Source organism: Psammomys obesus, unplaced genomic scaffold (assembly GCF_907164565.1).
Source record: "Psammomys obesus unplaced genomic scaffold, mPsaObe1.curated_primary_1811, whole genome shotgun sequence".
Taxonomy (NCBI): domain Eukaryota; kingdom Metazoa; phylum Chordata; class Mammalia; order Rodentia; family Muridae; genus Psammomys; species Psammomys obesus.
In genome coordinates this window covers 2,839,797-2,909,573 of record NW_026594311.1, presented here as the reverse complement: position 1 = coordinate 2,909,573, position 69,777 = coordinate 2,839,797, and the positions used below count along the sequence as shown (strand labels likewise).

The window sequence follows — 69,777 nt, the reverse complement described above, 5'->3', positions numbered from 1 at the left end:
AGTATGATAAAAATGCAGGACACACATGTATGAAATTGTCAATTAATTTATTGTTATACTTTTTAAATTATTTATTTTGTGCTTGGCACGAGTGGGCTGTCACACACATGTGAAAGTCAGAAGACAGAATTTGGGAGTCAGTTCTCTTCTTTCATCATGTGGATCCTAGGGATCAAACTCAGATTGTCAGCCTTGGCAGCAAGCCCCCTTACCTTCTGAGCCATTTCACTGGACCAGTTAAAAAAAAAATGATTTTAATAAAACAAACTGTGGCCAGAGAGATGCTCAAGAAGGAACCTGGAAGACGGGAGGTCTAGGCAGCCTCTACCAGCTATGAGCAATGTGCTTAGGTAAAGGAACGACTTCTTATGTGAATCCAAAATGAAAACAGATTAATTACAGTGGACAACATGATATTTTATAACCAAGTCACATACTTTATTGATAAGAAAAAAATTTCAGTTATTTTGGCACGGTCTTCTCCTGCCGGGAGACGTGTGAAATCTGGGAACTTGTGGTTAGGGCTGCCATCATGAGGGACATCAAAGCAGTCCAGGCAGTGGGTGACTGTGGTAAAACTTAGTGAAGTAGGGAGGAGGGAGGCAAAGAAAGGAAATCAAGAGGCCTACTCACAGGGGCCAGTTTCTCCACATTCACTCACTGTCAGGCTGTATCCCAGGACAGCAGAGAGCCTCAGAGAGTTATTGAGAAGCAGTTGTCACTTTGGCAACTAAGTGTCGAGAAACAGACTCCTGGTGAGGCTTTAGGTACTATCGGTTTCTGACCCTGAGGCTTGAGGCATGCTGTCTTTTAAACTGCCAGGCATGGAGGGAAATGGGGAGTGTCCAAAGATGGGGCTCAGAGAGAGAAGTGGTCCCTGCTTCCCGTAGTCTCCATCTCACCAGCCCCAGGCTGAATGTAATTGTCCTCGATGAAGCCATCATCATCCTCATCCTCACCTTCCTGTGGGCGGTTCCCACCTGCTGCTCCGGACAGCGGGCGGTGCCGGTAGCTGGCACGGTATCGGCGGCAGAGGTGGCACTTGGCAGCCAGCGCGATGAGTGCGGAGAGGACCACCGCCCCCAGCACAACCCCTACTAGCACAGGCCATGCCCGGCCCCCAGTGCCCAGGCCAGGGGCCATAGCTGATGGAGTTGTGGCCACAGTGAATCCAGCTGCAGAGGAAGAGACAGGGTTGCAAACGGCAGGCCCCAGATGGGGTTGCCAGGGGAAACTGAGAGAGTGGGCAGAGCCCTTCCTCCAATCTCAGCAGCTGAGAGGACCCAATCCATCCTCATCCATCTATACCTCTCTACCACTCACTTTGGTTTGCGTCGGTCATGGAGAGGCCTGATGACATTGATGAGCCTTGGCTTCTGCCAGAAAAAGCCCTGGCTCCAGGGAAACCCCAGGCTCCAGGCAGCCCTGGGGTACAAGTCCTGAAAAAACACAGACATGTAGGGGTTAGATAGAGTGCACCTTCCACACTAGACCCACAGCCATGTTAGGGTACTATAAATGCCAAGGACATGACCACTGCCCACACCACTGGTCCGAGGAAGAGGACCAAAGCAGCTGTGCATAGATTTCAGCTATAGAATGGGCTAATACTGGAATTTCTAATGCTCTTAGTAAGCATACCTTAAGATTTAGGCACTAGCAGTGTGCTCACAAAATCCCACTACCTAAGTATAAACACCTGCCTTATTGATGAGAGCACAGAGCCAAATGGACAATGATTCAGTTGAGGCACCCCAGAATTCGAACTCGGGTCTCCAACACCACAGCACAACCTGGCACAATCTTTGGCAAGCTGATAGGAGACAGGGCAGGGGCAGTTCAATAGCAACTGTGTGGAGCTACCCAGCTCTGAAGCAGACCACAAGAACAGCAGGCTGTCCCCAGAGCTGTAGAGAAATTTTAATTCAGAACATGGCTGTGCTGGCAAGAGATCACATCCAAAGATTTCTAGGTCTGTGTGATCTGGCTGGAATACAAACACGCTTTTAATCCAGGAGACAGAGGCAAGCAGATCTGAGTTTGAGGCCAGCCTGGTATGGAGCAGGTAAAGGTATAGTTTTAGGTAAAGAAAAGGTTAGGTCCAGGTGTGGTGGTACATACCTTTAATCCCAAGCAATGAAGGTAAAGTTAGAAGGAAGTACCCATGTTTGAAAGTGATGTCTAATTGAGCAGCAGAAACAGTGACGAATCAGAGAAAGACTTGACAGAATGGGATACACCCCATTCTCATGAGGAGAGGAAAAGGAAGCTACTTAAGGGGCGATGGAAGAGGAGAAGATACAGTTTTCACTGGGACACCAATGGAGAGACAGGTTGCAGAGAGAGAGAACTCAGGTGAAGACTGAATGAGAAGCAGCCAGAACATTAGAGATTTCTTGAGTTAGTTTGAGCCAGGCAGGGCAATTCAGAGGCGAAGATAAAGGCCAGATTGAATAAGTTGGGAGAGGAGTTTGAGCCAGAAACAGCTGAGGTGAATCCGTCAGCTATGAGCTCAGAAAGAGCAAGAAAGGATGAGCTTATTAAGCAGTAATAGAAATGCTGAAAGTAAACGGTAATTCTCAGAGGTTGGATTGCACAGAGGTTAGAAGCTTCCAGGACTAGGCCTAGGTTAGCAGACAGAGGCAGTAAGCCTCCCAGACAGTTGAACCAGGTGACTAAAAGTTCTTTTCACACAGAGCAGCCATGCCTCTCTGCTCCTGCCTCAGGAGCCTCTCCTACCCCACGCCTCAGTCCTTCTGGTGGCCTCCGTCAGCTCCCCTCTACCCAGTGGAGGGCCCACATTCTGCCAGTGCAGTGGGGTTTATACTGGGGAACTATTGCAGAGGACCACCTGAGTAATGAAAAGACGCAGATGAGGGTCATGCCACTCAGGGCTGGGGAAGGGCATCTGAGCCAACGGAGAAAATCACATGTGTAAGATTAGACCTGGACGCCTCTGAAGGAGGTCAACAGTGTGTGGAGAGATGCGAACCTGAGGCATGGCTAGGGACGGGAGAGAAGGACAGCTGCAGCTGGGCAGTGTCTGCTGGAGGCTGACAAGAGTCATAGGTGTCCCTGGGCAGAGTGGGCAGGCAAGAGACAGAAGCACCCAGCTTAGGGGCGTACCCAGCCACACTCCTCAGTGCGGTACTCAAAGGATGCCCTCACTCCAGTGACTCAGCCCTCTTCCCTACCCTCTGCCACAGCTGTGTCCTTCCAGTCACCGTCCCCAGCTTCCATCTCCCAACAGGAGTCTAACCATCTCCAATCTACTCCCTAAGCCAACCCTGAGCCTACCACCACAGCTCCCTATAGGCCAAACATGTCCTGTTCTTAGGTGGGGGACTCAAACTCCGGCATGGGACTCCACCACCCGCCCCCCGCCCCCAGGCCAAACACCCCTAAACTCTGAGTTTTCATCCCTCCATGCCAAACCAGACTGTCCCTGTCCCACTGCTCCAGGGTCTACAGGTGACCTCTGCCTCATCAGCATCCAGTCAGAACTGGTCATTACCAGCCACACACTTCCCTGAGGTAGAGGGCTGGGTAGGCTGGTGTTTGCCTGTGGTTGGGGGCTGGGACGCTGGACTTCAGGGTTCAGTACACAAGGCTTGTAAAAGGAGTGCAGGGGCGTGGGCAGAGGGAATGATCATATGGGAGATGGAAGCCTCAGAAAGGGAACGGACCTAGTTTGTTCATTCATCTGCAAGCAATCTTTGGTTGCCTCCTGGGGACCTCTCTCTAGGCACCCAGTACTCAAAAGACAAGAGTTTGTTACACTGCAATGAGTTAAATTAGATTTCTCAAAGGTCTCACACTTGTTCCCCTCTGCCCTTGCCCTGCTCTGTAAATTCTTTCCAGAGATATCCGAAAAGTCACTTCCCCAGACGCTCTGTACCCACAGCCCACACCTGTCTGCCCATCCCCCTCCTGCTGTCATTTCACAACCCAGGACACAGTAACAACCCCCCTACCCCCCGACTGGATCTAGTTTCTCTGCTGCACACACAGGAGCTCTTCCTGGGTCAGAAGAGACCTGAGCACCCTCTCCCACAACCCCGTGTCCCCTCTCCGCTCCCACCTTCAGACACTGTGCACAATCCGTGGAGGTGGCTTCCGGCTGGGACTGCAGAACCTGGACAGGTGGGCGGGGCCGGCCGAAGCTTGACTCACCTGGAGCCGTGGCGGGGTGGGCGGGGCCGAAGTGCAGGTGAAGGGGAGGCGGGGCGGCAGCCAGGATTTGCAATGCGCTCAGCAGGGAGGACTCACGTCTCACCAAGTGTTGAGGGGAAGCAGGCTTGCACCCTCCCCCAGTGCCCCAGCGCTGTGGATTAGTGCAACTGGAAGGAAGAAGGGGTCCAGCCTGTCCCCGAAGGGACAGATCTCAGCAGGCCCTGCTACCGGCAGCGAAAAACAAATGGATTTCCAGTGCCGGTACAAAGTCCAAAGTTGAAGCTGGGAGTTTTACAGACCTGCAAAGGCAATAGCCAGATGGGACCATCAGGGGAGAGAGCCTTCTGCAGCAGAGCCTGAGGGAACCAAGCATGCTCCAAACTCCCCTGAAAATGCTAGCACATGGTGCGTGGGTGCGTGTGTGTGTTCATGGGTTCCAAGCCTTCATCTGGGTCTCATGAACCAACCCCTTGACTCCACCTGCCAGGCCCTTAGATCTCCTCTCTTGCTTCCCTTTGCCTCCATCCATTGTCCTTCAAGATACAGCTTAAGTCTCACCTCTACCCCAGGCCAGCACAGCTTGGGACACCTTTGGAATCAGTGATTGTCAGGATCTTGGGCTCATTCCTGCCCAGCCTGCCTCCAGTAGCCACCTGGACGTTCTCCCATGGGGGGGAAGACAGCCTCAGGGGTTCTCTGGGCTGCCAGTGCCCAGCATAGTACCAGAGGCTGCAGAGGAATGCCTGTACTACTGGTGCTCAGGCATGCGTGCTCCAGGGTCCAGGGCCAGCAGGGCAGAGCTGGAGAGAGGGCTGTATTTGTTTTTATGTAAATGTATAAAGCATGACACTAGTCTCGAGACCTAAAACCCACCGTTAGCCACCTTCAAGCATGGAATTCCGTAACATTTGGGACCATAATGCTGTGCGGCTCTTGGTGTAGGCGTAGTACTTTTCTCACACCATGGACGTTCTCACACCCAGGAAGCAGCCACTTACTGTGTTCCCTGCCCCAGTTCCAGCGGCCCCACGCTCTTTCAGTCTCTGTGGGTTTGCCTTTTCTGGATATTTTGTATAAATGTCATGTTATCTGTGCCACATACACTTACCTATTTCATTTAGATAGGGTCTCGCTATGTAGCCCCGACTCACCTTGAATTCACTATGTAGACCAGGCTGCCCTCAAACTCACAGAGATCTACCTGCCTCTGCCTCCGGAGTACTGGGATTAAAAGTGTGCACCACCACCACAGCCAGCTCAGTGCCAACTTCTGAGTGGATGGTTAGTTCTCAGAACCATCCCATGAGATCGATGTTAATCACCCCCTTGCCAAATGAAGAGAATGAGGCCCTGAGAAGAGAACAGATGTGAACTGGCAAGGGAAATAAACAAATGGTCCACACACCCGTCCGTCCTTTATCCCAAGAATATTTATTGAACGCACACCACAGAGCCACAGCCACCCAATAAGTAAAATACACAGCAACTCCGCTGGCACATTCAGCCAGGAGCTCTGACGCACTACAACCTTCCACGGACGGCCTGGCAGCCGTTGCAGTAAGCTCTGAGCTAGTTGCCTCCACCGGGCTTCCACAGCAGTGATGGACAACAGACCAGCATAGAAATAAGGCTAGTTCAGAGATCGGCGAGTACTATCGAGGAAAGTAAAATAGCGGCGGGAGAGATGGCTCAGTGGTTAAGAGCACTTGTTCTGGCAGAGGGCCTGGGGTCGATTCCCAGCATCCATGTGGTAACTCACAACCACCCATAACTTCAGTTCTGGAGGATCTGACACTCTTCTGACCTCCACAGGCACCAGGCGTGCACCCAATACATAGGGACGCATGCAGGCAAAACCTTGTCATACATGTACAATAAAATAAATGCTTTTTTTTTTAACAAGGTAAAAAGCAACGTAATGGCCTCATGTGAACATGGCAGGAAGAGAAAGGATTAGTCTTCGTCACTTTACTGTTGCTGTGTCAGAACACCTGACAGCAACAACCCAGCGGAGGAAGGACTTGCTTTGACTCACTGTTTCAGATGGTTTCAGTCTATCACAATGGGGAACGTGTGCCAGTTGGTCAAGGCATGGCGGTGAGGGCTTGTGGTAGAGGTTGTTTGTATCAACGTGAACCGAGAAGCAGACATCAAACAGGAAGTGGGCAGGAAGGACCCACCCTCAAGGACCTAGGAAACCTCCCTCCCCCACATAAGTTCCACCTTCCAAACCTTTCAGAACCTCGCCAACGAATACCAGCAGCTGAGGACCAAGCATTCAAACGATGAGCCTGTGAGAGACATTTCACAGCCGAACCGTACCGTTCCACCCCAGCCCCCAAAGGCTTACCGGGTAGAGTCTTACAATATAAAACTTAGTTCAAGTGTCCACACGATCTTAACATTTCCGACATTATTCAAAAGTCTATGTGGGGTCTCTCCTGAGACTCAAAATAATCCCTTAGCTATGAACCCCTGAGGGTAAAGGAACGGGTTATAAATTTCCAGTGTACAATGGTCCAGTCAACATTGCATTTCAAAAAGACAGGAATACGGTATAAGAAGAAAGGGTTTTATCAAAGCAAAGCCAGTAAGTCAAATATTAAGCCCCATAGCTCCATGACCAACATCCAGGGACATCATATCATGGTGTGAGCTCCAACAGTCCTAGGCAGCACTGTCTCTGTGGCTTGTGCTGTTTTCAGCACACCGGGCCTCTCTCCTGGTCTGGCTCCATTTGGTACCTGCAGCTCTCTTGAGCAGACACCCACATTCCTGGCATCTCACACATCCACTGCAACTTGGGGCTCTCTTCATGGGTCCATAGATACCTTGTAGGGACTCCAACCCCCTATTATACATTGCCTGACCTCGTGGGGTCTTCTCTGGAGTCTTTAAGGATGATCATACAGCTAGCTCCCTAACGCAGCCCTAGATGTATGGTAAGAAAGTCTAGCGCCAGCTTGAGCAGCTGCCATGTACCATTGGACCATGGTTGCAGAAAAACGTCTGGGTGGCCAAACCTGGAAAAACGCTTCTTTAGATGGAGTCGTTAGAGTAGAACACGTGGTAGCACTGTCTCCCCGATTCTGCTACCTGTTGCCAATTCTCACTGTAAACCTAACTACAATCAGTCAGCAAAAGCCACGCTACAGTTTGAATGCTATGCCACCTTGGGAGTTCTCTCTGCTAAATTAGTCCATTACTTGTGAACTAACTCTCACTCAGTTTTTCAGAATACAGGAAAAATACAGACAAATCCTTTGCTAGGATGTAGCAGGAAAAGTCACAGTCAAGTTCTTGTTCCCACCTGAAGCTGCACAAGCACAGCCTTTATCGTCCACACTCTTGCCGGGATTCCGGCTTCTGAAGCCCCACCAAAATCACCATTAAAGTCTGCTTAGTGCATTTTAGGGCTTCTGTAGCCTGCTTCTCCAAATGCTTCCAAATTCCCTCCAAAAACCAGTTCCAAAAGCCTAAAAGCCACATGGTTAGATTTGTTCAGAGTAGCACCCCACTTCTGATACAAAAATTTTATAACATTCAACAACAACGATTACATTTTATTTGTAAATATTTTTGTGCCCACAGGCGAGCGCTCACACACACGCACTACAGCACGCTTGGGGGAGTCAGAGGGCAACTTTCGGAAGCCAGCTCCACCCTTCTACCGTGTGGGTTCTAGGGATCAAACTCAGATCATCAGGCTTGGTAGCAGGTCCCTTGGTAGCAGGCAGCCATCTTGCTGCCTCACGATTTTTATTTATTTTTTTATTAATTACTTTTCTATCACTGTGACCACATTACCTGGCAATAACAACGTCAAGGAGGGAAGGTCCGTCCGTTTGGGATCACAGTTTGAGAGGGTTTCAGTCCATGATGGCAGGGAGGGCGTGGCTGAAGAACCTGTTCCTGGCAGCTGAACCCAGACAGGAAGCAGACAGGACAACACACTCCCCAGTAACCCTGTGGCCTACCAGGTAGGCCCCACTTCCTCAAAGTTTTGAGAGCTCCTCAAAATAGCCCCACAAGCTGAGGAGCAAGCCTTTGAGACTGTGGGAGGCATTTCAGACTCAAACCATAGCTCACACTAGAGAGGGAGGGCTAGACAAAATGAGATCGTGATTATGTCAACGTCTGGGGGGACAGAAACCAGTAGAGAGCATGGCTGGCTTGCCCAAGCAACGGGAAAGATGCTGCTGGGTGGAGTGTGGCAAGGGAGGTGAGAAAAGTGAATACCACTGCCTCAGAGAAGCATGAGTCCACTTCTCCGGAGGGCGACACATCCATTGTGGTTGTGAACTGAGGAGCTAGGGTAGAAGCAGGGAGGCCAGAGAGATGGCTGATGCAAGGATTTAAGCAAGAGTAGATGTGGCCTCAGGGAAGCCAGGAGGAAATAGAGAAAATGCTTCATAGTATACATAATTTGACCAAAAAGTCAATAAGATTTGCATACTGAATTTTGGATTTGACCAAAAAAAAAAAAGATAGAAATCAAGATTTCATCCTGAAGATTAGAGCTGCCACTTACCCAAAGCAGGAAGATTGGAGTGGGACAGGATAAGGAAGAACCCATGCTGCCAGGGCCCTCAGTTTGGATATCTGAAAAACATCCTGGAAATACAGTATGTACAGCGTGAAGTAGCCTGGATGTAGCAGTTCTGAACATGTATGTTTGAGAACTAGCAAAATGTGGAACCAGAAAAAAAAAAAAATCCATGTGTCTGGGCAAGATAGCCAAGGAGCAGGTGAGAGAAAAAACTCTAGAGTGTGCCAGGAGTAAAGGTCAGGGAGAAGAGGGGAAACAGACCAGGAGACTAGGGAGCCAGGGAGGGGCTGGTGTGGTGCTAGAGGCAAACCCGTGACAGAGGCGCCCTGGCCAGAGAACAAAGCATTTAAAGGGTGAGGGCTTGGTTAGTAAAATGCTGTAAGTAAGTCAACTAAGCTATGGGCTGCACATTGACCGACCTTTGAATCTGGCAATAGGGAGTCTCAAACACCTTGACCAGAGCTGTTCTTCCGGTGTGCTGGGAGCAACAGCCTGGTTGGCGGGTGCATGTGCACGCAAACAGAAAACCAGAGACTGCTTCTTCAGGAAATTCTGCCACAAAGGAGCAGAGAGAAAGAGCAGACACTGGAGAAGGGGCTGAAAGTGGAGGAAAGCTGCTGTTTTCTTTGAAGGCGAAGAAAAACGGTGGGACCTGTCTGTATGCTGATCAGAATAATTCGGGAGAGACTGGGAGGAACTTGATGATACAGAGTGGGAAGATCCCTGAGGAGGCATCTGAGAAGGTGGGGCCAGGTGCACAGAACTGGCTTTGGAAAGAGGCCCTCTGAGTCACAAGAGGTGACCTAAATACATCAGGGCTGAGGGGCAAGCTTCAGGGAGTTCTTTGTTGGTGTCTGTTTTCCCTGAGCAATAGGAAGCGATGTGAAGGAAGGGTGGCAAAAGGAGAGACTGAAGTTGGAGGAGAGAAGAAAGGGTGAGAATTTATTATTCCGGGGAAGAGAGAGGAAACAGGTTCACTGGGTGATTGGTTTAGTAGTTCTCTCATGGCTGTAACTGAATACCTGGCAAGAGCGGCTTACAGAAAGAATTCATTTTGGGTAACAGTTGAAAGAAAGGGACACAGTCCGTCACGGAGGAAAGGCACGGCGCTGCGAGCAGAAAGCGGCTGGTTACACTGCGTTCCGATCACACAGTCCCCACACAGCTAGGCAGCAGAGAGGTGAAACCCAGCGCTCCACTCGCCGGCTCTTTTTTCCCCAGAATTCTTAGCGAGTCCGGAACTCCAGCCTATGGGAAGGTGCCACCCGCTTTCTGGGTGGGTCTTCCCTCCTCAGCTAAACCTCCCTGGAAACAGCATCCCAAACACGCCTCGCATTCTCTCCCAGGTGATTCTAATCCTGTCATCTTGACAGCGGAGATTAACCGCCAGCGAGTGACTGTTCATTTTTCTGTCATTTCAAGAGCGGGTGGGGAGAAGCTGAAGGAAGGGCCTGAGTCAGGACTGGGGATTGGCCAGGCAGAGATGACAAAGTGAGTGAGCGAGGGGCAAAGGAACTTGGCTTTAGCAAGGCAGTGGTTATGACGGGCAGGCCATCTGGGTCAGGATACAGAATGAGGAGAGTGGGGAAGACAGAAAAGGCAGTAAGAGCCTTCAACTCGAGGGCCAGACACCGGTGAACTGAAGAGGTTATGTGGAAGACAGGAAGAGGTGGGTGGATGGCAGCACCCAGAGATTAAGGTTGCTCTGGGGATGCAATTCTCATTAAGACAGGCCCAGGGCTATAAACGTTGGTGTGGTCCTGAGGCGGGACCTGCAGAACAATGGTGGTTTCACTCTTATCTGAAGTATGAGGCTCACCTTCTGAATCATGGCTCTAAGGAGAGCCTTCCAAAGCTCCCCTGATCAATAAAGCTGGAGTTCAAAGCAGGCTTCCGACTCTCCGCGCAGTACTTTTCCAGCTATTTCTTTATACCCCGGCTACTTCTTTCTGCACTAGATGAGTTACACAGCCCATCATCCTGTCCCGGTGTTCTGTTCCTCACAGCCATTTGGAGTGACAGATAGGGATCGCTTCTTTTCAAAGGCATGATCGTATTTCCTAGAGGAAGCTCAGAATGCTGTCCAAGCTCAGCATGGGTGCTGAGCATGCAAAAGGTGAGAAGCCCTGCACCCCTCTGAACACTGGGTTCCTTCTTAGACCTGGTCCCTCCTTGCAGCAGCCATGACTTCTAATCTGGGAGTCCTAGGCCTGGAGGATGTGTACAGCCCCTTGTTTATTTGTTTCTGGGTTTGTTGGTTTGTTTGTTTGTTCGTTCGTTTCAGCAGGGTCTCATGCAGGCTGGCCTCAAATTCACTATGTGGCCAAGGCTGACCTTGAATTTCCTGATCCTTCTGCCTCCACCAACCAAGTGCTGGGAATACAGGTTTGAGCCAGCTTGCCTAGCTGGCAGGATCCTTTTAAGAAGGTGGTAAGAGCAAAACAGTGAAGGTGTACGCTCCTCCCTCCTCCTCCTCCGCCGGAGGTGCACACATCAGCCTGGCCCTGGCAGTTGCTCAGGGTTAACCTGCTGAATGGATGCATAGCCAGAATTCCACCAGCTGCTCTAGGTTAAAACAACAAAGCTCGTGCTGGCCGGTCCAACTCTATTTGGATCTCTGTTCTACTGTTCGTAATGCTGCTTTGGAATGGTGGATGGTGGATGAAGCCATTGGAAGAAAGCTGCTGGCTTCCATGCTTCCAGTCATGTCCAGCCTTCCTGGAACCTGGGAACAACTTTAAGAAGACACTAGGATTTTCCGTAAAGGGTGGCTTTTCCCCACCCCGTTCTGACCTACCATCGCCAACATTCTGAGAGTTCCAGGTGGACCAGCCAGGGTAATAGTTAGAGCCTGTCTTAAAAGAAGAAAGCGAGCAAGAAGCCCTCTGGTTCAGTTATCACTGAGAAATCAAAGCATGAGATAACTGAAAGGATCTTCCCCCAGTGAAGCCCTCCCACCCCTCACCCACATCCCCGCCCCACCCCCAAGAGACCAGAGTCCAGGGGCAACATTTCAAGGCCCCGGCTTCTGGTACTTTCTTCCTCACTCAAAACCCAGGAAGCACTGAGGAAGCGTTTGCTGAGCCTCAGATGTCCCGAGCCACACCACCCTGAAACTACAGCAAAATTATCTCATGGAGTGTTGCCACATCAGATTCCTCACCCGGGTTCTCGAGCCAGTTCTGTCAGCAGTTCCTGGCTCCACCTCGCCAGCCTCATCTGACATTGAAAAAGATCTAAACAGCACACGTGGTATTAGTGACTGTTCTGATGCTTCGGGATACTGGACAAATGCAACCCAAGGCAGGAAGGGCTTCTTTTGGCTTACAGTTCCAGGCAGTTTGGTCCCTCTTGGCAGGAAGAGGAGGCAAGCTGGTCACGTCATATCCAGTCAGAAAGCAGAGCGTGATGTGTGGCTACACCCAGGTCACTGTCACCTTGCTTCAGTCCAGGTCCCCAAGCTGGTGGGATGCAGCCACCAGTTTTTAATGGGGGTCTTCCTAATCTAGATAGCCTCTCACAGAGAAACTCGGAGATTTGTTTCCATGGAAACTCCAATGCCACCAGGTTGATAAAAGAAATCCACAGTCAACCTTTAAAGTGCACAGTGAAACTGTGGCATCCCGCTGACCCTCCCCCACCCCCACGTTAGTTACCTGTGCAGTAGTCAGGCCTAGTGGGAGCAGAAGAATTCAGCCGTTGTGACAGGAAATGTCACCTCCACCTGAGACATGAATCCATAGAAGTGGCCACATTTGGAAAAGCAGCTAGACAGAGGTGCCAGCACGTCGCCCTGCACGGCCCACCTCCCCGGCTCCTGTACAATAGGAATAGTCATGTTTGCTGCCTTCTTGCAATCATGGAGGGAAAGGAAGAAAGTGGGTGTCTACCTGAGGGCCCACAGGCAGAACTCCTCTAGTAGCAGATGCCACTTACACGAGGGAGGAGGTGGTCTCCCCATGGGTGCAGGAAGCCCTTGCTGTATGAAGTTGCAACAACACAGAGTAGGTGCCTTCTTTAGGACAGGGGCAGAGGCCAGATAGCAAAGTGTCACCATGCCTACAGGGAAAAGGCAGTCAGGAGAGGGCAGAGCGGGGGCGCTGCCTTCCAACCGTCCTGTATCTCCTTGTGCTGCCGCCATGAGCCCCAAGTGGGCTTGTCATCACCTCTTGCTGTAAACCAACACATCAAGATCAAGGAAGACTGAGTGGCCAGAACACACTCCAGCCTACAGATCCTGCAAGGGATGCATTTGTGACTGTGAGCCTGGTGGCAGCATTCCCTCACAAAATGTGCTCTGCATGCTAAGAAGGCTCGCTGTTGTTTGAGATTTAAAAAAAAAAGGACAATAGGTCACTTGTGTCATGTGCCATTGGGTGCAAGTGGTTCTAGGTTTTCAGAGTGACCTGGAATAACTTAGAGGCAGGATGCCCTTGAAGTTCTTGCCAGCCCGTCTCCCCTGGTCTGCCTTTTCCTTCTCAGGGGCCTCACCCCACCCTGCCAGAGCTGAATCGGTTGGTTTTGTTTGTTTGTTTGTTTTGTTGTTGTTATTTTAAGGACAAAATTTCCCATGCTTTCTGAGTTTATAGGAATTGGTTTTCTGAAATCATGGCGAAGGTGGGAGGGGTGTGTGTGTGTGTGTGTGTGTGTGTGTGTGTGTGTGTGTGTTATACAGAAGGTAGTAGCCTTCCTGTGAGTGCTGGCAGAGACTTCTAACCCACTTGTTCTCCAGAGAACACAGTCTAGTGGGCCTGTTACACAGTTACTCTCTAGCTCTTGACCTGAACACAGGGGGTAAAAGTTGAGTTTCTCTGTGTAACCAAGCTGAGGACCATTTGTTTCCTCATCTGGAAATAAAGAATGAAACCGACCTCAGATGACTGAGAGTCCTTGAGGTGTAGACACCACCTTTTTCTGGTGTCACAAGAGTTCTCAGGTGCAAGTCTGAGCTTTGGCCTCCTAACAAGCCAGCCACACCCACCAGTCTCTAACACTCCAATTAAAAGAGACAACAGCAAACAGCTTCTTTTAGCTTTTCTTTCTTTCTCTCTCTCCCTTTCTCTCGTTCTCCTTTTCTTTCTTTCTTCCTTCCTTTCTTTCTTTTTTTCTTTCTTTCTTCCTTCCTTTCTTTCTTTTTTTCTTTCTTTCTTCCTTCCTTCCTCCCTCCCTCCCTCCCTCTCTCTCTCTCTCTTTCTCTCTATCTTTTTTCTCCCCCCTACCCCTAAACAAGGTTTCTCTGTGTAGCCTTGAACTCATAGAGATCCTCCTGCCTCTGCCTCCCAAGTGCTGGGCTTAAAGATTTGTACCACCATCACCTAGCAAAGCAAAAAGTTTTATTCTAGTAGGCCACACCCTGGAAGAGAAATAAGGAGTTCTGTGTGCAGTCACTGATATGAGATTTAGGCTTGAACAAAGGAAAGAGAATTAAGCAGTTAATTAAGCAAATAATTGTGCAGAATTAAGCAGTCTGGTCAAGGCGTGATCTTAGCATTTTTACTATTTCAGCTTCAGTCTGTTCCACACAGTGGTCCAGTAAGTTTTCAGAACTATGTGTAGACTTGGGCCCCATGAGATGGCTCAGGGAATAAAAGCATTTGCCTTGCAAGCCTGACAACTTGATTTTCAACCCCAAAACCTGCAGTGGAAAGAGTGAACCAACTCCCAAACTTTGTCCTCTGACCTACACGCATGTGCCACGGCATACTCATGCACACACACATATATCACACACATACACCACACACATCTCACACACACTCATACACACACAAATCACCATAACAAATTGAATACAGTTTTTAAATTTTTATTCTAATTTTAGGTGCATTGGTGTTTGTCTGTGTGTACCACACGCATGCCTGGTGCCTTCAGAAGCCAGAAAAAGATGCTGAGTTCCCTGGAGCTGGAGTTTCAGACAATTGTGAGTCACCATGTGGATGCTAGGAATTGTGTGTATGAGGATTTTGCCTGCACGGATACAATTTCACCATGGCTGTGCAGTGCCTGCTGAAGCCAGAAGAGGGTATAGGATCCTCACTGAACTGCAATTACAGACTGTTTTGAACTGCCTACCCTGTGAATTTTGGTAACCAAGCCCAGGTCCTCTGCAAGAGCTCCAAGTGCCCTTAACCACTAAGCCATCTCTCCAGCCCCAATTAAAAAGAAAAGGAAATTTCAGACTGTGAAGTCTCCGGGAGGCAAGGTCCTCCTCTGGCGTACACCGTGGCTAGCGCGGGGTGTCTGGAGGGAAGTTTTAATAGGCAGGTAACCAAGGGAAGAGCCAGTCTCTTTAGAATGCCTCCTCTCCAGCCAGAAGGTCATGCTGTCCACTGGGAACATGCAGGACTTGTTAGCTGTGTCACCTTAGTTCTGTGTCACCTGGTGTTCTGGCGTTAGACTGTTTATCTTACTAGGTAAACTTCGTTCCAACCAAGGTCGAAAAAAAAAGCATAGTCTGCTTTATAGTGGGCCGATATAATCCCAGCTCTCCAGTGGACACAGGGAAAGAGCCAAAGTTTGAGGCCAGGCTGGTGGACACATGACGATTCTGTCTCAAAAATTCAAAGGCTCAGGCTGTACCTCAGAGGTGGCTCCTGTGCTTTGTAGGTACACACCTCAGGTTTGCACTGTGAATCAGTTCTGAGCTCCAAACCATCAGAGCCCTGTTCTGGGTGTTGATTTCAGCCTCTGGCCTCATAACACTCCCAGAGCCAAATAGCCTTTGTCAAGGACTTTGTATAATAGGGACTTCATTCAATGCCTCGTTGAATTAACTGGGGCTTCCTTTAAATAAGGGCTTGTTTTTAGAAGCTTGCTTTTTGCTTTCTTTCTTTTTTCTAACAAGGAAAAACACAACGGTCCTCGTCACAGCTTGTCACAAACACCTGCCTCATTTTTTCAGACCAGAAAAACACAACACACATACACAGACACACAGACACCCCCACACACATACATACACACACACAATAACACAATACACACTCACTCACTTTCTAACCTCAGAACACAGCCTCAGCCTGGTATCCCAAGAATGTTTGCTGACCAGCTTCCTTTCTCTATAGTTATTTCCTGGAAGAAAAACAAAACTCATTTTCCAAGTGATGATACATCTTTGGTTGCTGCTGAGATCAAGGGGAAGTCCTACTGTTACCAACTATTAACCTAAAAAAAAAAAAAACAATAAAAAAACCCTTTTTGAAATTATTTTCTTTTTCTTCTCATTTGACAAGAACATGTGTGCTTTCCCCTTTCTTTGCTGACCAACCAGAAAGGTGGTTTATTCATAAAGTTGCTTTTTCAGGCAAAGACAGCACTTAGACATCTGGTTAACACATTGCTTTTTGTGACCTTAAAATTAATTTCATAACGTCGTTTGGACAATATCATTTACCCTGCCCTTCAAAATGCAGTTGTGTGCCAGGCACAGTGGCCTTTAATCCTAGCACTTGGGAGGGAGTTCAAAGTCAGTGTGGTCCACACAGTGAGTTCCAGGCCAGCCAGGGCTACATGAAGAGACCTTGTCTCAAACAAACAAAAAGCAGTTGTGAAATTGGGACTGTAGCATGGTGATAGAGCACTTACATAGTATGCTTGAAGTACTGGGTGCACGCACGCCCACACACACACACACACTAGTACACACTAGCAATCTGTACCCACATACACGCAGAGTTAATGCAAGGATGGAATATTAAAAAACACCAGCTTTGGGTTTGTACATAGCAAACAAATATCTTAAATACTTTTCAAAATGTTCTGGAAGCTGAAACACGGGGCATGCTTTAGAAGATGAGAACGTAACTGGGCAGAGGAAGGAAAGCAGCAGGCAGCCTCCCATGCTGCCTTTACAGAGTCTGTGCACCTTAGCTTCTCCCAGGAGTAAAGACATGACTCCTGCCCCATTTCTTTTTAAAATGAACCGCACAGATGCCTGGGTGACCTGCCCCACCCCGGCAGGTTTGCCTGGGAGGAGTCTCAGTTACATGGAAGAGAACCAATCTGACCTCTGTTCAGTCAGGCAAGGCCTTGCTGTCAATCTTGCTTTGTTTTGGTTGTGCCGAGGATGCTGATCCAGGCTCCCACCCCATCCAGAGCTCATATCCCCAGGCCCTTGATGCCAGTTTGGGAGGGAATTTTGGGAAGATCCATTTTATTTCCCCCCAATAGTCTCTTAATCCAGCCCAAAATCTCAACAACTTTTTTTTTCCTGCATAACTTGCATAACAACTTCACCCAAAGTGCTCTCAATGCAACTAGTAGGAAAACTGGGTGCCTTTTCTACATGGAAAGCTAAAATTCACAGACATTTCCAAAAATATTCCGTTATATTTTTACAAGCAGTCTAAGGTCCTGAGAATAGTCCAAGAAGGCACACAACAGGCTGGACAGCTGGCCCAGAGGTTAAGAGCTCTTGCTGGTCTTCCACAGGGCCAAAGTTTGGTTCTCAGCATCCAGCATCTGGTGGCTCCAGCCACAGGGACCTGACGTACTCTCTGACCCCTGGGGGCCCCTGTGCATGTGCACCACACACACACAGAATACAAATTTAAAAAAAAAATAAAACCAATTCTAAAAGCAAGAACAAAAAGAAGGCGCACAAGACGCCATGTATCACCGAGTGCGTGTTCTCAGAAAAGAGAGGAATTCCAGCTGTGGGTGCTCTCTGTTCCTGTGAGTCACTTGGAAAACAGTGGACTCAGCCAATGGCCTTTTTGCTTTTTTAAACTAAGAAGAAGAAATTAAGAAAATAATGCTCCAAAGTAGAACTAAGTGCTACAGCTGGGATGCCTCGGTGTTCTCATTGCAGAGTGAACACTTCTTGCCTTTTTTCAAGAAAATAAACGTGGAAAGTGGAGTTATCTTTACACTAATTTTTGCTTTATTCTTCTGTAGGCAAAATAGGTATGTGGATATATCCACATACATATGTATATATGTGGCCTTTTAGGTGTTTCAATTTGTATTAAACTGAAGTTTGATAGATTGTGAGTTTTACTTAGAAATGTTCACCCAGCTTAAAGTCATAGAAGAATTGACTTAAATTTTCTTCTAGCTCTTCTAATGGATTTATTTTTATTTGTCTAAATTTCCAACATACTTGGGCTTTATATACTTTATAACACTTAAAAAAAAAGAAAACAGACTGGCCGGGGTGTCGTGACACCTTTGTTAAAAAGCCTGGGGTGTCACGGTTTATGAACCCTGAACTCCTGCCTTTATTGATGTTCACTTCTGCATTTTCTTTTCAGCTCTATCCACGTGTCTATTTGTGTGCCGGTATCAAGCTATCCTAATAAATGAGACTTTAGATATCTTTTGTGTCCTGACAAATACTGACGGGAAATACTTCAGAAACTAGTCCCTTAGGCATTTAGTAACCACTGTTTGGCTAGCCTGGCACTGTATATAGACCAGGCTGGGCATGAATTTATAGCAGTCCTCCTGCCTCTACTGCCCAAGTGCTGAGATCATAAGCATAAACTATGAAGCCCAGCAATTGTTTTGTTTCTTTGGGTTTTTGGCAGTACTAGTGATGGAACCCAAGGCATTGTGGGTGCTGTGGAAAACAACAACAACAAAAAAATAAAAGTTCATATTTCTGATACAGGGTCCCTTTACCCTTTAAATGGACCAGTCTGGCCTTCAGTAACCTCTACAACTCAAGAAGGTCTTGGATTTTATGAAGCTCAGTCTCCAGGGTATGAGTCTGTGTCACTGGGCCTCATTCTAGTAATTGTCTTTTAATGTCTTAGTGTGGGGAGTTTAGAAGATCTTGGGTGGTTCTGGGTCATGCAGTACCACTAGTAGCAGACAGTTGTCAGTGAACAAGTAAGAGTGAAACAGTATCGCAGGGGTCAAGGGTGGTGCTGGAGCAGGGGATGACCAAACATCTCTCTCTCTCTCTCTCTCTCTCTCTCTCTCTCTCTCTGGGCTTCCTCACAGTATGGTGGCTTCAGAATGCTGACACAGCAGTTTGAGGTTACAGTGAAGTGCTTCCATAAACAGAAATGCCTTGCCTTTCTGAAATATCACTCTGGTCTACATTAATGCGAGCATAAGTTTGTGCTTCCTGTGTGTGGACATGCACATGGGGGACATGAAGACTAGAGCTGACATCACGTATTTTCTTTCGAAGCTCCCCACTTTATTTTTCAAGGTACCATTTGAGATTGTCACTGATTTCTTAAAAAAAAGACTTATTTACTATTTTTCGTGGAGGTATGTTTTGCCTGCATGGATCCGTATGCACTGCATTCAAGCCTGGTGCCCTCGGGAGGCTAAGAGACAGCATGGGGTCCTCTGGAGCTATAGTTACAGCCACCATGTGGGTGCTGGACCTCAGCTCCGAGTCCCCTGCAAGAACAGTAAGCACTCTTAATGGCTGAGCCATCTCTCTCCAGCCCCTTCATCCTATTTTTGGAGACAGGGTCCCTCTCTGAACCCAGTGCCCTGGGACTGGGCTGGGCTGTCTGGCTGCAGGGGGGCTCCGGGGCTCTGCCTGCTCTCAGCTCCTCAGTGCTGGAATCACAGGCACATCTTCCCAGGGGCTTACCCGGGTGCTGGAGAGTTTAACGCCGGTCCTCATGCCTCCACAGCGAGTGCTGCACCAGCCGAGCCTCCTCCTGGCCACTGTTTACATTCTTTTCGTTATAAATGACTCATAATCTCATCCAAACCCAAGAAGAAACGTGGCTCCACATCTCAGTGGGACAAAGGTCAAGATTATGTTGTAAAAGTTAATATTTCTTGGTGGAGTGAGATCTGCCACATCTGACGGTGAAGGGGCTTACCACACGCGGCTTTCTCTCTCCGTTTTCTGACTAGTCTTTTTCTCCTTTTTTTGCTGTTTAAAAAAATCATGTGTATATGTATGCTGTCTATGTAAGTGTGATACAGGTGCCCGTGCAGGTCAGAGAAGAGCACTACACCCCGGGAACCAGCTCATAATCACCCAACAAGGATGCTGGGAACCAAACTCCTGTCCTCTCGGAGAGAGATCACAACTTTTTTTTCATTTCGTTTGTTTGTTTATTTGTTTGTTTGTTTGTTTGTTTGAGACAGGGTTTCTCTGTGTAATCCTGACTGTCACGGACTAGGCTGGCCTCGAACTCAGGGATCTGCCTGCCTCTGCCTCCCAGAGTGCTGGAATTACGGGTGTGCGCCACTGTGCCCAGCTAAGTTGATGCTTCTTGAGGAGAGGCACTGATAATTACATGCCAGCCTTTTCTTATTCTCATAAGGGATATTTAGTGCTAACTACTAATGTGGTCCTACCATTTTTTTCTTTTGAGGGAGGGATTCTAGGGGTTGGACATAAGGCCTCACACATGGTCAGTGCCTGCTTTCACTGACACTACTCTCCGGCCTCTACATGGGGCTGACTTTTACAAACACGTCTCTGTAAATCAAGCAGCGGGAGTGAATACTGTATGTGGAGGGGCGTAGGGGGTTCTCACATGAAAAACACTGCCACCATCCATATGGTAGTCGACTGCAGTTGGAGGCCTCGTTATGAACTCACATTTAGTTTAATATAATACAAATCATTCCATTCAGAAACACTCGTAGATACACAAATATGCCGGAATTCATTTACACACCACACACACACACACACACACACACACACACACACACACACACCTGTCCTCTGTCAACTGAGGAAACCAGGAAGCGATTGCACACTCAATAGCAACGAACATATCTGAGGCCATATTTTTGTCTCTATCAAGGATCGAACCCAGGTCCTTACCCATGCTAAGCCCATATCCTACCTCCGAGTAGCACCCTAACTCTCTAGTCTCAAATAACCAGGCAGGCCTCTGGCACCAGGAGGACAACTCCTCCAAACTGAAACTTTCCTGCATAGGAAAGACACTTTGATGGGATTTAGGAGGTTCCAGAAGCAGAGGAAGCTACAAGATGCACAAAATGTCCCCAAAAGTCACACAAGCAGTAAGGGGTGCTACAGAGAGGAGGCTCTCCCACCAATCTAGCTGTCTGAAAGCTGTGCAGAGAGTTGTGGGGCGCACAGCTGTGCTGAGTCCTCTGCTGTACTGGGGTTTGTCCTCTGAGAATGATTCTGCTTTGGGATCGCCTGTATTCCTGTGAGAACATTTAAAAACTCACTGGCTCATCAAGCTGGACTTCAGTGGAATGGGTTCCTTGATCTGTCATTTGTCCCCCATCTGGCATGAACAGACCAGTGTGCACATCTGTGTGGGAGAAGTCAGGGGGCACCAGAGTCATGGCTAATTCCAAGGCCACAGTGGGAGCACGCTGGACAACCTTGCTATTGCCAGAAGTTAAGCAAGTGCCGAAAAATGAGCAAACAGCAGCATCCTCTACACTGTCCCTGTGACAGCATCCAAGAAGAAGAAATGCTATCTCACAGTGGAAAAACATGACAGATATTCCCTCAACCAAGAGATCAAAGTCAGTGGTGATCACTATATTGAGACTACACACCTTTGAGATGCCATGATCACCCCCCAGAAACACAAAGTCCAAACACAACCAAAACAACCAGGAAATTTCCAGTACAGAGACGACCTATAAAATATTAGAGCCGTGCTCCTTAAAATTGCCAAAGTCACCCAAGCAAGGAAATCCTGAGGAACTTGTAGCTAAAAGGAGCCCAAAGGAACATGACAGCCAAATGAAATGGAAAGGCGGGGGAGGGGGCTGTCTGTGGAAAAGAGACATGGATGAAACCTGAATAAGCAATGGTCTTTAATGACAGTGAGCCAACAATGGTTCCTAAGTTTTGGGAAATGTGCCACACTAATATGAGGTGATATCAACAGGACAACCTGGGTGTGGGACTGATGGGAGCTCGCTGTACTATCTGAAACCATTCTACAAATAAAATCTTGTTTTCTCTTTTTAAAGATCTTTTTATGTGAATGTGTGTGAGCCTGTATGAGTGTATGTGCGCCATGTGTGTGCAGGAGCCTGCAGAGGCCAGAAGAGGGCACTAGGTATCCCGGAATTGGAGTTACAAGCAGATGTAAGCCACTTTATGGGTGCTGAGAACCAAACCCAGGTCCTCTGCAAAAGCAGTACTCCTACCCACTCAGCCATCGCTCCTATCCCATATGAAGTCTTTTCTTAAAATGCTATTTCTTCCAGCTAAAAATGAGATTCATAGAAGCTGACAGGCTGTGGCAGTTAGGAGTGCCAGCCATTGTCTCATTGCTATTGGCCCACTGCCCTGGGACTAAGGAAACCCAGCTGGGTAGCATCAGCCTCATCCTAGACATCTTTCTCCTCTCTCCAGTGTGAGCTGCTCCCCAGCCCCAGTGTGACCTCTATCTCCCCAGTTCCCGGTCTGTGAGAGAGGAGGATAGAGGTGATCATATCAAAGGATCAAAGGTGGAGGATGGTCTGTCCCAAAGAAATAAACAAGCACACATCAGATCTCCCTTAATCTGGGCGCTTCCAAGTGCCCTGACGTTCAGCAGGACAGAACAGTCACATCTAACAAAGGAAGCCAAAACTGGAACCATAGCATTTCCCAGAATGTTTGTCCTTCCCATCACCACCTACAGCTTGAAATTAGTCCATCGAAAACACGTAACTCCATCCTGAGACTTGGAGGGTCTCTCTGTGCTGCTATGGGCACCGGCGCATGTCATGAGGACCTCCTGGAACTGCCATGTAGAGCCTCTTCACTCTGCCATACCCGTCCACATAGACAGGGACGCCGTCTCCGTGGTCTTTGCTTCCACTTGTTCTGCTACATCACAGACGTGCTCACAACACAACGGAGACTCCCTATGAGCAAACAGAGACCTCAACTGTGACTTCAGTCATCTGGCCCACCACCCCTGACCATTGCCTGCTACATGAGTGCCTCTCAAAAATGCTATCTGTGGTCCTGCCCCAGTCTGGGAAGCTACAAAGACGGGCTGAGATTTGGCTTCTGCAACATACAAATGCACACTCAGTAAAACCGTGCAGACCAGACCAGGTATTTAAGAATTCGAATGAGGCTGGACTGGTGGCTCACTCGGAAGGCAGAGGTAGGGGGATCTCTGTGATTTCAAGGTCAGCCTAGTCTACATGTGGGTTCTAGGACAGCCAAGGCTATGTAGAAAGACCCTATCTCCAAAGTCCTGGAAAGTAGGGGCAAGGGTGAGGGTCAAATGAGTGGGTACTCCTCCCCTGGACCCCCTCCCACTCTCAGGAGTTCTTCCTGGCATTTTCTTAATAACTATGTTTGCTCTACTTAAAAAAAAAAAAATCAATCAACCAGTCCATCACGAGGCTAAAGAGACAGTTCTGTCACAATCAAAATCTCTCTCAGTGCAGTTGAGGGTACCAGCTGCTCTTCCAGAGGATCCAGGTTCAATTCCCAGCACCCACGCGGCAGCTCACATCTGAATGTAACTACCATTCCTGGTGATCTGAGGCCCTCTTCTGGCCTCCGTGGGCAACCCAGGCACACAAGGGGTGCACAGACAAACACGCAACCGAGACACTCACACACATAAAAGTTTGAAAAAGAAAGAAACCACACAAGAGGGCCAGAGAGATGGCCCGGTGGCTAACACTTGTTGCACAGTGAGGAACCTGCGATCCTATCCACAACACCCACCTGAGCCCACTGTGACTACACAGGCGCTAGTAACCCAAGCGCTGTGTGAGGCAGAGGAGCCAGGAGCAGGACCGGGGCTTGCTGGCCACCAGCAGCCTAGCTCTAAGTTCAGCGAGAGACTCTCCCTCAGTAGGGACAGAGAGTGACAGAGCAGGGTGCCTCTCATCCTCCGGCCTCTATATATGTGCCCACCCATTACACACAGGCACATACAGCACACCCATGCAAACACGCACATACACAGGTACACAACACCACACACACCCACACACACACACACACACACACACACACACAAATAGATAGTAAAAGAATTCACACAACAAACAGTATGTGGTGAAAACTGCCTATTCAGGACGCACAGTAGGACCACAGCTTGGTCAGTGTAAACTGAGAACAGGCGTTAAACTATTCTCTTTCTGTTTTCAACCTCGAGAGGGTGTTTCTTGCTTCCTCATTACCCAGTCACGGAGAAAAAAAAAAAAAAAAAAAAAGCCCTCTCTGAAACAAATGCTTCAAAGTCCAGGCTTCCACCACCCCCGCTCTGGTCTCATGACCTTTCCTGACTCTCCAGCTAGAGCCTCTACCTGGAAAAAGGCCACTGCTATTTCAGGCAGCCAAGACGGGCTGGGTCCTGGAGGAGCCGGGAGCATCTCTTCCTGAAATTGTGGAAATAATTCATCTTCAACGAGAACCCAGTCCCTGTAAGAAGAGTGTGCCAAAAACACCTCCTCCTGTTCGGGCAAGAAGCCTGGCAGCCCTGACTCCTCAAAACCCAGAAAAGCCCGTACATCTCCAGAATGACGTCAAGACCCCCACAAGTGCGCCCACAGCTGGAATTTCCCCAATCTGGGGAAGGACAGCTTTATTAGGAGTGAATGATCCCCCTGGTGTGGAGCTGGCTGTGCCTTGCTATTTTGGAAATTATGTTTAACCTCTCTTTCTCTCTCATTAGTTACATTTAACGTCTCGCTCTCGTTCCTCTGCTTGGGTCGTGGACAGTCTGTTTACATTCTCATTATTTTGGGCCTCTAATTTTCCAAGGGCCGAAAATTTAAGCTATGCATTTCGGTTTCAATATCCCATTGTAACGGCAGATGTATTCACAACCCACTCAACAATTTGTTTGCCGAGGGATGTCTCATTTGGCACTTGCTGTTTGTAAACTGATGGCATTTAAGTTATTTTCGACGTATGTAAGAATGCTTTTACAGTTGTAGGGCACTGTTTGATAATACAAATTCTTGTGTGCAAACTGTACATCATTTGCCTTTCATTGACCCACGGGCAATTACAGCTGTGTTTTGTTTCCCGGCTGAAAACACAAGAGGCTGAGGACAAGAGGCCTGAGGTTTTGCACGTGCTTATGTTACAGTTTCTCGAACTTCCCCATTCAGAAAACACACCTGTAACTATATCAGTCACTTTTAAGAACAGCATGTTCTCCGGGCTGGAGAGATGAGATGGCTCAGTGGTTAAGAACACTAGTTGCCTTTCTGGAAGACCTGAGTTTGATTCCCAGCAGCCACAGCTCTCAACTGTCTGTAACTCCAGTCCAGGGGAATTCCATGCCCTCTCTGTCTGCCGAGGGCACTGCATTCATGAGGTACACAGATATACATGCAGGCAAAACACCCATGCACATAAAAATACAAAATTTAAAAAGAGGGGGCTGGAGTTAAAAGGATTGGCTGCTCTTCCATAGGACCCTGGTTCAATTCACAGCACCCAACTGTCTGGTCTATAACTCAAATTCCAGTGGATCCGTCTCCCTCACACAGATGTATTTGTGTAAGCCAAACACCAAGTTACGTAAAAATAAGTAATTTTTAATTTTTTTAAAAAGTGTTCTTCATACTTTTCCACAATGACATCAGGACCCTTGAAATTCTCTCCAAAAGTAAGGGCAAGGTTCAACAAAAGCATACTGAGCCTACATCGTACTAGGCAAATGGCTCCTGCATACTCCAACTGCTAGCTCATCCCAGACTCAAAGGTACCAAGAGGGGCTGGAGTTTAAGGCACCAACCATTCTTCCACTCTCACAGTCTGTCTGGGAAAATCTTCTTCCTTCCCCAGACCTACTAAAGGCTGTAGATGTTTTCCTCAATTCTTGTTCATGCTATTTTGAGTCAAGCCAATCCAGGGCTCTTTCAGACACCTTCAGAAGAGGGGTAACCCAGATAAACAAATCTCCCAGGGACCTGGCTTCCTCAGGGAAGCAGTTTTATGCCTCTGGACCCAGAGAAGAATAAAACCTGGAGGGTTTGAAACCTCCAGGTTGCTTAAGCTGATACCAGATCTCAACCCCATTCATTGTTGGGGGTGAGGAGGACACAGATTTAACCGGTGAGCCCAGGCTACCCCATAGCTTTTCCTGCTCCATGGAATACCTCCCTGTGGCAGTGGGGACAATAAGCATCATAATGCTGAGGTAGGTCTAAGAACAACAGCAGTGGGACTTTGGAAGCTAGACCAAGGGGCAGGGACTACTCCCAGGTGTAGTCAGCCCCTGAGTAGATATCTGTCTCAGTAGATAAGGGCACTCGGCACCAAGCCTGATGACCTGGATTTGATCCCTGGAACCAAAAGGTAGAAGGAGAGAGGTGACTCCAACTCCTACAAACTGTCCACTGACTGGCATATACGCCCTATGGTGTGCACACACACCTATAATGCCAGGTCTCAGGAAGGGGAAGTAGGAAGATCATGAGTTCGAGGCCACCCTGGGCTACATAGAAAGTTCATGCCACTCTGGATTGTAAAGTGAGTTTCACACTAAATGAAACTATGTTTCGGTTTTGAACCAAGAAAAAGTGGCTGCATATTCCTGAGCAGATTTCTACTCCCCAAGTGTCCAGGAACAGACATGGCTACCTACACAGTGAATAACTGCAGGCAGGCAACGAGCTGAAGCCTCATGGGCAGCTGTGGGTGAGGAACACTCATGCCACAGCCCTGAGCCTGTGAGTTCGCTTTTGTGCTTCGGTGTCTCTGAAAAATCAACGACCAGTTCAGAAGTTTTAGGTCCCAGCCTTGCCCCAGCCTCAGGGTTCCCTATAAGCACTGCAGAACTCCATTTTCTCCATCCGAAAGATGAGAAGGGTGCATAAGATAGGCTAGAAGGGTCTTCATGCTCCTAAGCCCTTTGTCTGTGTTCATGCTCGTGCTTCTGTGACCTGCTCTCTAGAATCAGGGGTAGCTGTTCTGAAGCACATGTGTGAAAGACTCACGTGAGTCTCTCTCTCTCTCTCTCTCTCTCTCTCTCTCTGTGTGTGTGTGTGTGTGTGTGTGTGTGTGTGTGTGTGTGTGTGTATGCGCGTGTGCGCTGGGAGGAGCAGAGACCCCAGAACAATGTCCTGCCTACAAACCTCCTCAATAGACGGAAGCCACTGGCTTCCTCCCTTTCCTGTCTCCTGTGCTCCAGCAATTCAGATGGACGGGACAGAGGGGATGGGAGAAAACAGTCCAGCCATCCCCAGGTCTGTCCTTGTCATACCCCCCCCCAATAGTTCCCACCCAGGGACTTCCAGGCCACACCCATGGCTTACAGGGGTTGGGGGATTGGGGGAGAGGCTGATCTTGGGAGCTGACAAGCCTTCCCACCTCTCTCCCCTGCCACTCCTCCCACCCCAGCCATCATTTCCTCTTCCTCCTCAGCACCGAGGTACACTCAGTAGAACAGGCTGAACACTCGGGCCCACAGCACTGACCCCAGGCCCAGCTGGCCTCAGCTGGCCCGGGTCAGCCTCCAGAGTATGATCTGGTGGGGCTCCCTTTTCCTGCTCCCCATTCTCTTCTTGGCCTGTCTTGTTGGTAAGTCTGCCCCGAGCGCTTCCCTGAGCCCTGACTTCCAGAGCTTACACCCAGATCCCCGAAATAAACCCTAACATGGCATAAGCAAAGGGCCTCACAATGTGGTGGCTACCATGGGTTGGGGGAGGGGAAATAGTTATTGTTTAATGGGTTTAATAGCATTTCAGTTTGACAAGATGAAAGAGATACGGAGTTGGGTGTGGTGGTGCCCACTCCTTCAATCCCAGCACTTGGGAGGGTAGCCTGGGCTACACAGTGAACTCCACGTTAGCCACATAGACACATAGTGAGACCCTATGTCAAAAACAAAAACAGACAAAGAGCTATGGAAACGGGTGATGATGTTTGTACAATATTATGAATGTGTTTGTTAACGCAGAATTGAATGCATAGGTATGGTTCTGAGGGTAAATTCTAGTGTAAGCATGTATGTATGTGTGTGTGTGTGTATTTTAACACAACTTAAAAATTGGAGGGAAATGCAGAAACTCCATCATCATCACTATCATCATTGTTATCATGATTTTGATACACCAAAAAATGTGATCAGTGTGGGGAAAACTCAGGCAGGTGCTAGAAATCACTGCCTGTGGGGAAGAGGGCGGGGGGGGGGGGGGGTAGAGAACAAACATCAATTTGGACCTTAGGAGTAACTGTGTTGGGCTTGTTCAATAATTCATTGGACAGCCGGGGATGGTACCTTTAATCCCAGCCCTCAGGAGGCAAAGACAGGTGGATATCTGAGGGTTTGAAGCCAGCCTGATTTACACAGCAAATTCCAGGACAGCCAGGACTACATAAAGAAACAAATAATTATTAATAATAATTATCATAGTAATAATAATCACACATTTATTTTGCACCAATGACATTCCATTATCTGAGAATCTGGAAACTCCCATGTTTATCAAGTGACAAATAATATTGGCCTCCCAGGTGGATATTTGCTGTTTGTTTATTTATTTATTTATTTGTTGGTTTGTTTATTATTGTTTTGTTTTGTTTTTCAAGACAGGGTTTCCCTGTGTAGCCTTGGACTGTCCTGGACTTGCTTTGTAGACCAGGCTGGCCTTAGACTCACAGAGATCCACCTGCCTCTGCCTCCCAAGTGCTGTTTAAATGGGGCTGTGTGTGCAGAGGGTTTGGAGAAGGTTGGCGACAGATGGTTTCAGTCTGCTGTTTAGAAGACTAGAAGTCAGAAACTGTCTTTGAGTGGTTCACAGTTTAGTGGGGAGCACAGGCCAGGGATGAAGGAGGGCCAGACAGAAACAGACATGAAGAGATCTTGGGGAGCATTGACGAGAGAGACCCAGTTTACTCTGCCCTCAGCCGAGCAGTCAGGAAGGAGTTCCTTAAGAGAGGTAACCACCAGAATAGAAAGTGCAAACTTGGGAGGCATGGAATCCCATAAGAAAGAGGGCTCTGGAGGAAAAGCAGCTGAAGGGGCCAACTGTGAATCACAAGGATGCTTGGGGTCCAACGCCCCATCCTGAAGGTCCCGGGAGCCACAGGACATCGTAGGCAAGTGAGTCACAGGGTGTTTTTGAGTCTTGGTGGCATCGCTTTGGAGAATGACTTGGAAAAGAAGCAGTGGCTTCTGAAATGGTCCAAGTAAGTAAAGACAAGGGCTGAACAAAGGTTGCATGAAACACAAGAATGGCCAGCAAGGTTTGGGGGGTGGGGTGGGGATGTGGAGATATGCGCCAGGTTGGAGGCTAAGCAATGAGGATTTTAGACTTGGACAACCTGGCTCTGCTAGTTTCTAACTGTATGACCTTGGGCAAGTTCTGCGCCTTTGTTCCCTGCCTATAAAATGGAAATAATAACACCCATGTCCCAGGACAGTCAGGCCTGGAAAGGAAAAGAACATCACTAAAGAGCCCGGTGCATAATTGACATCCAATAAACATTAATTATTATGACAGTGGGAACATAAGATGACTCTGAAGTTAGTGTCTCAGGTAATGGGTGTTGTCCTCTGAGTCAGACAACTTGGGTGAGGTGAGGGTTTGGGAAACACTGATGTAAACACATCTGGAGCTGAAAGGCCACACGGAGCTACTGACTCAGGGGTGACAGTTAAAGCCAAGGGAGTAGATGAACGTGCTCAAGGAAGCCTGAGAATAATTCTTACAGCAAAGACTGTCAAGGTCACTGGAGGCCATGAGGATGCCAGGGAGAAAGGGCAGTTGGTGCCTGCAAGGCAGCCAGTAAATGCCAACTTCTGCTTATGGTGGACTGTCAAAGACCATTAACTGATGCGATAAGTGGCATTTAAATTAATGGATTACTTGACAGTTAACAGGCAGGGAAGGGGCAGGGAAGGGGCGGCCTGGAAGGTCTGGGGTCACAGACCTGAGGAGGCTAGTCAGGCTTTACCTCCTCGGTCCTGTGCACTTTGGGGGGTTACAAATTTTATGCTCCAGTTGCACTAGCCCTGGCGGCCTCCCTGCCCACGCTATACCATCTCTCATTCTGTGAGTCACTCAGGCTGTTTGTGCATAGCATGGCCTCTTCCTACCCTCACCTTTCTCCTTCTGTCCATCCTCAGCCATTTACCCTAGCCTAAGCTTCTAAAGCCCTTCAGTGTTTTGTTCCCCTCTGATAAAGCCCCTCTCCTGTCTCTCTCTCTTCTCCTGTCCCCTCTTCTCCTCTCCGATGCTGATTAGGTGCCCCCCCCTCTGCCCCAACACCTGCTTCTGGGAGGAATAGCTGTGTGGTCCTCCAGCTTCCCAAGCCAGGACCTAGACCCACCTGTGTCTGTGTCCCGCTGGCCAGATGGGGCTAGTGACTTCATTTCTGCCCCTCACCTACCTTCAAGCCCAGCCAATCAAATAGTTGTCAGTTATTTGAGCAACAAGGAGGGTGTCTTCATGACACTTCAGTCTAGGTCACTCTTCTAACCTGCACGTCCATGGTGCTCATAGTGGCTCAGGGATAGCCTTGGTGGAAATGGCTCAGAGAGGAGTCAGGGCAGCGACCTGACCAAGGAAGGACGGGAGACAGAGCCATAGATCATTCCCTGTGAGAGCCCTGCCACCAAGGGCCACCTTGATCTGGAGCCAGAGGAGGATGCTTGCTTTTGTTTATGTCTTAGGATGAAGAGGCTTGAGGGCAAAGGGCAAGCATTCATGGAAGGGGAAGGGAATGGGGTGGAAAGCTTTGAAAAAGTGAAGTCTTCAGAGGGCACGGTGAGACGTTGATGAGTTATTGCTGGAGTCCCGGGCTTCTGGGGTTGCTGAGTTGGCAGAGTCTACCATGGAGTCACTGCTGTCCCCGTCCCAGGTGCAGCTGTGGACTTGACACTTCTGGCCAACCTGCGCATCACTGACCCCCAGCGTTTTTTCCTGACTTGCGTGTCTGGTGAGGCAGGAGCGGGGAGGGGCTCCGATGCCTGGGGCCCGCCCCTGCTGCTAGAGAAGGATGACCGGATCGTGCGCACCTTCCCACCGGGGCAGCCCCTGCACCTGGCACGCAATGGGTCACACCGGGTCACGCTACGCGGCTTCTCCAAGCCCTCGGATCTGGTAGGAGTCTTCTCCTGCGTGGGAGGTGCCGGCACACGGCGCACTCGAGTCCTCTATGTGCACAACAGCCCCGGGGGTGAGTCTGGCCGGCCAGGAGGTGGAGCGACAGAGGGAGGAGGGCTGCTGTACTGGAATCACTGACCTTACCTCTCCTCTACAGCACACTTGTTTCCAGACAAGGTCACACACACGGTGAACAAGGGTGACACCGCTGTGCTTTCTGCACGTGTGCACAAGGAGAAACAGACTGATGTGATATGGAAGAACAATGGTGAGGGGCATTTGGTTGGACAGGTAGCCCCGCCCCAGGACCTCCAGTGCCCTCCATATCCTCAGCCCATCACCCCGATGTACCTGTCATCCTTCTGGCCAACCTCTAGGGTCCTTCCCTGGGGTGCACCTGACCCCATCTCATCTCTAGCTCTGAGCTCCCCACCTACTGTACTAAGAGAACCAGGAATGTGTGGTCAGCTAACTCTTGAGTACTATGTAAAGCTCTCCTCTCTGACCCTCCCTGGGAGTTAGCAGGTGCCGTCACATGGCCTGGCTAAGAGGAGCAGTATGGGCCCCATGGGAAAGAAGACAGCTGGTAACGTGTGCCCGGCACAGGCCAAGGGAGGTCTAACCTTTCTCAAAGACTGACCCAGCTCTGACCCTTGATGCCCAAGGCAGACATTTGTGGAGTCCACGCAGATACATGGGTCTCAGCTCTGGGCTTGCCCACCATCCTGTCCTTATCCACTCCATAGAAGGACTCTTGTTTTTCCTTGAGTGTCCCCTCAAATGCCTGCCCCAGCCACACAATTTGCTGGCTGACTCTTGGATACTCAGCTCCTAAGAAGGAAGATCCTAAGCCAGGCTCGATGGTGCACACCTATACCCTGAGCAACTCAGGGAGGCAGAGGCAGGTGGATCTCTGTGAGTTTGAGCCCAGCCTGGTCTACAGAGTGAGTCCAGGACAGCCAGGGCTACACAGAGAAACCCTGTCTCGAACCAATGGGAGATGTAGAAGCAAGCAGGGAGACCCAAGTCTTTACAGTTTGGAATTCTGAGCAAAGACCAGAATGAACCAGGCAGGGGCTGAGCATTTGACTGGCGGTATGGGTCGTAGGTGAGAAGGCTGGGAGAGAGCCCTGAAAGGCAAAAGAGCCAGACAGAGAAAGAAAGGGCATTCTAGGAGGCAGGGCTGACAAGAGCAAGGGCAGGAGGGGGTGAAATCCCAGATGTTTCTGGAAAGCAAACAAGCATTTAGGGATCCAAAAATGCTAGGGGTCAGGCAGGGTGTGGTGGGCTGTGCGGCTGGAGGGCTGAGCAGGGATGGAACTGGCGAAAACAACTACTAAGGAAGTGGATTTCCTCCTGGTGCAATGGAGAGCTCTGAGAGCCTACAAGAGTGTGGGGCACAGAAAAGTCTATTGTAAAAGCATCCCCATGGCTGTCCAGTGGGGGGTGGAAGGTGGGAACTCCTGTAAAAGGTGCAAGAAAAGGGCCAGACTGTGAAATGAAGAGGAGGGAAATGAAGAGGAAGGACTGGGTTTATTGGGAAGCTCAGAGAGCATGAAGAGGAGGTTCTCCTGCTTCCTGGCGTGGATACTAGCATCTCGTGGGCACCTTTTCCAGGTCTTATTACTATGCACGGAGCACATTGGTGTGACCAGGGCAGAGAGAGGTAACACCAGCCCTTCATGGGATAGTGAGGCCTTGACCCGACTGTACCCGCCCCGCTCCGCAGGATCCTACTTCCATACCCTAGACTGGCACGAGGCCCACGATGGGCGGTTTCAACTGCAGCTCCCAAACGTGCAGCCACCATCAAGTGGCATCTACAGTGCCACCTACCTAGAAGCCAGTCCCCTGGGCAGCGCCTTCTTTCGGCTCATCGTTCGAGGTGAGGGGCAGAAGGCTGAGGCCAGCGGTGTTGTGGGAGACTGTGAACCCCCTGTGTTCTTCCGTTGGGTCTCAGGATCCACGAGGGCCCCAGGGCTACCCTGGTCTTCGGCAGCTGTGGACAGGTGGATGAAGGACAGCTACTAAAACCACTTTCCTTCAGGCTGTGGGGCTGGACGCTGGGGGCCGGGGTGTGTCAAGGACTGCCCGGGCTGCCTGCACGGAGGTGTCTGTCATGACCACGATGGTGAATGCGTGTGTCCCCCGGGATTCACGGGTACCCGCTGTGAGCAGGGTAAGTAGGAAAGCCAGGACCTAGGCAGGAGAGGGTGTCTGGCTGGGAGAAGATTCTGAAGCCGTGGGGGATAGAGCTTAGTCAATGAGGCCCGACACAGTCCGGATGCCACACACCTTGTTTTCAGCCTGCAGGGAGGGTCGTTTTGGGCAGAGCTGCCAGGAACAGTGCCCAGGCACAGTAGGCTGCCGGGGTCTCACCTTCTGCCTCCCGGATCCCTATGGCTGTTCCTGTGGATCTGGCTGGAGGGGAAGCCAGTGCCAGGAAGGTATGGACAAAGCTAAGTCACCTCCTACGGTCATAAGTGTGCCAGGCCCGTTGCTCTGACCCTGACTTGAACACCGAACCCTCCAATCCCCTGACAAGTGCCCCCATCTCCACACCAGCCTGCTGCATCTTTATGTTATTTTAGTTTCTTAATATTTCTTCCTCCTTTCTCTACCCCAATTCCTTCCAACATCCCAACACCAGGTAGGAGAAAAAGGTTAGTGGGGAGACTGGGCATAGTCTTTCTTTAGCTACTTCCTGCTGGCTAGGGTCATCGGGTTCCTTAGGGCAAGTCAATCCTCATTTTAGGATATCTCCAACTTCTTACCCAACTGCATCAACAGCAATCAGGAGCAGCATGGGGGAGCACCAGCAGCCTCCTTCTTTCTCAGAGCCCTCACAGCATTTTCTGGGCTCTGGCCTTTATTCCCGCTCAGAGTCCTTAGGATTAAACTATCTTGAGCTATGAAAGAGCTCCTGTAGGAGTGGGCATGAGGCAAATACTTTGTTGCTGTGGACAGTCTGAATCAGTTCCCTATCCTACACTTGGGGTCAAAACAGAAACACGTTCACATCCACAACACTGCATAGCTCACGCCCCGCATGTACCGTGCTGGGCCTGACCTACCCTTTGTAACCTTGTAACCATACCTCTTCTATTCCTAGCATGTGCCCCTGGTCACTTTGGGGCTGACTGTCGCCTCCAGTGCCAGTGTCAAAATGGTGGCACTTGTGACCGGTTCAGCGGCTGTGTCTGCCCCTCGGGGTGGCATGGAGTACACTGCGAGAAGTCAGGTACGTTCCATTGGGACCCCTCAAGACAGATGACCTTCCATTAAACACAACTCTCTGCCCTTCCATTCATTGGTGAATGCCCAAGTCCTTGCCTTGGCAAGGACGTGGTGGATGTTCTCACCATTCCGGCATCTACACTGTGAAGGCTGGCAGCCTCGGGTGCATGGGATCTAGAGGAGACCATGATCAGTGTGAGGGTCTTCTGGGAGGAGTCAAGATCTGAAAGGGAATGAGGAAGACGCAAGAGAGATGACTGGGGAAGAATGTGGAGAACGTCCAGGGAGTTAAGACCCTGCTTATGTGCTGGGGCAATGAAGTAGGGGACTAGGGGAGGGGTCAGAAGGGGGTCAAGTGAGGGGGCCTTTGAATATAGCCAAGGGCTGCTACTTAAATGTGAGGAGATGAGTAGAAATTGTTGAAGGGTGTGTGATGGTCAGACTTGTATTTGAGGAAGAACTGTTGGTGGAGTCCAGAAGCCAAGGGACAAAAATGAAGGAGTTGATAGGCTTAATGGTTCATACCTAATCTTAGCACTCAGGAAGCTGACACAGGAGAGTTGTCTGAATTCAGAGCCAGCCTGTGCTACAAAGTGAGTTTTAGGCCAGCCTAGGCTACAGCATGAGACAATGAGAAACAGAGAGAGAGAGAGAGAGAGAGAGAGAGAGAGAGAATGAAGGGGAGGGAAATTCAGCTAAATTCAGCCTGAGCTATTTGGCTGTTTGGGTGGGGAATGTGGTGAGGCCCCTGACTCTGTCTTAGAACATCCTAGGAAATGTGACGGGAGAGATGAAGGAGATGAACCCAACACCTGCCTGGACGTGGGGCACCAGGGCCTGAATGACCATGCAGGGCCTTGCTGGTTTCGGTTTTAAGTGGCAAGACAGACAATGGGACCTTCACTGAGAGGCAGAGCATAGGGCAGGGGGCACTTTGGTGGCCACATGGCTGCCCCAGGGTTTTTCAGGATGGGTGTCCTCTCTCTCTTTCTAGATCGGATCCCCCAGATCCTCAATGTGGCCTCAGAGCTGGAGTTCAACTTAGGGACAATGCCCCGGATCAACTGCGCAGCTGCGGGGAACCCCTTCCCAGTTCGAGGCAGCATGGAGCTCCGCAAGCCAGACGGCACCATGCTCCTGGTCAGCCTTGATGGCCCCAACCTACTGTCTGTTCCCCCCATCTTACTGGCTTGACAGTTCATTCCTTGGGTCCCTAGCCCCCTCAGAACTTGTTGTTGGCTCTGCCCACTGGCCTGGGCATGACTGGTAGGGGTAGGGTAGGTAACTGGTGAGGGGATGTCATGAGGTCTGTGTCCCAGCGATAGTCAGTACCAACTCACATCTGTGTCATGGAGGATAGGCTCTCTGTTCACTGTCTCCTTCTCTTGCCTCTCTCTTAGTCTACCAAGGCCATTGTGGAGCCCGACAGGACCACAGCTGAGTTTGAGGTACCCCGTTTGACTCTTGGGGACAGTGGGTTCTGGGAATGCCGTGTATCAACGTCTGGTGGCCAAGATAGCCGGCGCTTCAAGGTCAATGTCAAAGGTTAGTGGCGTTCTAAGGTTTTGGGGGATGGCTGGTACTCAGAGTAGGCCCTACCTGCTGCTGCTCGGGCTGGGGATCCTAGCTAGAAAGGCGGTGGCTTCGAAGGGCAAAGCTTCGCCCCAGGGAAAGAATGCTGAAGGCCAGTCGGTGTCAAAGCTGGAACAGCTTGGAAAAGACATCCTATGGTTCAGAAACTGGAGGCGTCTTCCAGCCTCACCCGGCCCCGGCCTCCTGCCTATGCATGCACCACTCACCCCTGCACCCGCTGTCCCTTTAACTCCACCTCTGAGATGCTGCTCCTTTCTCTGAGTCGCCACACGTGGATGCACAGAAATAGCGAACAGGCAAACCCATTTGGCTCTTCAAAAGGGACTCGTACACAGGAGTCTGTTGGGTGAATGAGAGAATTACCAAGCTCTCAGAGCAGAGCATGGAGTACCCTTCCCATGGACTGGGCATCTTTTCACATCACCACCATAAGCCTGAGCAGCCCGGTGCCTCAGGCTCTCCTCTCCTCCTGCTCCCCATGCTGTATTGTTTTATCTCTCTTCTCCCTCCCCTCTTTTCTCCTTTCTTCTCTCTTTCATTGCTAGGTTCTGCTTCCCAATCCCTCACCATCACTGTCCCATCTACTTGTATCTCATTCTTTTGTCGGAGCTTTGGACCCAGCTCTCCACTCAACTTGGATTCCAAGCACTCATTTCTCTCACCTGAAGCAAGTTATGGAACTTCAGGTTCTCACTATGTAAAAGGAGGATATTAGGGCCCTTAGGGCCAGGCCGCTAGAAGGACTAGATGATGCGTTCATGTAGTTGTCACAATGGCTGACGGGAGGCATGCTCCATATAGAGGACAATTGTTGTTATTTAAAATGACATCTAGTGCCAAGATGCCAACCCTTCTCTGGCTACATCACGTGTGTTCTACAGTCAGGTCCCCTCTCCTGATGCCAGCCCTGCATGGTGGACCTCCAGAAGGGGGTGGGGCGTCTTCTGTGAAGGTCCTGTCCCAGCTTGGAAGTTGATGCCAATGACGTAGCAGCCACTTCTCCCAGACTCTGATCCCTGCATGAGCCACAGGCACTGGGGACCCCTTAGGAGCCAAACTGGACCCTCATCCCCCCAGATCTGCACCTGCCCCTGACACACCGCTGTCATCTGACACCTCCCCTCATCACCCTGTATCTTCCACACTCCTTGGCCTCTCTTTCTCCCTCCCTTCCTCCCACTCTTCTTTCTTTCCTTTATGCTTTCCAGGAAAATCAGCCTGGTCTTTTCTTAGAAGAAGCCAAGGCACCTTTAGTCATTAATGCAATAATCTGGAGAGAGCTGAGGCCAAGATAGGGGCAGCAACTGTGGAAGAAGCCAGCAGAAACACAAGTACTATTTTAGGGTAGAACCGATTGATTTGAGGTAGCCTGGGCAGACAGACCTAGTTCAAACTCTCTTGGCTGTGTGTCTTTAGGTAAGTCGTTCAAGGTCTCTTAGCCTTGATTTCTTCACTCATGACACAGGGGCCATGAGATTTAGCAGTTATGCCTAAAGAAGCATAAAGTGTGGAGCAGACGAAACAAAACAGATGAATGAATGGGGAAGGAAGAGGGAGATGTGAAACCTAAGTGGTCATCTGCCTTGAGTTGCAGCTTCCCTCTACCTGACACTGTAAGGACAGAGAGCTGTTTCCCAACCTCTGTCTGGCCAGGTCACACTATTGCCCAGCATCTTCTGAGATACCTGTGTCCTTACGGCCAAGTGCCTGTGACCAGAACTACCTTCCCTGAACCATGGCCATCCTAGTCATCTGCTGAACTTGGTCTCCTCACACCAAACTCGATAATTTCCAGATCCAAGCTAAGATCTGGAGGTATTCACTGTCCAAGCCCAGAGTGCTCCCTCTTTGTGGACCCTGACTCACCCCAGGTTTTTTGTTTGTTTGTTTGTTAGTACCCCCAGTGCCTCTGACTGCTCCTCGGCTCCTGGCCAAGCAGAGCCGTCAGCTTGTGGTCTCCCCGTTGGTCTCCTTTGGTGGAGACGGACCCATCTCCTCTGTCCGCCTGCACTACCGGCCCCAGGACAGCACGATTGACTGGTCTGCCATTGTGGGTGAGTGGGGCAGCGTTGTGTAATGGTGAGGGGATAGGGCGGAAACAGGAAGGAGTAAGGGAATGGTACAAAAAGAAGGGGGCCTAAGGGAGAGGTGGTGGCTTCAGGATGTGTTTGGGACCAAGCGATGTGTGTGGCACACCTCATCCTCAGTGGACCCCAGTGAGAATGTGACGTTAATGAACCTGAAGCCAAAGACAGGATACAGTGTCCGAGTGCAGCTGAGCCGGCCAGGGGAAGGAGGAGAGGGAGCCTGGGGCCCTTCTACCCTCATGACTACTGACTGTCCTGGTGAGAAGCCAAGATACACCCCTTCCTGTTCCCCCAGGGCTTACTGCCATGCCCACTCAGAATATGTCCTGGTCCACCCCCAGAGGCCCCTGCCTTTCCCACTGGAGGCTGTCCCAGCCCTGCCCACCGGGGATTATTGTCCCATTTAGTCCCAAGCACCCGTTCAATGCTGACCCCCTCCTGATTTCTGGCCACAGAGCCTTTGGTGCAGCCGTGGCTAGAAGGCTGGCATGTGGAGGGTCCTGACAGGCTTCGAGTGAGCTGGTCCCTACCCTCCGTGCCACTTTCTGGTGATGGCTTCCTGCTGCGCCTGTGGGATGGGGCCCGGGGACAGGAGAGGCGGGAGAACATCTCATCCCCCCAGGCCCGCACGGCCCTCCTGACTGGACTCACGCCTGGCACCCACTACCAGCTGGATGTGCGGCTGTATCACTGCACCCTCCTGGGCCCTGCCTCACCCCCAGCTCACGTGCTTCTGCCCCCCAGCGGTAGGCCCTCTGTGGGAACTATGGGCTAGGGATAAGGGGAGGTCACAAGAGACTGGGTAGACATGGAGAGGACCCAGGATACATGGAGGAAGATAGAAGATACCAGGAGGACACGGGTCACCTGGAGCATGTAGCGAGGACATGGGAGATTATGATTTATGTGAGGACCTGGGCCCTGGGGGACTCAGGGAGCATAAGCTTCCAAGAACACGGGCTGCAAGGTGAGCAAAGGAAGGAGCAGCTTGGAGGTGGAGGTCACTTGAGGGATGGAGATGAGTCCAGCCAGGGTGAAAGAAGGGGGCGGTAGCACATGGCCTCCACAAAGCAGAATACACGCTGGAGAGACCGCAGCTGACCCCACAGCCATATAACGCTGTCCGCTCTCTCCATTCCTTCCCCTTCTCAACCACCCCCGCCCTCAGGGCCTCCAGCTCCCCGGCACCTCCGTGCCCAGGCGCTCTCAGACTCTGAGATCCAGCTCACGTGGCAGCATCCCGAGGCTCCATCTGGGCCCATATCCAAGTACATTGTGGAGATTCAGGTGGCCGGGGGCTCAGGAGACCCACAGTGGATGGATGTAGACAGGCCTGAGGAGACGAGCACCATCGTCCGTGGCCTCAACGCCAGCACACGCTACCTCTTCCGTGTGCGGGCCAGTGTGCAGGGTCTTGGCGACTGGAGCAACACCGTAGAAGAGGCCACTCTGGGCAATGGTGAGAGAATGGGGCCCGCAGGAGCCCTAGGTCCCCAGGACTGCACTGCGCATGTGCGCCTCCACCTTGACCCCAGCCTTGGAGCTAAGGCAGCACAAGCCTTCTTAACAAGAGATACAAGCCCAACGTTCCTACCTCGGGATTCTAGTCGCTTCCCCGACCCCTGAATTCTAGTCATCCATGAAGCTCCCCCCCCCCCCCCATAGCATGGTATCAAAATGTCCACCCTCCCCTCTGTGGGATCCTATGGAGGTCTCTGGGCTCCCTGATCCAAACCATCACCACAGTCCGTCCCTCACTGTGTCTAGGGCTGCAGAGCGAGGGCCCAGTCCAAGAGAGCAGAGCGGCTGAAGAGGGCCTGGATCAGCAGCTGGTCCTGGCTGTGGTGGGCTCCGTCTCTGCCACCTGCCTCACCATCCTGGCTGCCCTTTTAGCCCTGGTTTGTATCCGAAGAAGCTGCCTACATCGAAGACGTACCTTCACCTACCAGTCAGGATCGGTCAGTGTCCCGTACCCACTGGGTATTGTGTGTGTTTGTACGCACATACATGCAAGTACATATGCGTGTGCATACTCCTGTTCAGGCCACAGGTTTACAGCTACATTAAGTGGTCCTCAAGGGTACAAAATAGAACTTAAAAAAAAAAAAACCTAAACTAAGTTCTTGAGCCCGTTCATGTGAATGGTTGGATAATTAGCATTCTCCGTTAAAAAGAAGTCAGTTCGCCCATACTTCACCAGGTCTCACTCCAAGCTTGGACAACGCCATTTGGAATTATGTTCTTCACTTAACCACCCCCTGGGGGTACTGTCAGCCTGAGTCACATGCTCATACGGCCCATGCTGGCCTCTGTCCTCACAGGCCCTCTTCTACTTGGGAGCCAGCCTTTACCTGTATGCATCTGTGGGCCGTGTCCTGAATCCTACTTGCTGTGAGCTCTCATTCCAGCCTCCACTCTTTTATTCTTTCTTTTTTTTTTTTTTTCTTTTTTGAGACAGCATCTCTCTGTGTAGACTAGGCTGGCCACAAACTCACAGAGATGTTCTGCCCCTGCCCCTCCAGTGCCAGGGTTGAAGGCGTGCTCCACCACACCCAGCCCACACCTGTATTCTTAAAAGCTCCGGGGCCTCCTTCGTTCACCTGTGCTTAGCTGTTCCCCTCAAAGGGCAGCAGTGTGTGGCTACGCCCTTCACGTAATCATCACAAGCATCAGTATAGATGTCTGCTATATGTGCCTGCACACAGCTATCCGTGCTCACGCGTGTGCCACATAGCGGTGCAGACATGCAACCCATGTATGTGTCCCTGTGCCAGCCTACCTTCATGCCCTCGTGTGTATGCGGGTCTCTGAATGGACTGCGTATTCTGATATACACGCTCCATATGAAGCCATGTGACCTGTGTCCCCGGCACTTACCCATCAAACGGGTCGTCGGCTCACTTAGGAAGTCCACCGAGAGGGCCATCCAGATGTTTTCCAGGTTCTCACGCTGCAGTTCCTCACTCCTGCTCAGTTGCTGCCTTTCCCTGGCCATCAGCCCCCGCCCAGCACAGCCCTCAGTAGAGGGAGCTGGGCACTCCTCTTTGTTATGGTTCTGGAGTCCTGGCCTGGGCTTAGAGCTGTGTCGGGACACCAAGCAGAGGGACAGGGATCATCTCTGCTCCTTCTGCGACTGTGAAGAAGAAAATCTGTCCACCTGCTCCCAACAGCTAGGGGCTTAGCGTGTAACAGACACTCAAGAAATTCAAAGCCCACAATAATGGGAAGCTTACCTTTTCCCATCATGTCTCATTTTGATCCTCTGTTTAAATATTAGAATATTAAAAAAAATAGAATATTTTTGGTCCATTGGCTTACCCATGATTTGGCAACTTACCCAGGAGCCCTGGTCCCACCTTACAGCAAACTCCAACCCCTAGACCCCCAGGCTGATGCCTCTGCATTTGTTTTCTTAGACACCTGTCCACCTGAAACCCACTTGTGCCTGTCACCTGTGATTCTGTGCAACGTCTGTCTCTGTAGGTGTGGCCCAGGCTAACCACCTGGGTGCCTGCCCTCTGCCTGGCTCTGTCCATCCATCTAACCACTGGACCCTCTCTCTGTCTGCCTCTCTGCTCCTCCGCTTGCCCCCACATCTCTTGTGTGGACTGGCTGCCTGTTCATCCCACCCCACGAAGGGCGAAGAGACAATCCTGCAGTTCAGCTCGGGGACCTTGACGTTGACCCGGCGGCCAAAGCCACAGCCAGAGCCCTTGAGTTACCCTGTGTTGGAGTGGGAGGACATCACGTTTGAAGACCTTATCGGGGAAGGGAACTTCGGCCAAGTCATCCGGGCCATGATCAAGAAGGACGGGCTCAAGATGAACGCAGCCATCAAGATGCTAAAGGGTCCGTGACTGCAGACCTCAGCTTCTTGCTCTCCCTTTCTCCCACGAACACCAGCCTTGCCTAGTTCCCACCAGCAGCTGACCCCTCCCAGAGTTACCCAGGACAAAAGTTGACACTGACTTCTTTACGCAGAGTACGCTTCTGAAAACGACCATCGAGACTTTGCAGGCGAACTAGAAGTTCTGTGCAAACTAGGACACCACCCCAATATTATCAACCTCTTGGGGGCCTGTGAAAACCGAGGTGAGCCCCGAGTTCAGTTCCTATTCCTTCCAGACCTGTGTCATCAGCTGACACCTGTGTCACTTAAGCAGCTTGTGGGGATCCCTGGGTGCCCCGCTCATCACAGGATTCTCCGGAATGCTGCAGCCTGGCTCTTCCCACCGGGGACTGCTCCTAACAACATGTGGCCTGCAGATAAACCATCGCCATGTGCCTCCTTATCTCCAGGTTACCTGTACATCGCTATAGAATATGCCCCCTATGGAAACCTGCTAGATTTCCTGAGAAAGAGCAGGGTCCTGGAGACCGATCCAGCCTTTGCCCGAGAGCATGGAACGGCCTCCACCCTCAGCTCCCGGCAGCTGCTGCGCTTTGCCAGCGATGCAGCCAATGGCATGCAGTACCTGAGTGAGAAGCAGGTGTGTGGGAGTGAGTGAGGTGGGGGACGGTAGGAGGAGGGGAGGCCACCACACAGACCAGCTCAGCAGGCTCTGATTGGGTAGGGGAGGCATTTTACAGGCAGCAAACTTTTGAGTCCTTGGAGGGGGAGGGGCACGGGGGAGAAGCTGATAAGGAGATGTGTCTGAGGAGGGTGAATGGCTAAGGGGAGGACCTGGAACATGGAGGTCACTGAAGGACTTTCATCAGCAAGGGAGAGGGGACAAGACAGTGGGGAGGGGCAGAGGACATTGAAAGAAGAAAGGTAAGATGGGGTAGTGGCAGATGCCTGTGATCCCAGATCTTAGGAGACAGAGGTAAAAGGATCAAGAGTTCAAGGCCAACCTGGGCTACATAATAACTACCAGAGAGGCCAAGACAGAGATGAGGGGAGGAGGGTGCAAGAAGAGGAAAAGAAGAAAAGGAGAAGAGGAGGGGGAGGGGAAGAAGGCAGCGAATCAATCGCCCCATCCCGGAAAAAGGGAGGCTGCCTAAACTTGATCGTGATCCAAGTCACAGAAAAGACTGGGGGAGAGCTAGTACTGACTGTTCTCAGACCCTTGTCAGCCGATCCAAAGCTGAGGCCTACGAGGGTGGGGAGACGCAGGGGCTCCCACTGCCCCACACTCCAGGCCCCTCACCCCTCTCTCCCTGATCTCTGACATTGCCCGCAGTTCATTCACAGGGACCTGGCTGCTCGGAATGTGCTGGTTGGGGAGAACCTGGCCTCCAAGATCGCAGACTTTGGCCTTTCTCGGGGCGAGGAGGTGTATGTGAAGAAGACGATGGCAAGTCTCTTTCGGCCTTCTCCACTTGGCCCATGCCCAAACCTGCCCCACGGCCCCTCAGAAAGCCCTGTCTTCCATCCTGGCCCTCTGACCCTTTCCTTCACAGGGCCGTCTCCCTGTGCGCTGGATGGCCATTGAGTCCCTCAACTACAGTGTCTACACCACCAAGAGTGACGTGTGAGTGTGGGGAGGGCTGGGAAGAGACGAAGTGCTTTCCCCTCTACCCCCACACACTCAGGCACAGTCTAGATGCACCTCAGCAATGTCCTGGTAGGATCCATGGTGACAGTGGATCCTGGGAATACTTTGGAAGTTTCTGGCATGCTAGAGGGAAGCTAGAGGACTGCCTTGAAGGATTTTGATCTCCCTTCACTGAAGGAAGTCACTTCAGTGGTAAGGTTGGGACAGGAAGTGTTTAGAATTTTCTTTGTGTAAGGGACCAAGGGACACTGGGCAAGGTGATACACACCTGTGATTCCAGCACTCGGGGAGGCAGAGGCAGGCAAATCTCTGTGATTTCGAGGCCAGCCTGATCTACAAAGTGAGTTCAGGACAACCAAGGCTACACAGAGAAACCCTGTCTTGAAAAGATAGAGAGGAGAGAGAGAGGAATTCCTCAATGAGATCCAGAAAAACTGTGGGTAGTCATTAGGGTAGCAAAAGAGAACCCTCAAGGATCTTGCCCGCTTTCTTATCTGAAGGGTGAGGTCATGACCAACTGATTCTCTTATCAGTACATGACCCTTCAGACCCCTCTGTGCTACCTACCTACCTACCTACCTACACACACACACACACACACACACACACACACACACACACCATGACCATCTTAGCACACTTCCTTATCTCTAGGTATGTCCATGTCAGTCAGCCCTGTCTCCTGAGCTGCTCTGTCTCAGCCCTGAGCCCTCTGGACTGACCTGAGCTCACCAACTGACCATCACCTACTTCCTGTTTCTAGAGTCCCCCTCCACATTAGAACTCCCTGCCTGGCCTTAGGCCTGACATGCAGCTGCACAGAGCCTCTTACCATGCAAGATGCATAGAAGAACGTGAGCTTTAAAGCCAGGGTCTGGATCCCTGCTCTTAGCTGTGTGACTGTGGCACAAAAGCTTTCAGACCTCAGTGTTTCATCTGTAAAATGGGGGTAGTAAAGCCTGAATCCCAGAGCTGCTGAGTGTTAGGTAACTGACATGAATGTTAGGTTAATCAGTGATCAGAACAATAAAAATGTCAGTTAAAATGTCCTCAATGTGGGACTGGGGAGATGGTTCCACAGTTAGGAGCAATGGATGCATTCCCAGAAGAACTGGATTTTGTTCCTAGGACCTTGTGGCAGCTCACAACAGGGAGTCCAATGCCCTCTTGACATCTAAGTGCCCCAGGGGTGTACATGTTGTGCATACACACACACACACACACACACACACACACACACACACACGGAGGAGGAGGGAGAAGTACACAAAATGTTACTATAATTAGTTGAGTGTGGGGGACCAGAACTATGAGAGAGCGTCAGTAGAATGGGGACAGTAGCAGCCAAGGCCAGATGTTGGCAGAGGAGACACACTCGGGATCTGGGGGCGGCCGCACAGCTTGGTTAGGCAGAGATTAAAGTCTGTGTCTCCCACAAAGTAACAAAGTGCATCCTTCTCATTTCAGCTGGTCCTTTGGGGTGCTCCTCTGGGAGATAGTGAGCCTTGGTAAGCCCACCCCCGGTTCTCCCGCCTTCCTGTGGGGCCCTTCCTGTGTGGGCTGAGGGAGCCTTGTACCCCCTACCCCCGCAGGAGGCACGCCCTACTGTGGCATGACCTGTGCTGAGCTCTACGAGAAGCTGCCTCAGGGCTACCGCATGGAGCAGCCTCGAAACTGTGATGATGAAGTGTGAGTTCACTTCCCCTCGAGCTCTGGGAACTGAGATGAGTGGCCTTGGCCTTGAAGGTGTGACCTGCTCCCCAGTCAGCCCGCACCTCATGGCACCCCTACCCGCACCCACAGGTACGAGCTGATGAGGCAGTGCTGGCGGGATCGTCCCTATGAGCGGCCCCCCTTTGCCCAGATCGCGCTACAGTTGGGCCGCATGCTGGAGGCCAGGAAGGTAAGAGGCTGGACAAGGGGGGGAAGGGTACCCTCTAAGCTCACAGGAGGCTAACATCTCATCGTTGCCACAGATGAGGCCACTGTGTCTCCCACCCCCCACCACACTGTTACCCAAACTCCCTCAGCTGGGGCCGTCACCACAGGGCACTGGGCTTAGAACGCAGCCCATGCAGGGCTTAGACGCTAGACTCTCCCAATGACTCTTAATTGTCAACAGCAAATCCCTCCCCTAAACACTAGGCTGCCTTCCTGTCTTCCTCCAAGCCGTCAATCCATTCTCTCCTGAGACCCCTCTCCTCACCTGGTTGAGAGCCAGGGAAAAGGCATGAATGGTCACCCAAAATGGAGGAGTGGGTGAATGAATGACAGAGGAAGGGCTCAATAAATAAGCAGAATTGGTGATGCATGAATCATATGAACAAACGATATCTGAATCAAATAACCGTGTGAATAGATGAACAGAATAGATGAATAGAAGAAATACAGCAAAATGGGAAAACATGAAAATGATTTTCTTAGCTTGGCACTGGTAGCACATGCCTTTAATCCCAACACTTAGGAGGCAGAGGCTTGGATGTCTGAGTTCAAGGCCAGCCTGGTCTACAGCTGACGATCCAGGATGAAGAGCTTCTGTTATACAGGGAAAACAACAAACAAAGAAAAACAGGGAAGGGAAGAGAAGGAAGTGATGGAGAGTAGGAGGGGAAAGAAGAAGCCAAAGGGAGGGGAGGGGAGAAAAGAAAAAAAAAAAAAGGGGAGGGAAGGGAAAGAAAGGATCAAATAATCTTATATACAAATGATTGAATCACCAACAGCAGCCTTGTGAATGATGAATAGATGAATAAGTGATTTTTTCTTTTTGTTTTTCTTTTTTTTTTTTTTTTTTTTTTTTTTTAGTCTCTCACTATGTAGCTTTTTGGCTTGCTTGTACCCTATTTTGTCAGCCAGGCTGGCCTTTAGCTCACAGAGATCTGCCTGCTTCTGCTCCACTGAAACTGCTCTTTCCACAGGCCTACGTGAACATGTCGCTGTTTGAGAACTTTACCTATGCGGGCATTGACGCCACAGCTGAGGAGGCCTGAGCTGACTCCCACCAGAACCTGGCTCTGCTGGCCGGAGCAAACTGCTTCCACCTGTGACTTTGAGCCCTTCTAACTTCCGACCCAGACTGTCTCAAGAAAGTCTTTTAATTTAAAAAAGAAAAAAGAAAAGATCCAGGGACCATGGGCTGAGGACAACAGGGATCCCCATTCTTGGCAGCTGCTCTCACGGCTACCCTTCATACCTTCCTCCCACATATGCACTCCCCACTCTGCTGCTCCCCAAACCCCACTTCTGATTCTCCCCCAAAAGCAGCAAGCATGCTACTAACACCCTGTTTAGCGACCCCCACTCTCTGCTTGTACTCAGAAGAAATAAAGGTGCTGAGCAGCGGCATGGGTGTGTCTGCATTTGATGGTGGGTCCAGGGTGGGAGAGTTAATCCCAAGAGCAAAAACTAGACTTCTGAGGAAAGGAAGCACTGCCCCAGAGCACTGCCTAAGCCCCGCCCTTGTGGCAGGGTGCTAGATGTTCTGGATGACCCACCAGTCCCCACCTCTGCCCTGTCACATCACAAGTTCCCCCTACTCCCCTTCCTGCTTCTCAGCCCCCTCACCAGCATGTCTCCGTGCAGCTCTGGGGAGTCTCCACAGCCTCAGAGTCTCTGCTCCACCCCAAAACACAGTCCATGCCAGCAGTGGCTGCAGCCCAGCTCAGCTCAAAGTGACATTCTGCCCCTAGACAGATGGTGGCTGGACTTGGAGTCTTTGTGCCGCTCTTGCTCTTGGCTTCTAGGCAACCTTCCCTGGAGGGCCACCAGCTTACAGCAGCCAAACTGGCCTAAACGGAGGGAGGCAGATTCGCCCCACAACTCCAGCCAGATGAGGTGGGTTCCTTTGGGCTGGTCTTAGGGGATATGTTCCTCCCCCAGCTGAAAGAGAGTCCCATCTCGCACACCTACCCATACTCCCTGTGATGTGCGGCTTCTGACTTGCTTTTCTGTCGATTGCTCAGGACTGTCCTCTGATGTCTCTCCCACTGGTTCTTAGGAAACAGATGGAATTTGTTTGTTTGTTTGTTTGTTTTTTTAGTGAATCAGATAAACAACTCCCATCCCCCTCAAAAAAAAAAAAAAAAAAAAAGACACAAACCTTCTATGACAGTGTGGTTAACACCCAGATCCTAGAATGGCTGAGCTGGGCTCAAGTGCTTGTGTACCACAGCTCATCTGTGCAGCCTTTTTCACATCGTTTAGCCTCTCTGAGCTTGTTGTTCTCCTCTGAGGAATGGGGTTAATCATAAATACCTCATTGTTGCTGGTGTTAAACAGGATCTTCCAAAATACTGAATCTCGTGCATAGCTCAGTGCTCTCCACACACAGATACTTTTAAAAATAAAATACATCTTTCTTTTTTTTTTAAGTTGTCCAAGGCAGCAGAGGTAGTTTGGTTGACAGAGTACTAACTTAGCATGCACAAAGCCCTGGGTCCAATTCCCAGCACTGTAGAAACTGGACATAGTATTATAGGCCTGCAATCTGAGCACTGGAAATGTAGAGTCAGGAGAGCCGGAAGCTCAAGGGCATCCTGGGATCAGAGGTCAGCCTGGACTTCATGAAACCATGCCTAAAAACAATCAAAATAATTAGCCCTCTGTCAGATGTGGAGCTGGCGAAGCTCTTTTCCCATTCTGTAGGCTGTTGTTTTGTCCTAATGACCATGTCCTTTGCCATACAGAAGCTTTTCAGTTTCATGAGGTCCCATTTATTGATTGTTGATCTCATTGCCTGTGCTATTGGTGTTCTGTTCAGGAAATTGTCTCCTATGTAAATATGTTCTAGGCTATTCCTCACTTTCTCTTCTGTTAGGTTCAGTGTATCCGATTTTATGTTGAGGTCTTTGATCCACTTGGACTTGAGTTTTGAGTGAGGTAACCTAGACCCAGACCCAGAGAGACAAACATGGGATGTGCTCACTTAGAAGTGGACATTGGCTATTGAGGATCATCATGCTACAATTCACAGACCAAGAGAGGCTGAGTAACAAGAAGGGCCCAAGCAGAGATGCGTGGACCTCCCTGGGAAGAGGAATTAGAATAGATTTTTCAGGTGGACTGGGAGAAGGTGGGTATTGGAACAGGCAAGATCAGGCTGGGTGTGGAGTGAGATAGATAGGTGATTGGAATTGCGGGGCTTTGGAGAGGCAATGTACAAACCTAGTGCTGTGGAAACTTCCTGGAATCTATGAGAGTGACCCTAGCAAAGTCTTCAAGTAATGGGGGATACAGAGCCCAAACTGGCCATCTTCTCTAACCAGGCAAGACTCTCAACAATGAGACTAGGACATCAACTCAGCCACAAAGCCTTCGACCTACAATCTGTCCTGTCTGAAGGATGTGCTGGGGTAATGGTGGCATAGAACATGTGGGAGTAGCCAATCAATGACTTGTCCAGCTTGAGGCCCCTGCCTGGCACTGCCTGGATGACCAGGAACCAGAGGCAGGACAGTCTAGAGACCCAGGACAAAACAAAACATGACTGGCCAAAAAAAAAAAAAAAAAAAGTCAATGAAATTATTCCTAATGATATTCTGCTGTATTCATAGATTGGTAGCTTTGCCCAGTTGTCATCAGAGAGGCATCACCCGGCAACAGATGGGAGCAGATTCAGAGACCCACAGCCAAGCACTAGTTGGAACCAGGGGAGCCTGGCAGAAGAGGGGGAGAAAGGATTGTAGGAGCCAGAGGGGCCGAGGACAGCACCAGAACACAGCCCACAGAATCATCTCAGCATGGCTCATAGTGGCTCACAGAGACTGAAGCCACAAACACAGACCCTGTATGGGTCTCAGCTAGGTCCTCTGCATTTACCTCATGGCTGTGTAATTTGGTGTTCTTGTGAAACTCCCAACAGTGGGAGAGGGGGTTATTTCTGACTCTTTTGCCTGCACTTAAGACCTTTTTCCTCATTCTGGGTTGCCTCGTCCAGCCTTGATGTGAGGGTTTGTAACTTGTTATGCCGTGTTCAGGTGATAAGCAAAATGGAGTAGGAGTGGATCTGGGGAAGAGGGTAGGTGAGAGGAGTGAAGGGAGTGGAAACTGAGGTCAGGAAATAATGTATGGGAAAAGAATAACATAAAATAAAATAATTTCAAAGTCGCCCACAGATGAGGATGCCTTTGACACATGGAACATGTGAAAACATGCAATAGAACACAGAGGTGAGTGGTCTGTGCTGTAAGAGGGGACCTGGGGAATATGGAACACGAGATGGGATCAGAAAAGCTTTCCCAGCAAGAGTGAGGCTTTAATTTGGGCACGGAAAGGAAGCAGGAGTTCCCTGGAGAAAGAGACCCTACCAATGGCACAGCACCAGTCCTGGTGATGTGCTCAGGATCAGAGCAGACTCAGAGCACTGGAACAAAGAGAACACCACGACAGAGGCCAGGCCAAGCTGAGCTTTTGAGGCCGCTTTAAGGACATAGGTCATTAGTAAAAGTAGCTAGTGCAAACAAACAAACAAACAAACAAAAATAAAATGAAAAAAGAAAAGAAAAAAAAGAGGGCTGGAGAGATGGCCCAGAGGACCTAAATTCAGATTTCCAAGACCCACGTGGCAGTTCATAGCTGCCTGTAATTCCACTTCCAGGGAATTCAGTGCCCTCTATGGCCTCTGTAAGGACCCCCACACATGGCTTAAACACACATACACATACGATTAAAAAAATAAATCTTCAAAAGCTGCCAGCAAGGGTATGTCTGGATGAGATTTGTATTTTATTATTATTATTATTATTATTATTATTATTATTATTATTATTATTATTATTGTGAGTGTGCATGTCTTAGGGTTTTATTGTTCTGAAGAGACACCATGACCAAGGCAACTCTTATAAAGGAAAACATTTAGTCGGGGCTTGCTTATAGTTTCAGAGGCTTAGTTCATTGCCGTGATGGTGGGAAGCATGGCAGCATCCAGGCAGATGTGGGGCTGGAGAAGGAGCTGAGATGAAGGAGTTCTGCCTCTTGGATCCATGGGCAGCAGAAGGAGACTGTGTGACTGGGCATAGCTTGGGCATATAGAACCTCAAAACCCACCTCTTCGGTGGCATACCTCCTCCAACAAGCCCACATCTCCCACTAGTGCCACTCCCTGTGGGCCAGGCATTCAAACATATGAGTGTATAGGGGCCATACCTATTCAAACCACCACAGCGCATGATACCTGTGTGAGCAAGTGTGCCACAGCAAGTGTGTAATGGTCAGAGGACCATTTTGTGGAGCCTGTGCTCTCCTTCTCCTTGCATGGTTTCTGGGACGAACCTTAGGTGGCCAGGGTTGTACAAGTGCTTTACCTCATTGAGCTATCCCAATGGCCCAAAATTTGCATTTTATTTTTGAAGCATGACTCTGGCTGCACTGTGAAACAAGGATTGTTGACTGCTGTTTGAGGTTGCAGTTCTCCCAGTCTGGAGAGCCATTCTGAGCTCGGCAGCAAGGTACAGAACTCCCTCTCCCCAGCAGGGCCTCCTGCTACCTGCCTGACTTTATCTGGAGAGTGTTTCTAGACATAGATGTCCCTAACCACGTCTGATATATGGCCTTTAACCCATCTCCCTGCCAGCTCTCCCCTCCCTGCACCTATAGGATAATTAGGTAGTGTGTTCCCGTTCAGATGACAGGAGTGTGCTGTTTAATGCAAATCAAGCATCCTTGAAATGTCTAGTTTTAACCAATTATGTATACCTATCCTTGGAGACCCCTCCCTCCCCAAGAGGTATACAGCCTTTGATCTCTGGAATTAAAGCTGAACTAGCTCCCTGAAGTGGTTCCCAGAGTGCTTGATCTCCACATAAGCTCGTCAGCCTTCCCAGCCATGTGCCTCATCTCATGCCCCTCCTGACTTTGGGAGCTGGTGGGAGGCAGTCCTCCAGGCAGGAGGAGAACCACAGGCAGGAGGATTATACAAGAAAAGGAGTGAAAGTGAAATACATGCCCATTAGATGAAATGAGAGATTTCCTAGGAAGATATAAACCGCAGACTTATAACAAATAATGGACTTGATTAGGAATGAAGAAACTCCCTGAAGGAGCTCAGGGGCTTCCCACCATCCCAACACCATATAAAAAAAAAAAAAGAAAAAGAAAAAAAAAAGCCCAAATCAAAGTACTTCTGATTTATACACTAGAAATGAGCAAACTTAGAATCCATATGGAGTTGCAAGATATCCAGAATAGTCAAGACAAAAGGATCAAGATTAGAAGGTTCACACTTTCAGATTTCAAAACTTACCACAAAGCAATAAAAGCAAAGACACTGTGGGCCATATATAAGGACAGGCAGGGTGCAGAGCTAAGAGCCCAGAGGGCTTGCTGCACATGTGTGAGGGCCTGAGTTCAATACTCAGTGCCCACATAGAAGCCCAGGTGTGCTGCTGTATACCCATGACCCCATTCTGGAGAGGCAGAGACAGGAGGATCCCTGGGACTTGATGGCAAGCCAGGCTAGTCTTGTTGGTGAGCACTGGGGCCAGTCAGAGAGTCTGTCTCAAAAATAAGGTAGAGAGGACCAGTAAGATGGCTCAGTGGGTAAGGGCACTTGCCACCAAAGTCTGACAACCTGCGATCGGTTCCTGGGTCTCATGGGTGGAGAGAAACAACTCCCAAAATTTGTCCTCTAACCTCTACATGTGCACAGCTGCGCATGTGCAAGCACACACACATACAAATAACAGGTAAGTCACTAAGTAAATGTAGTTACCAAAAAGTTAAAAAAGTGAAGGCAAGGAGATCAGTGCAAGTCTGATCCAAGCATAATCATGTGACATGACGGTGTGGTGGCAATGAGCCAGAAGAAGCACCTATGGAGGAGGATAGGAGGGGATGGGAGGAGGAGAGTAAGAAAGAGTCTGGGACTACTGCCAACCTTCTGTCTCTACACCTGGATCAGTGTCTACCCCTAAAAGAATAAAAACAGATAATTGTTACACGTTCACTGCCAGATACTGTGTCTAGAGCTTCGAACACGTTAAGTCTTCCTTTATTCAACACCCCTGCTGGGCAGGTATTACCGTTACCTGTATACAGAAGAGAGGCTTCTCAGAGGCCCTAAGTAACTTGACTGACAGTCTGACAGTGAACGGCAAGGCTAGGATTCCAGCCTTGATGCCCTGGCTCCCAAGTGCCCCTTGACCACAGTGCAATGCTTTGTCTCTAGCATAGCAGGAGAGAACTGATGTGGTCACTGGACATTTACAATTTACTGCAGGTACGTTGAGCCCATGGTACACGGTAAGGTGGCAAGAAGGCAACTTTCTCCAGTAGGAGGGTCCTGCACTGCCTCTATGGATTCTAAGGACCACAGCCCTCACTGCGAACTACAAGCAGAGCACAGCCATAAATTTCAGTCCCTCCTGCCTCACCCACTCTAGCTTCATTTCCCTCTGCTTCACTCCTGGGCTCCGTTTTTACAGGACATGGCCTGGGCAGGAGTTGGAGCAAGGGACTGACCCCATGGAGTTAACTTGATTCCATAGAAGCAATGGAAAAAGCCAGAGGAAAAGCCTTCTTAGGCAGATCCCTGGGAAAGGCGAAGCTGGTGGGCTCCTGGTCTGAGGGGCCTCACCACACACAGTCCTGGCTGTAAAATACGGAAGTCACATCACCCTGCCCTGAGTCATTCACTCCCTCCAGCCCTCAAGGAAGGGGGTGATTTCCTGCAAGGCCTTCTGGGCAGCGCAGCTCCTTCCGCAGGGAGTATGTCTCTTATCTCACCCTGGCCTTCTCGCATTGGCAACCTGAAGCTGCTGTAGTTGGACAGTCTCCTCTTTCTTTGGATTTGGACCTTTGATTCAGAGGCAAGAGAGCAGCTGCTTAAGTAGGGCGGCTCAGGAGCCAAGATGTCTGGTGGAGGGCAGGAGACAGGGCAGAGAAGATTGTGCAGGCTGCATGCCTCCAGCCACCTCCCACGGGGATGCTTCATGGGCATGGCTGCTCCTTTTTCCACTTACTGGCATTGCACTCCTTCTGAGCCAGGTTTTGGACTCAGCCTCCAACTTTCAGAAGGCCCCGTGCCCAGCAGGCAATTCTAGTTAAACGGGCACTGTTGAGAAAAGAGCCACAAGGTAATCTTTGGCCAAGGTGTCTGCATAAGGGTTTTTAAAAATAGCCTTTAGGGACTGGAGAGGTGGTTCAACAGTGAAGAGCACTTGCTACACTTCCAGAAGACTGGAATTCTGCTCCCAGCATCCATGTCAGGCAGCTCACAGCTCCAGTTCCGGGGAATCCCGTGCCTCTGGCCTCCCTGGGCACCTGCACTCACACACACAAATCCACGCGCAGACACGCACACCTACACATAATTAAAATGTTATCTTAAAAAAATATATAGCCTTTAGAGACAAACGGGCCTCAACTGAAGACTCCGTTCTCCCCTTGGGGGTGACTCTAGACCACTGAGCCTCGGCCTCTCTGGAAAGAGAAGGGCGAGGGTGCGAAGTAGGGCCGTGGCGCAACTGGTGCATCCTTACAGCGCATCACACTTGCAAAACACGTGCATCGCCACAGTGCTGGCAGCAAGTGCGGGTTTGTTTCTGGACGCTGGAGGAGAGCAAGAAAGAGAGGGAGTCCCCAGGAAGAGCACACTCCCACCCGCCCTTACCCTGGGGTAGTCCCTCCTTGGGACTCACACCTCCCCTAGCTAGGGTAGAGATCTAGCACGGCTACTCACATATAAAAACTCCCCAGCAGCAGGCAAAGATCCGCTGGGTCTACAGACCAAGGAACACCAAATCTTCACGACAAATGACTAAATCAGGAAAGAGAGGCACAGACCACCTGCCTCCCCACAGAGGCACCCAGCTGTGTGAGGACAGAAAAGGGAAAGGTGCGTGTATTCAACCCAAAGCTCTCAGAGTTCTTTGGGGCCACTTTTAAAATTATATCTAGGGCCATAGTGGTGGCTCAGTGGTGAAGAGCTAGGGGACAACCCAAGCTCAGTTTCCGGCACCCACTTCAGGTGGCTCTCAACCTAAAACTCCAGTTCCGTGGGATCTGACATTCTCTTCCGGACTTCTTGGGCACACATACACATAAATAAAAAACTCAAGATCTTCCTCCTTGAATCTCCTGAGTCCTGGGATGATGTGTGTGAGGTACCACTCCCGGCCCCTCTGCTATAACCAAAGCCCTCGCCGGATTCATACCCTCGCCAGCCCCAACTGGAGCTCATGCTCTCCATAAAGTTTCCATGAGTACCGTCTACTCTCGGCTTCACAGGATATCTTTTCTGTTGTTCCCAGGGTGCTGAGGATGTAAGATTTGGAGCACAGGATACTCTCACTGGACATGTTGTACTGAAGCTAACATCCACAGAATGGAGACTGGGCCTACATCGGAGGAGTGGGCACCACTGTTCTGAAGGCCAGGGCTGCCCCTGAGATTCCTTATCGCTTAGGCTTTCCTCCTAAGCCTGGCTCTCCTCTCCTCTGCCCCACCAGTTTGGTAAATTTCTCTCCCTTATTGCCTCCTATCAAAAGCATGCCCTCCTTGTTTTAAAGCAAGACCCATCACTTTGCTTCTGATCACACAGAAAATGGAGCCTCTGAAAGGAGTATAAACTTGAATTTCTGCTTTTTAAAAATTTTCTTTTTTATTCATGTATGTGTGTGGGGGGGGGAGAGTTGCTCTTACAGGCCAGAAGAGGTTATCAGATTCCCTGGAACTACAGATGGCCGATGAACGATTATGTGGGTAGTGGGATCTGAACCCTGGTCTTCTGCAAGAGCAACAAGAGCTGAGCCATCTCTACACAACACATCTTTTAAGAGAGAGGGGGGAAACCACTTATTTATTTGTGTGTGTATGTGTGCGTTCTTGAGTCACAGCAGGCATGTGAAAGTCAGAGAATAATTTGTGGCAGTCTGTTCTCTCCTTCCACCATGTGAGAGTCTTGGGGGATCTAATTCAGGTCTTTGGGCTTGGTGACAAGACCCTTTAATCCAGCCATCTCCCTGGCTCTCTGTTTTTAGTTAGCCTGTCCCTTTGTTACAAGTAATTGGAACATAAGAAAATATTCCCAAGAAGTAGGAGTTGAGAATGGGCCTAGAGACATAAAGAAAGTCCCAATAGGCTGCTAAGTTGGGAAAATTCTGTGACCGGAGAAGCCATAACAATGGGTGGGAGGGAGTCCTCAGTTTGGACTGATGCAGAGACTAGAAAATAGCACATTAGGAGGAAGAGATCTCAAGCACGGAAGATGCAAAGGTGAAAAGGGCCCTGGGTTCCAGCATGGAGGAACAAATAGAAAGACCATGGAGAGATCTGAAAAGATTTTAAGCAAGGAGAGAATGAAAGGATATTTGAGCCTCAGGAAAGACACCATGTAAGAAGAAACCATTTGTAGACTGTCAGAGTGGCAAGCTTAAAATGATGTTGACAGGGCTAGGGAGATGGCTCAGTGGGTAAAACCCTCGCTGAGGACCAGAGTTCAGACCTCCAGAAGCCAAGTAAGAGCCTGGGCAGATGTAGCTGTTGTTGCCCCAGCGTTTATGAAACAGACACGAGGGGTCTCTGAGGAAAGCTGGCTAGCTGCACCAGCTAGAATTGGCACGCTCAGGGTTTATCCGGAGATCCTGCCTAGATAAATAAAATGGAGGGTGACTGACATGTATACCCAGCATCAAGTTTGAGCCCTCTACATGTACACATATGTAACTATGTGTATAGGATCATGCATACACATATGCACACAAGGCACAAACACATGTGAAGAATAATTTGAAAGAAATATAATGACATCGGTCAAGGAAAGGGAAAATACAATGTTCTGATATGCTTCTATATATAGAATCATTTCAGAAGGATGTTTTGACAATGTTGAGAAAGAGATGGAGAGATAGATAATTCTAGAACCTCAAGCTACCTAAACTTAGACTTTCTGATGATAGAACCGGCAGAGGGTGGGAAATCTGGACCAACAGGGAGATAAAGAGCAAGAACACAGGTTTGGGTTCACAAGAGCCAATTCTCCTCCCAACCTCCTGTTCAATGGCATCTTATTTGGGAGCTTCAAACCACTACCACTGCCACTGTAGAAGGACTTGTGCCACAAAAATCAGCAAGTGGCAGGAACAGGACTCCCTCCTCCCTGAGATCTGCTGCTTCGGTCAGTCTACTGCCAGCAATTCCAGGAGTTCTCCAAGCAATAGTTACCCAGAGACCAAATGCCAGCTTCATGTGTGCGATGTGCCGGTATTCACTTGTGTGTTCTCTTGGAGGCCAGGGGACAAAAAACAAAAAGTGTCGTTCCTCACATGCCGGCACCTTTTTTTATTGAGACAGGGTCCATCACTGGCCTGGAACCTGCCAAGTAAGTTCTTTGATACTGGGTTTACAAGCCTGCACATACACCACCTCGCCTGACTTTTTCACGGTCTGTGCAGTCCCTGAATGTCCCAGAACTCACTATGTAGACCAGGCTGGCCTCAGACTCACAGAGAACTGCCTGGCTCTGCCTCCTGAGTGCTGATGTGCAGCCACACCTGGCTCGCCCAACTTTTTCTCACATGGAATCAAACTCAGGTCTTCCTGCTCACATGACGGGCTCTTTACTCCCTGAGCTATCCCAGGTATGAACACCAGCTTCTGTAAGCCAAGTCTGCTGCTCCGGACTGGAACTTGGAGCCTGCAGGACTTTTTCACCAAAGAAAGCAGAATTATGTGGCTTCTGTTCCCTAGGCCTGAGCCAGTTCCTGCTTGATTTTCTACAGAAATGAAGGCCTGAGGACAGTAGCTCTTTCTAGCTGCACAAAAGCAGAGGAAATGGGACAGTGATAGGGACAGGTGGCTGAACCTCCTCCTCCGCAAGAGCCAGAGGCGCCCATCTCCGCCCTCTGACAGCCATAGAGTCCCTGGTGGGGTCTATGCTTAACCACTACTGCACTGCCTCCCTTGGAAGTCATAGAACTCGGTAGGGACTTGGATACAGGAGGAGAGGGAGAAGGAAGATTTAAGAATCACCCTTGGGTTTCAGGCTCACATGCCTGCGTAGCCCATGTGAGCTGCAGAACATAGAGAAGGTCCACAAGGGCATATGAAGGCGATAGTTCTGCCGGGGACCTGATCAGTGTAAGCTCCAAGGACGAGCAGAGGTGTTTAACAGCAACTGAGATTGATTAAGTCACGGGAGTCGCTGGTTTATAAAAGAGTCAAAACAGTGCGATCACTCAGACAACACAAAGGGCTAAGCAACGGCGCAGGGAACTAGAAGACTCAATAGAAAGAGAAGGCACGCACGGGAGAGCGTGGAGAGAGTGCCCCTGGAGACAGAGGAAACCAGAAGTGACACCGCAGAACAGAAGGAGGAATACTGAGTGCTGCAAACTCTCGAGACCTAATGGGCTCACGGTGATGATGGTTGGTAGGCATAGAGAAGGAAGTGGTGGGCCGGGAAGTTCAAGGCTGCATGTGCCGACTCAGGCAGGGCCTCATGGGCCGTCAGGAGGCATTTGAGTTATACTCTAAATGCTATGAAAAATCATCCAGGGATTTCCGTACAGAAGTGGAGACACGGGATAGGCATGTTAAACGTTCCAATCTGGGGCCAGTGAGGTGGTTCGGCAGGTAAGAGCGTTTGTCTTGAAAGCTTAGTGACCTGCCTCCGAATTCCAGATCCCATGGTAGAAGGAGAGAATCAGTTCTCAAAAGTTGTTCTCTAACCTCCACACACTCTGTGGAAACACACACACAAACACACACTTCATAGTTACATGCTGATAATAAATTGAATAGAATAAAAATTACTTTTGAAAGGCACATCCTTCTGCTGTGCAGGATACAGGAGAGAGGGCAGAAAGAGTGGAGCCAAGGAGTTAGTGGAAGCCAGGGCAGCGATCCAAGTGTCCGATAGAACAGGAGGGCTGGAGGGGTTACAAGTGTGCAGACTCAGGCCAAAGCACTTGCTAATTAATCGGATATTGGAAAGATAGGAGAAGAACAGCAGTCCAGGAGTATTAATGTTTAAGGTTTGAACACTGAGTAGGTGGAGGTGGCATTTAAAAAGATGGCAAGATGGGAAACAAATGACAAAGGGTTAGGGATAGGAACCAGAATCAATCAACGAATCCATCTCTCTTCCCTCCCTTCCTTTCTCTGTATGCTCCTCCCCTCCAATCTATCTCTCCCCTCACAAGAATGAGAGCTTTCAGAACCAGTATAAGAACTACCCTTCTGGTCCAGCACAGCCGGGAGGAAGCCTGGCTCCCATCCCTTCCCTTCCTTTCTTTTTCTTTTCAAGACAGGGTCTCTCTATGTAGCCCTGGCTGGCCTAAAACTTTGCTTGCAGAACAGGTTGGTCTTGAACTCACACAGATCCACCTGCCTCTGTGCCCCAAATTCTGAGATTAAATTTTGTGGGCTGTTACACCAGGCTTTCCCCCCTTTATAAAGGTTCTTTCACTGTGTTGCCAAGGCTAGTCTCAAATTCATGGGCTCAAGTGATCCTCCCTCTTCAGTCTCCCAAGTAGTTGGGATTATAGGCAAGCAAACACACAGAGCCTGGCCATTTGTTTTTGCATTTGGCTTTTTAAAGTAGGGTGGTCTCCCTATGCAGCTCCGGAATTCCTTATACAATCTAGGTTGGCCTCAAACTCCCAATCCTCTTGTTTCTACCCTCTGTGAGCCGGGCTTATTGGGCATGCAGTGAAGCTTGGGCATCTTAGATATTAGACCTACAAGTAGGGAAAATAAGCAGCTGGCTACCCAAGTCTGGAGCCCAAGTATGAAGTCATAACTAACTTTGACGTCATCAGCATCTACCACATACCAAAAGCCTGGGACTGTGAGGACATAGAAATTGTGTGTGTCCTCTCTCACTTGTTTGAGGTTGGGTAGTTCTATAGTTGGAAAGAGGATGGTGGGCATTTAAAGTGTGACCTCTGGTCTTTGTAACCTGAGAGCTAGGAGGACTAAGGACTAGACTAGCTGATTTCATACAACTGGCGAGGAAATGGTACCAAAAAACAAGGACTGTACAGGAGGCCTGAAAGATTCCCCTCTTCCTGTGCCCAGCTCCTAAAATTATGCTTGATGACATTAAGTCACAAGAAGGAAGAAAGGCAGAGGACACTTAGTTTGCAGAGCCATTGCTGGGAGCACCAAGGAAGCTGAAGGGACATATGTGGGTGCCAACACAGCCCTGTATGCGCCTCCCCTCAGCCAAGAAGCAGAGCTTTCAGAATCAGTACAAGAACTACCCCAGGGGTCCAGCACAGCCAGGGGGAAGCCTGGCTCCCGTGAACATATCATACATTCTCCCCTGCTATGAAATGAAGCAAGCACAGCCAAGGAGCTGAGACTAAGCTTTCCTCATTCTGAGCAAGCCACTGAAGCCCATGCCTTTCAAACTTGACTGTGTACTGAATCATCCGGGATTTTGGTAAATGCGTTTGTGCGAGTAGGACTGTGAAGGGCCCGGGATTCTACGTTCTTACCACATTCCCAGTATCTCTGTCTAATGGGGCACACACTAAGGTTGCTGAGAATGCCACCTAGGATGGACAGGGCATTCCTCTCCAGGAGCACGTGTTTGTTTTTACACTGAGCCCCAGAACTTGATAAGCTGGAAGTAGCCACCATTGGGCACATCAGTGAGGGAAACCAGCACTTGACGACAGATCATTCCAGGAGCATCGCATGACTGTTGAGCACTCGGGTTCTGAAGTGAGATCTCCTGTGCCTTCCATCTTCCTGGGTATGTGACCTTCAGCTACCTCTTAACCTCTCTGCATCTCAGCTTTCTCCTCTTCCTAATGGAAATAAGACTGTAAGGACGTTCAGTTGACACATCCAGCGTGGTTAACACTGTTCTGAAAGCCATATGCTCTTCCCCAGCAGTTCAGGCACCCACAGGGTGACTCCTTGATTTACAAGCAAATATCTACCACTATGTCCCTACCAACAGGAGGCTCGTGTCTTCCCTTTCAAATTCCTCTTACCCTCCTGCCCACTCCCCCTCCCCTGGCCCCTTACCCCGGTGTGGTCTGGATGGGCCCCAGAGGGGCAGAGACAGGGACAGGACGTGGGACTGTATCTGACAGGAACCTGAGGGGCTGGCCCCGGGAGGGGATTGGGGCCCAGCTTCCTGAAGGGAGGATGGGCTAGGGCAGGCACACAGTGCCGGAGAAGATGCCCTCTTGGGCCCTCTTCATGGTCACCTTCTGCCTCCCCTTGGCCCCTCCAAACCAGGCACAAGTCACCAGCCAAGGTGAGGTGGGTGGAGGGTGGATATTATCTGCGCCCAGGCAAAGGGAACCCTGGGAGGGTATGAAGAGCCCTGGGAGGGGATCTAGGGTAAGAGACTCCCACTGGTCCCATGCTCTTACCCACAAACATGACTGGAAGAATATAGAGTCCAACTCACCAACTGTTTCTCAGATGTCTTCTTGATGGCCATGGGCACAGAGCCCCTGCACTGTTTCTCCCAGACATTTGAAGACCTCACCTGCTTCTGGGATGCGGAAGAGGCAGCACCCTGTGAGATGTACCAGCTGCTGTATGCCTACCCAGGGTAGGTTCTGGACTGTGCCCCAGTCTTCATTTATCTGTCCCTATATTTAGCTGAGTCACACTCTTAGTTTTCCTGTCTTTGGTCCTATCAGAGGCCCTATCCAAATACATGCCCAATTCAAAAACCACTCTATAAATGACCCAGCTTAAGGCCCTACCTCAAGCAGCGAGAAGAAAATGCCAATAATAGAGACAGAAACTGGGCATGGGCTCACCCTGGGTCCTCGGGGCTGAGCACGTTGACTGTGTAGGTATAGATTCTCCTGTGCCAACAGAGAGGAGCCCCGCGCGTGTCCCCTGCATTCCCAGAGTGTGCCCACCCTTGGAACCCGATATGTGTGCCGGTTTCCAGACCAGGATGAAGTTCGCCTCTTCTTTCCGCTGCACCTCTGGGTGAAGAACGTGTTTCTCAACCAGACTTTGACCCAGCGGGTGCTGTTTGTGGATAGTGTGGGTAAGGGACTCTCTGCCATACTGCCTCTCCATTTGCTGCCTGCTCAAGCTCCCAGAATCAGGCTTGCCTGGAGACTAGGACAATGTGGGCACCCCTCTCTGATAAAGAAATCAGGCATCTCAGGAACCCTCACCCCTTACTATTCCTCCTTGCCTCAGCATCCAGAGCTAGATTTCCCCCATAGATCACTTCACATCAAGGATATCTTGCTTCCCTCACTGTCGTATACATTAATTCACCCATTCAACAGTCAGATGACTGCTGTGCGCCAGGCAACAAGGAGACAGAGATGAAAAGAGGTTCCTGCTCTAAGAAATGCAAGTCTAATAAACCATTCCACCATAGTGATCTCATTATTCTCAAGAGGATAGGCAAACAGGACAGGCAGCCTTCCTCCCCTCTCTACCCTTCCATGGGAATGAGAACCACATCTTTTTAAATTCCAAGTTGCCCTATTCGGCCTCCAGCAGTCCTCTCTGCATACCGTGGGTTGAGCCATTTTCTGGCACTTGGTGATTTGATGTGCCTTATCTTGCTCTCAGGCCTGCCTGATCCCCCCAGTAACATCAAGGCCAGGGTTGGGAGCCAACCAGGGGAACTTCAGATCCACTGGGAGGCCCCTGCTCCTGGAATCAGTGATTTCCTGAGGCATGAACTCAGCTATGGCTCCATGGATCCCACCAACTCCACTAGGCCTTCAGTCTTGCAGCTGCTCTCCACAGCAACCTGCTGCCCCACTCTGTGGATGCTGAACCCAGTGCCTGCTCTTGACCAGCCTCCATGTGTTCAGCCTACAGTGCCCCAACAGCATGGATCAATGAGGACCTCCCCAGCTGGACAGGTATCCTAACTTTCTACTCCTCTTATTTCCTAGCCCAGTATGTTCCCTGGAAAAGAAAGGTCATACTTGGAGGATCATAGACTCGGTTGATCTTTGAAGAGTGAGCGTAGACTCTGATGAGCTTTTAGGACCCTGTTTAGGGATCTCTCACTTTGGATCATTCACATTAAACATAACCGAAGGCTTTCAGACCTTCCAAATTGAGACTTTGTAAAAATCCCTAAACCCAACTGAAACTGGTCTGCACAGCCCCTGGTCAATGCATGTATCTATCCAAGGAGCTGAGTTTTACACAGCGGTTCAGACACTAGGTATGTGAGCTACCCTAGCTGAGAAGCAAGTCTCTATTCTGGTGCTGGAATTTTTCTCCCCAGGCTTCGGCTCTGACAGTGAAGGGTGGAAGCTGTCTCATCTCAGGGCTCCAGGCTGGCAAGTCCTACTGGCTCCAGCTCCGCAGCCAACCTGACGGTGTCTCTCTTCATGGCTCCTGGGGACCCTGGTCCTTCCCTGTGACTGTGGACCTTCCAGGAGATGCAGGTGGGTCAGGAAAGGATGAATAGATTAAAAAAACATCTCCACTGAGACTTAGGCAGGACACAAAAGCACTGGGAACCATGGTCATTCCTTATTACCTCAAACCTGTCCTTGCACAGGACAGCTATGTTCAGGAAGAAAAGAAAGAATAGGTGAGAATATTCTGTTGTGGGGGTAGAAACAATTTAGGGACTCTGACGAGTAAAAACGCATGGCCCTCTTCTTTGACTGCAGTGGCGATTGGACTTCAGTGCTTCACCTTGGATCTAAAGAAGGTTATCTGCCAGTGGCGGCAACAAAATAATACTAGTTCCCAAGGCTTCTTCCACCACAGCAGGACACAGTGCTGTCCCACAGACAGGTAAGACTGGAACTCTTGATTGAGTCTGACCCGCAGACCATCAGCATTGCTCTGGGTCTTTCTCACTTGCCTAGCTTGTCCTCTCTAGGCACTATTCTCCATTCTCTCGTGCTCCAGTGAGTGTTTTGATTTATTGCATCCTCTCTTTGTTTCTGTTGGGAATGGCCTGATTTCATCAGACCTAATCACCTTATCTGGACCTTTCAGATAGCCTAGCAGGCATGTCCAACATAGGGCCCAAAGGCCACATGTAGCCAGGACAGTTATGACTGTGGCCCAACATAAAACCATGAACTTACTTAAACATGCCAGTTTAAACTTGTGTGGTTCATAAGTTTGAACTGTATATATCACAGGGTCATTTCACAATATCAAAAGGTTGGACACTCTTGGCAATTCTACCGACCTTCAGTTTATTCCTTGTGATGCTAACCTCCCACATTGCAAGAGCTTTGTGACACTTGTCGGTCATGACCTTCTCTGCAACGTCCTGTGGTCTAGTAAATCTTTATAAAACTCAACCATGTGTCATTCAAGGACATCTACCAAATGCCTCTCTGATCCTTCACTTGCTCTGAATTCAACCTGTTACTGTGTTGCTGGTTTTACATACTATGTCTAGAATCTGTCCAAAATTACCTCACTGTCATTGCCCTATTACCATCTATGAGGTTGGGGAGATAGATTGTTTGGTAAAGGGCTTGCCTAACAAGCATAAGGCCCCAGGTTCAATCCCCAGTACTGGGGAAAAGTTATCATCTCCCACTTGTGCACTAAAAAGAGTTCTCCATACAGCAACTAAAGTGATCTAGAAGAGAACATTCTCTACTTTAAAATCCTTGACTACAACAGTGGTGGTGCACAGCTTTAACCCCAGCATTCAGGAGGCAGAGGCAGGCAGATCTCTGGCAGATCTCTGAGATTTCAAGGCCAGCCTGGTCCACAGCGTGAATTCTAGGACAGCCGTGGATACACAGAGAAACTCTGTCTTGAAAAACAGAACAAACAAACAAAAAAAGATCCTTGATTACTTGTCACTGATCTGAAAGACGTCTATTGCAGCGTTGTAAAGTTCTAGAGTATCAAACTGTTACATGTGACTTCAGCCTTCACCTTAGGCTATATTCCACTGATTTCTCTCATCCACCACTGCCTCTGTTACCCACATCCACCCTCTTCCTGCTCTGCCTGGCCTTTGATGTGCTGCTGACCAGACTTTCTCATCTTTACTTTCATGTATCCTTCAGATGTCAGGAAACCTCCCCTGCCCTTCCTGGTTAGATCCAATGGCATTATTATGCATTAAACACACACACACACACACACACACACACACACACACACTTACTTACTGGCCAGGCAGTGGTAGTGCACACCTTTAATCCTAGCACTGGGGAGGCAGAGGCAGATGGATCTCTTGAGTTCAAAGCCAGAGTGAGTCTACAGAGTGAGTTCCAGGACAGCCAGGACTACACAGAGAGACTCTGTCTTGAGAAGCAAAACAAGCAAACAAAAAACATTTACTAGCTTTGCACAGGAGTCAGGGGTGCATGTGTGCCTCGGCATGAGTGTGGAGGTCAGAAGGCAACTTGAGGAAGTTGGTTCTGGTCTTCCACCATGTTGGCTCTGGGGATTGAACTTGGGTTGTCAAGCTTGGTAGCAAGTGCCCTGATCAGCTGAGCCGTCTTGCTGGCGTGTTTCTACATGCTTTTGTAATGTGCAACATTCCTCTTAACATTCCAGATACTATCTAACATTTACACTTCATGTGATTATTTCATTAGAAACCCTGACTATGGCAGTATATGCCTATAGTCCCAGGACTAGGGAAGCAGAGGCAGGAGGAACAGAGGTCAACCCTAGGTACATACTGAGTTTAAGGACAGCCTGGGTTGGATGAGACCGAGTCTCAAAGCAAAGTAAAACAAAAGGTTCTCCCTCAGGTCTCCAGTTGAGAAACACCACGTGTGACTCATGATGACAGAATCAGGATGCCTTTTTCACTCACCAATATGTCCTCACCTAGCACAGTGGGGGCAGAGCCGGGGAGATGACCTTAAATAAAGCCCTTGCCATGCAAGCATGAGGCTCAGATCCTTGCCAAGCTGGGCTCAGGTGAAATCATCTGTGATCCAGTGATACGAAAACAGGGTGGGAAGGAGACACAGAAGGATCCCTGGCAGTTCAGAAACAAGCCAGCCTGCCATGCCCAGCAGAGAAAAGGGCCAAGGGACCCTGTCTCAAACAGGGTGGACGCTGAGGAGCAACACCTGAGGATGTCCTCTGACCCCTATGTGTGCACTCACACACATACAAATGTACACACATGTACACAAGGGCACATATGCAAAAAAAAAAAATACCCAATGATGCCTGGCAATGGTGGCACCCACCTTTAATCCCAGCCCTCGGGAGGCAGAGGCAAGGAGATCTCTGTGAGTTGGTGGACAGCCTGGTCTACAAACCAAGTTGTAGGATAGCTAGGGCTACACAGAGAAACCCTGTCTCAAAAAAAGTAAAAACAAAACAAAACAAAACAAAAACCCCATATGAGTGAATAATGAAAAAGTCACTCTTAAAAGCTTCACTATATTCTTCAGATTTTTCAGTGCATTTGCATGTTTATAAATAATATTTAACCTTTAAATATAAATTATATCATACTGTGTGTGCATATAATTTTGTTTACTTATTTATCTATGTTATTGATTCATTTGGAGACAGGGTCTCATTATATAGCTCTGGCTGGCCTAGAACTTGCTATGTAGCATAGGCTAGCTCAGAACTCACAGTGATCCACCTGCCTCTGCCTCCCGAGGCCTGGGATTAATTCTGCCCAGCTTTGTCCTCACTTTTGCTTCTGTGATGCTGAGTACAGAGCTACAGGCTGAGTTAATGCTGTCCCACCAAACTATCACCCCACAACCCCACAATGGTCTTTTGACTTACCTTTTTGCTTAAATACTTTTTGAAACTCAGTCCAAAAATAAGTGGTTCCCTCTTTTATATGGCTGTACAGATTTTCATAGTGTGGAGGTCTAATCCATGCATGAGTTTAAGGGGACAACATCAAATAGATCAGTTATTTTATCCAAATTTTCTCTTGCTCTGTTTATGTGTGGAACTCAGTTTTCCACACTTCAGTTTTCCGGACTTCTCTCCTTCCTCTGCCCTCCAGGTCTAATCAGAAATAGCCTTGTTTTTCTACCTCTTCAACATCTCTTTCTGGCCATGGTGGCACACACCTTTGATCCCAGCATCCTGGGAGCAGAGGCAGGCAATTCAGGGTCAGCCTGGTGTACAGAGTGAGTTCCAAGCCAGCTAGAGTGCCATAGGGAGAGTGTGTCTCAAAAAACAAAGATTTCATGCATCATCTCTTTCCTTCTCTCCCACCATAGTCTCACCTTGATACTTTGCATAGGAAAATCCCAACAATGTCCTAATGGATTCCTCTGCTTCTCCCCTCCCAAATCCTCTCCACAAACAGCAATTAGAGATGTCTTCTGAAATACAATGTAATCATGACCCTTCCCTGCTTAAGACACTTGTAAATTTTCCTAATTATGAGATTAAGTTCAAGCTCCTGCTATAACCCCTATAGATAGAAGGCTAAGGCATGAGGGTCACCTCTAGTTCCAGGCATGCCAGGGCTAGACAGCAGGAGACCCTCTCACCTTGCCCACACATACACACACACACAAAATTCAAGCTCCTTAAAGAGGTTGTCCATGAGGGAGTCTGCACTTGAGTTTACCATTTACTGGCAGGCCCTCAGGTTTAAAACCATTCCCTATTCTGAACCATCTAGAATTTCCCCTGAAGCACAGTACCCCCTTTATGTCTGCACAACATGTGTCTGGAACAACCAGTTGCGCCCCCACACCAGCTAACCTATTTATAGTCTGAGCCTCAGTGTAAATAAACACTGCCACAGCCAGGAGGCATTCCTTGACCCTTCCTCTGGGTTAGACGCTCTGTTGTGGTCTCCCCAGTCAGTCCCCAGTCAGTCCATGCACAATGCGCAAAAAAACATGGCTGGGTTTTTTTGTTTTGTTTTGTGTGTGTGTGTGTGTGTGTGTGTGTGTGTGTGTGTGTGTGTGTGTTATATTATTGACATGAGGATTCCTTCAAGATAATTTTTCATCTATATAGTCTCCGGGCCTGGCACAATGCTTGGTACATGAGGATCAACTCTTTGTTGAGTAAGTGTGTGGACATGTAAATACAAGAGCGATCATTTTCGGGATGCTAAGTCACCAAGGGATTATAATCAAGAGGAGGCATCTCGAAAGCAGCCTGAGCTGCTTGAGACTCTGCCTCAAAAAGTGGGGTGGGGGGATGGGCACAGTAATGGTGCGCACCTTTAATCCCAGGACTCAGAGGCAAGTGTATCTCAAATTCAAGGCCAGTCTGGTCTACATAGCAAGTTCCAGGCCAGCCAGAACTACGTAATGACACCCAGTCTTTTAAAGAAAAAAAAAAAAAAAAAGAGTAGGGAGAAGCTTACCAGTTAGAATTTATTTTAACCTAGGCAAGCAATAATAGTGTTTTCACCTTATGTGGCAATGGCAAAATAGGTTGTGATGTATTCTGGATATTACTAGGTCAGTATTCTTGGAAGAAACTTCTGGAAGCAGTGTAAGAGGGCTACTGAGTAAGAACAAATTTAAAAATACAAAGGTGTTTCCTTCTAAAAGGACAAAGTCTCTTTCATCTTGGGAACACTCTGCAAGTAGGTGTCAAAACACCTTCTCCAAGGAAGGGAATTAGAGCAGAGATAAACCATACCATTGGCCCAAGATATGCACTGGTAGGCTGAGATCTGAACTCTGTAGACTATGTTCTTTTAGCTTTGTTCACGTATTATTATTATTAAAGTTAGCACACGAAGTAACAGGTTTCATCATATAACCACGTTATTTTCACACCTCATGCCTGCCCTTTCCTCGAGGGAAAGAGGCTAGACCTCATGGCATAAAGGCAGAGAGAGCCCTGGCATGGAGGGAGGACTGCAGGTATGACCCAGGCAGGGCACAGGCCCTGTGTTGGGAGGATGGGGGAGTGTCTGGGGCAAGCCTGATTCAGTGAGCCTCTCGGGTTGATTCTTAGGAACCCCACCTGGGAGGTATGTGAGGAGGAAGAGGAAACAGATCCAGGATCAGAGCCTGCTCTGTTCTCCCGCTGCCACTTCAAGTCCCGAAATGACAGTGTTATTCACATCCGTGTAGAGGTTACCACAGCCCAAGGTGTCACTCGCAGCTACCTCGGCTCCCCTTTCTGGATCCACCAGGCTGGTAAGAACCTTCCTTCCATATCCCCACATAATTCCCACCTTCACCAAAGCTAACTGGTAGGCCAAAACTTGAACTCTATAGACTATGCTCTTTTAGCTTTGTTCATTTATTAATATCATCATCATCATCTAATCCATTGCCCTCGTAGTGTGATGCGTAATGCAAAGAGGGCTTAAAGCAGCCCCTGTTGAAATCCCCTGCAGTGCTCCTCCCCACCCCAAGCCTGCACTGGAGGGAGGTCTCCAGCGGGAGGCTAAAACTGGAATGGCGGCACCAGTCATCCTGGGCAGCTCGAGAGACCTGTTACCAGCTCCGATATACAGGAGAAGGCCAAGAGGACTGGAAGGTACCGTAAGGCAACAGATGTCACCCCACATGGCAGTCTCCATGCCAATACTGTCTCTCTATCAGTATCTGGGCTTGGACAGCTATGCTCATCTGAGTCAACCTGTGTCTAATTCCCTCTCGGGCATGTGGCACCACTGACTACTCCACTTGAACTGCTTCTCCCCATGCTGGGGTGTAGCTCAGGGGCATAGCACTCACCTAGCATGCCAGAGGGCCTGGCCTCCATGCCAGAACCATGAAATTAGATTTTCTTTCCCTTTGCCCTGTCTCCTTCCTTCCTCTATGATAAGTTTTCTCTCTTCTTCCCTGGTTCCTCCTTCTCTACTCTTCCATGAGATGCTATTCTTACTAGCATGCCTTTTAAAACACTCTCTCCTAGGTATGTCTGCTCTGCCTAGATGAGTGGTTCAACGCTACGGTTTTAATGACTATACTTTAACTACATATTAACAACCCCAATTGTATCATTCTAGCCCCCACATGGAAAGGGTTTTAAGAACTACATGCGAATTACCTAAATGTTTGAAGTCTCCTCATTGGTGAAATTGGGAAAAAGTTTCCTGCCTTGTAGTTAGATAAAAAATTTAATATAGGGGCTAGAGAGATGGTTCAGCAGTTAACAGTACTTGTTGATTCTACAGAGGACCCAGGGTCAGTTCCCAGCACCCACGTGGTAGTTTACAATCATCTACAACTCCAGTTTCAGGAGATCTGAGGGCACCAGACACACACCTGATGCACATATGTCTATGCAGACAAAATACTCATACACAGTAAATGAATAAATCTAAAATTTTGGGCATATAAATTCCTAGCATAGTGCCTGGCATACAGAAAGATACTCGATACACAATTAAACATCGTTTTTAGTCTCAGTTAGCAATGCGTATATATAGCTTCATCCCCAGACAGATCAGATGCAATGTATCCAGAGCTAAATTAATTTTCCTCCCAAGTTGTGCTTCACTTATACTAGATAGCTCATGTACAATAATACAGACAAGCCTTAAAAATCACATTATTTTTTCATGTATATACCATACATGTAGCCAATTTGTCAATTACCCAGATGTACATGTGACCTACACAAAACTCCGTTGGCTCCTTATGTCCCCCACAGTCACCGTGCATGCTAACCGGAGCTGGCCTCTTTCTTGGTGTTACCATCGATTCTTCTCACTGCAGTTAAACTTTATCAAGTAGACCCATATGGTATTTTTTTTTCAAGTTTACTCTTCTCAGCTTTCTGTCAGTGGCACTACCCCTTACCCAAGACCCACACCTAGAAGAATTCTTGATTCTCCCTTTCCCCTCTCCTCCTATTAATCAACAAGCAATTTAAATAATGTATT

At 49.5% G+C, this 69,777-nt stretch overlaps 3 protein-coding genes and 1 long non-coding RNA gene across 6 annotated transcripts in view; 3 read left to right on the top strand and 1 right to left on the bottom strand.

The window, feature by feature from the left end:
• Window positions 1-414: 414 nt before the first annotated feature.
• On the bottom strand, window positions 415-4,428 carry CUNH1orf210 (chromosome unknown C1orf210 homolog). Of its 2 annotated transcripts, none has more exons than XM_055618405.1 (3): window positions 4,174-4,428; window positions 1,324-1,439; window positions 415-1,175 (listed from the first exon to the last, which is right to left on the bottom strand). In XM_055618405.1, the coding sequence occupies exons 2-3, from the start codon at window positions 1,358-1,360 to the stop codon at window positions 859-861; spliced, it is 354 nt and encodes a 117-aa protein (XP_055474380.1). In that variant the 5' UTR covers window positions 1,361-1,439; window positions 4,174-4,428; the 3' UTR covers window positions 415-858. The 2 variants fall into 2 exon arrangements, with proteins under 2 accessions (XP_055474380.1, XP_055474379.1); XM_055618404.1 differs by lacking the exon at window positions 4,174-4,428 and adding an exon at window positions 4,082-4,167.
• A 4,700-nt stretch (window positions 4,429-9,128) lies between these two features.
• Window positions 9,129-14,899, top strand: LOC129685158 (uncharacterized). Of its 2 annotated transcripts, XR_008721442.1 has the most exons (3): window positions 9,129-9,465; window positions 10,729-10,838; window positions 14,544-14,899. It is a non-coding gene; the product is annotated as an uncharacterized LOC129685158 (long non-coding RNA). The 2 variants fall into 2 exon arrangements; XR_008721441.1 differs by lacking the exon at window positions 9,129-9,465 and having other exon boundaries at window positions 9,954-10,838.
• A 12,093-nt stretch (window positions 14,900-26,992) lies between these two features.
• Tie1 (tyrosine kinase with immunoglobulin like and EGF like domains 1) lies at window positions 26,993-46,427 on the top strand. Its single transcript, XM_055618562.1, has 23 exons — window positions 26,993-27,140; window positions 30,426-30,743; window positions 30,828-30,938; window positions 32,400-32,555; window positions 32,718-32,849; window positions 32,977-33,117; window positions 33,783-33,911; window positions 34,902-35,047; window positions 35,308-35,452; window positions 37,396-37,554; window positions 37,708-37,845; window positions 38,043-38,333; window positions 38,756-39,046; window positions 39,355-39,545; window positions 41,226-41,436; window positions 41,569-41,679; window positions 41,887-42,077; window positions 42,771-42,884; window positions 42,991-43,061; window positions 44,553-44,593; window positions 44,678-44,774; window positions 44,889-44,988; window positions 46,001-46,427. The coding sequence occupies exons 1-23, from the start codon at window positions 27,083-27,085 to the stop codon at window positions 46,070-46,072; spliced, it is 3,414 nt and encodes a 1,137-aa protein (XP_055474537.1). The 5' UTR covers window positions 26,993-27,082; the 3' UTR covers window positions 46,073-46,427.
• Window positions 46,428-60,212: 13,785 nt separating this feature from the next.
• Window positions 60,213-69,777, top strand: part of Mpl (MPL proto-oncogene, thrombopoietin receptor) — a 14,217-nt gene continuing 4,652 nt past the window's right edge. Inside the window, exons 1-8 of the mRNA XM_055618501.1 lie at window positions 60,213-60,291; window positions 60,462-60,594; window positions 60,869-61,047; window positions 61,590-61,888; window positions 62,263-62,425; window positions 62,657-62,783; window positions 67,893-68,077; window positions 68,281-68,423. Coding sequence (XP_055474476.1) covers window positions 60,213-60,291; window positions 60,462-60,594; window positions 60,869-61,047; window positions 61,590-61,888; window positions 62,263-62,425; window positions 62,657-62,783; window positions 67,893-68,077; window positions 68,281-68,423 — 1,308 coding nt within the window. The remainder of the gene's footprint in view (window positions 60,292-60,461; window positions 60,595-60,868; window positions 61,048-61,589; window positions 61,889-62,262; window positions 62,426-62,656; window positions 62,784-67,892; window positions 68,078-68,280; window positions 68,424-69,777) is intronic.

What these genes read in the sequence shown, in the direction of transcription:
- CUNH1orf210 (XM_055618405.1), bottom strand. Translation starts at nt 1,360, where the DNA reads ATGTCATCAGGCCTCTCCATGACCGACGCAAACCAAA. An exon ending in CATGACCGACGCAAACCAAA is followed by an intron (nt 1,176 to 1,323) that starts GTGAGTGGTAGA and finishes CTTCCTCTGCAG; the next exon opens with CTGGATTCACTGTGGCCACA.
- Tie1 (XM_055618562.1), top strand. Translation starts at nt 27,083, where the DNA reads ATGATCTGGTGGGGCTCCCTTTTCCTGCTCCCCATTCTCTTCTTGGCC. An exon ending in TGTGATATGGAAGAACAATG is followed by an intron (nt 30,939 to 32,399) that starts GTGAGGGGCATT and finishes CCCGCTCCGCAG; the next exon opens with GATCCTACTTCCATACCCTA. An exon ending in GGGAAGCCAGTGCCAGGAAG is followed by an intron (nt 33,118 to 33,782) that starts GTATGGACAAAG and finishes TTCTATTCCTAG; the next exon opens with CATGTGCCCCTGGTCACTTT.